General features: G+C 34.9%; 2 protein-coding genes and 1 long non-coding RNA gene across 8 annotated transcripts; 1 reads left to right on the top strand and 2 right to left on the bottom strand.

Annotated features, from left to right (window-relative positions):
* The first annotated feature begins 39,199 nt into the window (after positions 1-39,199).
* On the top strand, positions 39,200-51,988 carry LOC145959062 (F-box protein At4g22280-like). Its single transcript, XM_083077051.1, has 6 exons — positions 39,200-39,208; positions 39,409-39,464; positions 39,603-39,951; positions 49,284-49,421; positions 50,754-51,671; positions 51,821-51,988. Exons 1-6 carry the CDS (start codon positions 39,200-39,202, stop codon positions 51,986-51,988), a joined length of 1,638 nt encoding a protein of 545 aa, XP_082933177.1.
* Positions 51,989-55,741: 3,753 nt separating this feature from the next.
* LOC145953882 (uncharacterized) lies at positions 55,742-58,128 on the bottom strand. 6 transcript variants are annotated; one of them, XR_014431111.1, is made up of 5 exons: positions 57,426-58,128; positions 57,091-57,353; positions 56,678-57,017; positions 56,526-56,598; positions 55,742-56,445 (listed from the first exon to the last, which is right to left on the bottom strand). XR_014431111.1 is itself a non-coding variant. In XM_083067668.1 (4 exons), exons 1-4 carry the CDS (start codon positions 56,764-56,766, stop codon positions 56,174-56,176), a joined length of 348 nt encoding a protein of 115 aa, XP_082923794.1. In that variant the 5' UTR covers positions 56,767-56,828; the 3' UTR covers positions 55,742-56,173. The 6 variants fall into 6 exon arrangements, 2 of the variants coding, with proteins under 2 accessions (XP_082923794.1, XP_082923793.1); XR_014431108.1 differs by having other exon boundaries at positions 55,742-56,263; positions 56,350-57,017; XR_014431110.1 differs by having other exon boundaries at positions 56,526-57,017.
* A 255-nt stretch (positions 58,129-58,383) lies between these two features.
* Positions 58,384-60,497, bottom strand: LOC145953881 (uncharacterized). Its single transcript, XR_014431107.1, has 3 exons — positions 59,354-60,497; positions 59,164-59,235; positions 58,384-58,934 (listed from the first exon to the last, which is right to left on the bottom strand). It is a non-coding gene; the product is annotated as an uncharacterized LOC145953881 (long non-coding RNA).
* Positions 60,498-72,089: the final 11,592 nt, after the last annotated feature.

Genomic DNA, 72,089 nt, shown 5'->3' with positions numbered 1-72,089 from the left:
CTGAAATTTTAGATGGATACTACCCACAGATTTTTTCCATCTGAAATTTCATATGGATATTACCCACGAATTTTTTCCATGGGAAAATTATGATGTTTTAGACAGATATTTCCTACGGATTATCTATCTAAAACATTTCATAAAAAATGAAGAAAAAAAATCGTCAGTAACTTTTAAAAATTTAATGATAAAAGATTAACAATTTAAATTCTTAAATATTTAACTAATTTTCTCATGCTAATTAATTTACCATACCAAATATTATACATATATATATAATTTATAATTAAATAATAGTATAAAATAATAATTTACTATCAATATATTTTAATATTATATAGTTAATTTTATTTAAATCGAGAAATATATAATTAGAGAAATGATATTGATGCATTATAGTATAAAATTAAAAGATAATTTCTTAAAATTTATAATAATTTTACCAATTTTGAACTATATTTTTTTAATAAAACAAGATTATTATTTAATACAATTTTAAAATGATTTTTTAAAAATATTTTCAACAATACCCACGAAATTACCGACGTTATTACCGACAATTGCATCCGTGGGTAATTTTTTTTTACCAATAATTTATTTTAAAAATAATAAAATTAATTCATAAGTAATTATGATAAATAAAAATTAAATTAGATAATTACCCACGAAATTACTCACGAATGTATCCGTGGGTAACTACCCACGAATTTATCCGTAGGTAATTACCGACGGATAAATCCATGGCTAATTACCGACGGATTTATTCGAGGGTAATTATCCACGGATAAATCCGTGGGTAATTATTTTTTATTAATAATTTATTTTAAAAATAATAAAATTAATTTATAAGTAATTATGATAAATAAAAATTAAACTATAAATCCGTGGGTAATTATTTTTTATTAATAATTTATTTAAAAAATAATAAAATTAATTTATAAGTAATTATGATAAATAAAAATTAAATTAAATTATTATCCATGAATTTATCTGTGGGTAATTACTGACGGATAAACCTGTAGGTAATTATTTTTTATTAATAATTTATTTTAAAATAATAAAATTAATTTATAAGTAATTATGATAAATAAAAATTAAATTAGATAATTACCCACGGATACATCCGTGGGTAATTATTTTTTATTAATAATTTATGTTAAAAATGGTAAATTAATTTATAAGTAATAATGATAAATAAAAACTAAATTAGATAATTTTTTTAAAAAATATATAAAATTCTTATAGTTAAAGAAAAGTCTTTAAAAACCAGTGTTTTAAAAATCGAATCGAACCAGTCGGTTGGATTGGTTGGACCAGGAACTGGTGATTCAGTCGGTCCAAATCTTAAGTTTGATTGGTTATGCAGTCGACCCGTTTTAAACTAGATTAAACCGGTCAATTTTTTGGTTCAAACCGGTGGGTCAAACCTATTCAACCACATTTTTTATTTTTTATTTTTATTTTTTTAAAGAACCATAAACCACAAAAATAATAATAATAATTGAATCTCTTAATGGAAGAGCAAAGAGTCTTATGAAATATAACAATGACTACTTGTTCTAATGTATTTGTTTGAAATATATACAACTTAAATAACTAATATAATATATTATTAATTTTAAATTATATATTTAACAATATAATATCTATGTAGATATTACATATATTATTTTGTGATATCAATTGCAAGCATATTATATATGTACATATTATTTATATTTTTAATTTGTACTAATATACAGTTTAACATGTAATTTTTTTTATGTACTTTTTTACAAAATAAAAATAAAAATAATTTTAAATAAGATAGAAAAATTGAAATTTAAAATAGGATATGAATTTATTAAAATTTATAAGTATAAAATATATTTAACATTGATATTTTAAAAAATAAAAATAAAAATCGAGTCATGTGGTTCAACTAGTGACCCACCGGTTCAACCTTTGATCCATTGACCCAGTACCTTAACCGGTCCGATTTTTAAAAATATGCTAAAAACGCTATGATACAAGAAATACATTTGCGTTTTATATATAGAAGTTAATTATTCTTTGATTAGTTACTAATTTTTTTTTAATATATATTTATACAAATTTTAAATATAATTTATTGATTTAACTATAATATTTATTTTTATATATAATTTATTATAATTTTTAAATATAATAAATAAAAATGTAACTTGTGAAATACACAAACTAAAATATTAATATTTTTTAATTTAGATAAAAATTTTAGTATTATATTATATTGTAATTTGTGAGATATACTCAAATGAGAGGGATCCAAAGATTGCACAAGTATGAGATTGTATAGTTGAAGATGACTTAAAGGAATTAATTTGTACTATTTTTACCAATGACATGTATCTACTCTTTGGTAGCTTATTCCTTAAGAACTTCACAGTTAAGCGTGCTTAACATGTGGTAATTTAGGGATTGGTAACCTTTTGGGAAGTTTTCCAGAAAAATGTGCAAGTGACGACAAGGCATGCTAAAAAGTCTTGTATTAATTTGTGGGGTTTGTGGGGTCAATCTTTGATCCTAAGACATAGGAATATCTCAAAAAGAATTACCCATGAAGAGCTCGGATTGGTGAAGGATTCTGACCAATGAGGAGTTGCGTGAAGTGTCACGGAGTGGAGCTGCTGAAAGGTCATATATGAGAGATGGTTGCACAAAATAAGGATGTTATTTAATATAATTTTGAAATAATTTTCTAAAAATATTATCAACAATACCCACGGATAAAATCTGTGGGTAATTACCCACGGATAAAATTTGTGGGAAATTCCGTCGGAAAGTTACCCACGGATTATAATCTATCGGTAAGTATTTAAGACGAGCAATTTTCTGATGGATTATTGTCCGTCAGTAATCTGTCGGAAATGAAGTGTTACCCACGAATTTTTTGCATTACCCACGAATTTTGGTCGTTTGCAATTTCAAAATTTCTTGTAGCGAAAAAGTTAGTGAATCAATCTCTGACTATGCTCATTATATAAATTCAAACTCTTCATAATTTATTGCATTCTTCTACTGTCATAAATCTTTACATATTTCATGTTAAATAATTCTTAATTTTAGTTAATTCATCTATATAGTTCCAAGATTTAGTTAAATAATTATAACTCAAGTTCATGTGAATTCAATAACTTAGACTTTTATCCAATTTACAAATTACCATAATCGAAATACTTGTCAAATGTTTAACTCATAATAAAATTGCACTTAGGATTTTACTATGATCATGTGGATGAGAGTCTATGATGATCTTGCAAGAAAAGGGGTTATTCAATTTTTTTTGCTAATTTAAATAAGTGTTATTTAGGTTCAAGTTCTTGGGGGAGATAGGACAAATTCATTCTTCAATACAAAACTTGCTTGAATCTTAAAAATATTGCAAGAAAGTCCAAAAAAAACAAAATCAAGGTTGAATACCAATGTTTTTCGGTATCAAAAAATTCACCCCATCATAACATGCTAAAATACCAATCTTTGTAGTCCTTGCAAGACACTTCGTACGGTTTCAATTACGCTAATAGTTAACTTTGAGCAGATACCACAAATTTCTTTTTTCGCGTAATTCAATTCCTCTAAAATAGGAGCAATATCAAGAGAGGAATAACAACCTTTTCCTATTCCCCTACAAGGTTTTTTTATACAAAAATGATGAAGGGAGGTTAGATAAAAATTGTAACATCCCAAATTTTATACAATATTAATAAAATAAAATAAAAGGTTCTTTTTATTTTATGTATTTTAAATATTTATGGGATTATTAAAGAGATTTTTTTTATTAAAAATAATAAAATAATAAGTCTGGGCTCAGAACTGGCCGTTCCAAAAAGTGGAACGGGCCGTTCCAAATTTCTAAAAAAGCTTGTGTTTGTTGGCCCGGAACGGGCCGTTCCAAATTTGTAAAATGGCCCATTTTGATTTCTTCAGAACGGGCCGTTCCCAAAGGGAAACGGGCCGTTCCTGTAACACCCAAATTTTTATTATTATTATTTTAATGGCATTTTTGTAATTTTAATAAAGTTATAGGGGTATTTTGGGTTCCGGAACGGGCCGTTCCAAAAGTGAAACGGGCCGTTCCAAATGTTGAAAATGTGAGGTTTTTGTAGTCCCAGAACGGGCCTGGAACGGGCCGTTCTGGTATGGAGAACGGGCCGTTCCGGAGGGAGAACGAGCCGTTCTGCTGAGATTGAGAACGGGCCGTTCTGGTTTTAGAACGGGCCGTTCTGCTTTTTGGGAACGGGCCGTTCCGATTTTGGAACGGGCCGTTCCAGTTGAGAAATTTGCACAAATTCGAAGGATCCGGAACGGGCCGTTCCGAATTCAATATGGGCCGTTCCGGGTACACCAGTTTGCCTATAAATAGGGCCAAGGGGGGGTGAAAATTTTATACCGAGCAAGAAGTGATAATCTTAGAGAGAGAAAGAGAGAGAGAGAGAGAGAGAGAGAGAGAAAGAAAGAGAGAAAGAGAGGGAAGAAAGAGAGAATCCAGAGGAGGCCCTGCCCAAGTTCCAGCTCCTGCTTATCCAGGTAAGGGGGGGAGTGAGAACCTCGCTCAGGGGTGTGGGAATAATTGTTGGATAGTTGTTTGTCGGATTGGCCCCCAATCCTTTGCCGTTGTTTTGTTTAAATTTCTATTTACTCTACTTTGTTCTTTGTTAAAGATGTCGTTGTTCTGTCCGATTTTTATTTATTCTACTTTGTTCTTTGTTAAAGGTGTCGTTGTTCTGTCCGATTTTTTATTTATTCTACTTTGTTCTTTGTTGAAGGTGTCGTTGTTCTGTCCGATTTTCTATTTATTTTACCTTGTTCTTAGTTGAAAGTAATAAATGAATATGAAATTAATGTTAATAATAAATGGGTTTTAATATAAAAAAAGAATGCTCTCTGGATCTCTGTGAATACCTATGCGGACCTTAAGAGGAGTATTTATGACATGACCTTGTGAAATATGGACAAATGACATGAGACATATGAATGGACTATTGAGACATGATATGATTATGAGATTATGACAAATAATGACATGATATACTTGATGAAATCTTGTAATAAGTTAAATATTGAGTTCATGAAATAATGAATGTATGACATGCATCATATGCATATATTACTCCAGGTGTGCCGCTGAGGCCGCATACCAACGATGCTAACAAGGTGTACCTTAGGGTCACCGACAGTTGATGCTAACAAGGTGTACCTTAGGGTCACCGACAGTTGATGATATGCTAACCAGGTGTACTTTAGGGTCACCGACAGTTGATGATATGCTAACCAGGTGTACTTTAGGGTCACCGACAGTTGATGATATGCTAACCAGGTGTACCTTAGGGTCACCGACAGTTGTGCAGGTGTGCCTTAGGGTCACCAGTGATGATATGTGAAACTTCCTTATGGCGCCACATGCATGTATTTATGAGTTGAGTTCATGACATCCTAGCATGATAAATGAGTATATATGTGATATTGATTATTTATGTGTATTATTTACATATGACTTGTATTTGTTGTGTGTGTGTGTGCTATCTAACCTTTATTTCTGCATCTGAAACTGAGTGAGATGTTTCTCACTCCCTTGTTGTTTTTGTATATGTTTTAAATTATGTTGCAGATGATCAGCATCATGAGGATGTTGGTGATGAGGCTTAAAGGCTTCAATTGGGCATGCTCTGATAGGATGTGACATCGGGGCATAGTTATTTTTAGTTTAATATGTTATTGTTTTAAAAACTTTAGTTTCTCTTCTTTGTAATTTCTAACGAAGAGATAACGTAGATAAAGTTTATAATTCAAGGAAAATGTATGTTAAGAATTGTAATTTGAACGTTCTTGATAAAAGACCAGAATGAATATCTTTGTTATATTTTAATACATGATTTGGAAAATATAAATTGATTCCTAACCAGGAGGCACTGCCACCTTTACTGGAGTTAATTTATATTTCCTTTATTATTATTTGTATATATATGATTTCTTGTTTTCACTAAATTGTATTGAAAATCTTAACTTCTTTTCTTTTATAATTTTTTTTTACACTGTAGTTATGATTTATGAGTTACGAATGTGAATCTTCTACCTTGTGATATCTGAAATATTTGTCAACTATGAAAAATTTTATTTACCCAATAAGAAGAAAAGAAATATTTTATTGTTACATTTGTTGTATATTAATAATGGGGTAGAGGGTGTCACATTTAGTGGTATCAGAGCAGGTCGATCTAATCGACCGTGAGTTATGAGTTTACTATGCTTATTTGGTTTACTATGTTTATTTGGTACATGAATGATGGACTGAATTGATTGTAAAACTTGTTGGTATGCTAGTATGATGATTGATTATGTTTATTGATTGTATTATTTTCTTAGACTATGGCTGGTAGAAATGATCGTGCGATTGCCGATGCTCTTCAAGCATTAGCACAAGCTATGAATAATAACAATAGGACTGAAGTTACTCCTAACTGGTTGGAGCAATTTCAACGAAATCACCCACCTACCTTTAAAGGAGGATATGACCCAGATGCTGCTATGAATTGGCTAACAGAAATAGAGAAAATTTTCAATGTCATGGATTGTCCCCTCACTCAGAAGGTGAAGTTGGCCACCTTCATGTTGACTGCTGATGCTCACTTTTGGTGGGAAGGAGCACTTCAGAGGATGATTGATGGAGGGGTGCACTTGAATTGGGACAACTTCAAGAAGATCTTTCTTGAGAAGTATTTCCCGGATGATGTGAGAAGTCGGAAAGAAATGGAGTTTCTTGAACTGAATCAAGGGAATAACACAGTGGCAGAGTATGCTGCCAAATTTGATGCTTTGGTTCGTTATTGTACACACTACCATGGTGAGGGTGGTGAAAGAGCTAAATGCATAAAATTTGTAAATGGTCTGCGTCCTAAAGTGAAAACTGCAATTAACTATCAGGAGATATATCATTTTCCCACTCTGGTCAATAAGTGCAGTATTTATGATCGGGACAACCGTGATCGTGCTGCTTTCTATAAAGGAGTTGGAGGTCCTATCCGTGCTGTGAGTTCTAGTACTTCGGGTAGGAGTAAGCCTTACTTCGCTCCTAATAGATTTCAAGGGAATAAAGCTGCTGCTAATAAAAGCAAGTCATTTACTAGAGGATCCACTGTTAGTGCTACTGGAAGTGTTGGAGGATCTGTGTCCACTCCTTCAGGAAGATGTGGAAAGTGTGGACGTATTGGTCATAATCGGTCTGAGTGTAATGACAACGAGGTTACTTGCTTCAATTGCAGGGGTAAGGGTCACATCAGTACCCACTGTCCCGAACCACCAAGAACACGTGTTATTGGATCGGGTTCGCAAATTGAGCGTCCAAAGACTATAGGGAGAGTATTTGCTCTTAGTGGTGCTGAAGCTTCTCAGTCAGAAAATTTGATACAAGGTACTTGTTTCATAGCTGAGACTCCTTTTGTTGTACTATTTGATTCTGGTGTAACTCATTCCTTTATTTCTGTCTCTTGTGTCCAAAAATTGAATTTGCCTGTGTCTTTGTTAGATTTTGATCTAGTTGTTGAAACCCCTACTAATGGTCCTGTGACTACATCCCTAGTGTGTTTGAAATGTCCTTTGACAGTTTCTGATAAGCAGTTTCTAGTTGACTTAATTTGTTTGCCTCTTAGTCAATTAGATGTAATTCTTGGTATGGATTGGTTATCTTCTCACCATGTCCTTTTAAACTGCTTTGAGAAATCTATTTCCTTTGGTGAATGTAAGAGTATGGAATTTCTTAGTGCTGCTGACATTAAAACTTGTTTAAAAGACAATGAAAGAGTGTACATGACCTTAGCTTCTTTAACACTTGAGACTGATAGTAAGCTAGATGAGATTTCCTTAGTAAGAGAATTTCCAGAAGTATTTCCTAAGGATGTGTCTAGTTTACCACCTGAGAGAGAGATTGAGTTTAGCATAGACTTAGTACCAGGTACCCCACCTATATCTATAGCACCCTATAGGATGTCCCTTACAGAGTTAGATGAGCTTGAGAAATTTGCACAAATTCGAAGGATCCGGAACGGGCCGTTCCGAATTCAATACGGGCCGTTCCGGGTACACCAGTTTGCCTATAAATAGGGCCAAGGGGGGGTGAAAATTTTATACCGAGCAAGAAGTGATAATCTTAGAGAGAGAAGGAGAGAGAGAGAGAGAGAGAGAGAGAGAGAGAGAGAGAGAGAGAGAGAAAGAAAGAGAGAAAGAGAGGGAAGAAAGAGAGAATCCAGAGGAGACCCTGCCCAAGTTCCAGCTCCTGCTTATCCAGGTAAGGGGGGGAGTGAGAACCTCGCTCAGGGGTGTGGGAATAATTGTTGGATAGTTGTTTGTCGGATTGGCCCCCAATCCTTTGCCGTTGTTTTGTTTAAATTTCTATTTACTCTACTTTGTTCTTTGTTAAAGATGTCGTTGTTCTGTCCGATTTTTATTTATTCTACTTTGTTCTTTGTTAAAGGTGTCGTTGTTCTGTCCGATTTTTTATTTATTCTACTTTGTTCTTTGTTGAAGGTGTCGTTGTTCTGTCCGATTTTCTATTTATTTTACCTTGTTCTTAGTTGAAAGTAATAAATGAATATGAAATTAATGTTAATAATAAATGGGTTTTAATATAAAAAAAGAATGCTCTCTGGATCTCTGTGAATACCTATGCGGACCTTAAGAGGAGTATTTATGACATGACCTTGTGAAATATGGACAAATGACATGAGACATATGAATGGACTATTGAGACATGATATGATTATGAGACTATGACAAATAATAACATGATATACTTGATGAAATCTTGTAATAAGTTAAATATTGAGTTCATGAAATAATGAATGTATGACATGCATCATATGCTTATATTACTCCAGGTGTGCCGCTGAGGCCGCATACCAACGATGTTAACAAGGTGTACCTTAGGGTCACCGACAGTTGATGATATGCTAACCAGGTGTACTTTAGGGTCACCGACAGTTGATGATATGCTAACCAGGTGTACTTTAGGGTCACCGACAGTTGATGATATGCTAACCAGGTGTACCTTATGTAACATCTCAGTTTTCAACATGATTATTACTATTATTATTATTATTGTCATTATTACTATGTGGTATTTGGTCATAATTTGGTGGTTATATTTTACTTCAATTATAGATAATTCACACTCCATTTATGCTTAGAAAGATATGTGTGTTGTTAGATCTAATTAGATAGTTGTGAAATTTTTTTTTTTAGAATCATTTCTCGCTGGGCTGACTGACTAGTCTCAGTGTCCGAGGCATAACTTGGGCTGTGATGGTCCAAATAATGCAAAATTGGTGTCAATGGAAATCTAAGAGAAAAACGCACAACTTTTGCAGAAATAGCCATTTGCAAAATCGGTCGTTTAGGAGGTCAAAATTGGACTTTTATTAATACAATTGTTTCTCGCTGGGCTGATTGGCAAGCCTCGGTGTTTGGGGTATAACTTGGTCGGTGGTTGTTCAAATGATACAAACTTGGTGGCTATGGAAAGATAAGAGAAAATACTACAACTTTCAGGAAGGAAATATTTTCAGATTCGGCTGTCTATAAGGTCCAAAATCAGTAGCCAAAGTCGGTGCGGAAAAGAACATGGCACCAACTCCATTAATTCACACCAACTCCATTAATTCATCCCACCAACTTCTATAATTCATTCCACTAATTCATTCCACTTAGTTTTGTCTATCTTTTTCTCCATTATTTTACATTTTTTTAATGTGTTTTGGAGGCTATAAATAGGCCTTCACTTCTCCATTGCAAACCATCCCAAGAAATACTTCTCATCCCTCAATTCTCATTCTCTCTTCTCTCATACTCTCTTCTTTCCCTCTTCTTCTCTTTGAAGACCAAGGGAAATCTAGAGGAGGAGGTTCTGTCCTAGTTTTAGCTCCGGCCCCTATTTTAGACGGAAGGAGCCTTGGGGAGGCAGCTGTGCTATAGTCTCAGTTTCTGCCCGAGTTTCAATTCAGGTTTATCCAAGTAAGGGTGGCATTTATAAAATTAATCTAGTATACTAAGTAAGGGTGGTATTTATAAAATTAATCTAGTATACTAAGTAAGGGTGGCATTTATAAAATTAATCTAGTATGCTAAGTAAGGGTGGCATTTATAAAATTAATCTAGTAAGGGTGGTATTTATAAAATTAATCTAGTATACTAAGTAAGGGTGGCATTTATAAAATTAATCTAGTATGCTAAGTAAGGGTGGCATTTATAAAATTAATCTAGTATGGGTAGTACTTATAAGACTTAATCTAGTATACATGAGCATGATAGGAGTAGTATAACTTTTAATATGCTATTTTGTTTGTATGAAGGTTGTTATTTATTTAAATTGATGGTTGTTATTTATTCAAGTTGGTGGTTGTTTTGGATATTTAATTTGGCATGGTTATGATTATGTTTATATATATAATTATGAAGTATGTGTATGTGGTTTGGAAAAGTAAATAGGACTGAGAGGAGTAAGGTTATGGATGGGAGGTCTCTTGGTGAGATCAGGGATATAATCTTTGGAGAAAATATGGTATTTCGGAATCCCATTGTGAGGATTTCCAATTTGGAAATTTTCCAAGGATTATATAGTAAACCACTTCAGATGTTAGGTGGATTCTGAAGTACTCCTCTAAGTATCTATTTGCTACCGGTATGGGTCTGGGTCGAGTCATACCGATGGATGAGGTGACCCCACCAGGGTTACGTGACGACGTAATCCAACTGTATACTTTCCATGAGAGGTTAGGCGTGAGACATGGGTTGCTGACATGTTTCACCGTATCAACACTTGGTTTGGATAGGTGTTGAGGCCAACATTTGGTTTGGATGTGTTGGTTACATCATGGATTATACGGTGGTGTGACTTTGCTTTGGATGTGGATTATGTATACATATGGTATGGATTGTATACTAGGGTTATGGATTTCTTTAATTAATATGTATGCTATTGGTTTATAACTATCTTGGAAATACATGTTGGTTTGAACAAATAATTGTTAAATGATATTTATACTATGGTTGGTTTTATACGTGCTAACCCTTATGTTTCCATGTGGTGGAACTGTGATGATCTCACTATGTGGGGGAGCAGATCAGGTGTGAAGCCATAGGATAGCAAGGAGTCTTCTGGGTAGCTGCTTTGAGAAGTGGCTAGGCTTAGAGCTTGACCAGCACCTAGGGTGTTTCTGTTAATGGTTAATGTTAATATATTTTGGATGACTGTATGATTTTACTGAGAATGACTAATATACTTATGTTTGCTATTATGAAAACAATTTTTACACTCTAGCGTAGCTGGCTTTTGCTCTATTTTTTTTATTATAAATGCTCTTTTATTTTGGTTGGTTATTGATGTGATGACCTAAGGTGGGTCGTTACACCTTAGGGTCACCGACAGTTGTGCAGGTGTGCCTTAGGGTCACCAGTGATGATATGTGAAACTTCCTTATGGCGCCACATGCATGTATTTATGAGTTGAGTTCATGACATCCTAGCATGATAAATGAGTATATATGTGATATTGATTATTTATGTGTATTATTTACATATGACTTGTATTTGTTGTGTGTGTGTGTGCTATCTAACCTTTATTTCTGCATCTGAAACTGAGTGAGATGTTTCTCACTCCCTTGTTGTTTTTGTATATGTTTTAAATTATGTTGCAGATGATCAGCATCATGAGGATGTTGGTGATGAGGCTTAAAGGCTTCAATTGGGCATGCTCTGATAGGATGTGACATCGGGGCATAGTTATTTTTAGTTTAATATGTTATTGTTTTAATAACTTTAGTTTCTCTTCTTTGTAATTTATAACGAAGAGATAACGTAGATAAAGTTTATAATTCAAGGAAAATGTATGTTAAGAATTGTAATTTGAACGTTCTTGATAAAAGACCAGAATGAATATCTTTGTTATATTTTAATACATGATTTGGAAAATATAAATTGATTCCTAACCAGGAGGCACTGCCACCTTTACTGGAGTTAATTTATATTTCCTTTATTATTATTTGTATATATATGATTTCTTGTTTTCACTAAATTGTATTGAAAATCTTAACTTCTTTTCTTTTATAATTTTTTTTTTTTACACTGTAGTTATGATTTATGAGTTACGAATGTGAATCTTCTACCTTGTGATATCTGAAATATTTGTCAACTATGAAAAATTTTATTTACCCAATAAGAAGAAAAGAAATATTTTATTGTTACATTTGTTGTATATTAATAATGGGGTAGAGGGTGTCACATTTAGTGGTATCAGAGCAGGTCGATCTAATCGACCGTGAGTTATGAGTTTACTATGCTTATTTGGTTTACTATGTTTATTTGGTACATGAATGATGGACTGAATTGATTGTAAAACTTGTTGGTATGCTAGTATGATGATTGATTATGTTTATTGATTGTATTATTTTCTTAGACTATGGCTGGTAGAAATGATCGTGCGATTGCCGATGCTCTTCAAGCATTAGCACAAGCTATGAATAATAACAATAGGACTGAAGTTACTCCTAACTGGTTGGAGCAATTTCAACGAAATCACCCACCTACCTTTAAAGGAGGATATGACCCAGATGCTGCTATGAATTGGCTAACAGAAATAGAGAAAATTTTCAATGTCATGGATTGTCCCCTCACTCAGAAGGTGAAGTTGGCCACCTTCATGTTGACTGCTGATGCTCACTTTTGGTGGGAAGGAGCACTTCAGAGGATGATTGATGGAGGGGTGCACTTGAATTGGGACAACTTCAAGAAGATCTTTCTTGAGAAGTATTTCCCGGATGATGTGAGAAGTCGGAAAGAAATGGAGTTTCTTGAACTGAATCAAGGGAATAACACAGTGGCAGAGTATGCTGCCAAATTTGATGCTTTGGTTCGTTATTGTACACACTACCATGGTGAGGGTGGTGAAAGAGCTAAATGCATAAAATTTGTAAATGGTCTGCGTCCTGAAGTGAAAACTGCAATTAACTATCAGGAGATATATCATTTTCCCACTCTGGTCAATAAGTGCAGTATTTATGATCGGGACAACCGTGATCGTGCTGCTTTCTATAAAGGAGTTGGAGGTCCTATCCGTGCTGTGAGTTCTAGTACTTCGGGTAGGAGTAAGCCTTACTTCGCTCCTAATAGATTTCAAGGGAATAAAGCTGCTGCTAATAAAAGCAAGTCATTTACTAGAGGATCCACTGTTAGTGCTACTGGAAGTGTTGGAGGATCTGTGTCCACTCCTTCAGGAAGATGTGGAAAGTGTGGACGTATTGGTCATAATCGGTCTGAGTGTAATGACAACGAGGTTACTTGCTTCAATTGCAGGGGTAAGGGTCACATCAGTACCCACTGTCTCGAACCACCAAGAACACGTGTTATTGGATCGGGTTCGCAAATTGAGCGTCCAAAGACTATAGGGAGAGTATTTGCTCTTAGTGGTGCTGAAGCTTCTCAGTCAGAAAATTTGATACAAGGTACTTGTTTCATAGCTGAGACTCCTTTTGTTGTACTATTTGATTCTGGTGCAACTCATTCCTTTATTTCTGTCTCTTGTGTCCAAAAATTGAATTTGCCTGTGTCTTTGTTAGATTTTGATCTAGTTGTTGAAACCCCTACTAATGGTCCTGTGACTACATCCCTAGTGTGTTTGAAATGTCCTTTGACAGTTTCTGATAAGCAGTTTCTAGTTGACTTAATTTGTTTGCCTCTTAGTCAATTAGATGTAATTCTTGGTATGGATTGGTTATCTTCTCACCATGTCCTTTTAAACTGCTTTGAGAAATCTATTTCCTTTGGTGAATGTAAGAGTATGGAATTTCTTAGTGCTGCTGACATTAAAACTTGTTTAAAAGACAATGAAAGAGTGTACATGATCTTAGCTTCTTTAACACTTGAGACTGATAGTAAGCTAGATGAGATTTCCTTAGTAAGAGAATTTCCAGAAGTATTTCCTAAGGATGTGTCTAGTTTACCACCTGAGAGAGAGATTGAGTTTAGCATAGACTTAGTACCAGGTACCCCACCTATATCTATAGCACCCTATAGGATGTCCCTTACAGAGTTAGATGAGCTTAAGAAACAAATAGAGGAATTACAAGGAAAACAATTCATTAGGCCTAGTGTTTCGCCTTGGGGAGCGCCTGTTTTATTGGTTAAGAAGAAAGATGGGAGCATGAGGTTGTGCGTAGACTATAGGCAACTGAATAAAGTGACCATTAAGAATAAGTATCCTTTGCCTAGGATAGATGACCTTATGGATCAACTAGTTGGAGCTTGTGTGTTCAGTAAGATAGATTTAAGGTCAGGATACCATCAGATTAGAGTGAGAACTGAGGATGTTCCTAAGACTGCCTTTAGAACCCGCTATGGGCACTATGAGTATTTAGTTATGCCGTTTGGTGTAACTAATGCACCTGGTGTTTTTATGGACTACATGAATAGGATCTTTCACCCTTACTTGGATAGATTTGTAGTGGTCTTCATAGATGATATCCTAGTGTATTCCAAGACTAGGGAAGAGCATGTTGAGCACCTTAGGATCGTTCTTCAAACCCTTAAGGAGAAACAGTTGTATGCTAAATTGTCAAAATGTGAATTTTGGTTGGATAGTGTGAACTTTCTAGGACATGTGATATCCAAGGGTGGAATAGCTGTAGATCCTGCTAAGGTAGAAGCTGTGTTAGATTGGAGAACACCTAAATCAGTATTTGAGATTAGGAGTTTCCTAGGACTAGCTGGTTATTACAGAAGGTTCATAGAGAATTTCTCTAGGCTAGCTCTTCCTTTGACTAAGCTGACGAAGAAAGACCAACCTTTTGTGTGGGATTCTAGGTGTCAGGAGAGTTTTCAAGAGATTAAGAGGAGATTAACTAGTGCTCCTGTGTTAGTGTTACCTGATCCTAGTAAGACTTTTGAGGTATTTTTTGATGCTTCTAAATTGGGTTTAGGAGGAGTGCTTATGCAGGAGGGTAAGGTAGTAGCCTATGCTTCAAGACAACTTAAAATTCATGAGCAAAACTATCCTACCCATGACCTTGAGTTAGCTGCAATAGTTTTTGTGCTCAAGTTGTGGAGACATTACTTGTTTGGGTCTAGATTTGAGGTTTTTAGTGACCATAAAAGCCTTAAGTACTTGTTTGACCAAAAGGAATTGAATATGAGGCAGAGGAGATGGTTAGAGTTTCTTAAGGATTATGACTTTCAATTGAATTATCACCCGGGCAAGGCTAATGTTGTAGCTGATGCTTTGAGTAGAAAATCTTTGAGAATGTCTTCCTTGATGATTAGGGAATTGCAAATGATTGAGGAGTTTAGGGATATGAGCTTAGGGTGTGAGTTGACCTCTAAAAGTATTAAGTTGGGAGCTTTAAGATTGACTAATAGCTTGATAGATGAGATTAGAGAAGGTCAGAAGATGGATCCTTTCTTATTGAGTCAGGTAGAGAAGTTGAATCAAGGTGTGAAAAGTGAGTTTAGAATTGGAGTGGATGGAGTTTTAAGATTTAAGGATAGGTTGTGCATTCCTAGTGTGCCAGAACTTAAGAGAGCAATCCTGGAAGAAGGTCATAAGAGTATCTTTAGTATCCATCCAGGAGCCACTAAGATGTACCAAGACCTTAAGAAGATGTTTTGGTGGCCTAAGATGAAGAGGGAAGTGGAGGAATTTGTGTATGCTTGCTTAGTATGTCAGAAAGCTAAGGTAGAACACCAAAAACCTTCAGGTTTGATGCAACCTTTAGATGTGCCTGTGTGGAAGTGGGATAGCATCTCTATGGATTTTGTAGTTGGGTTACCTAAGACTGTGAAGAACTTGGATGCTATATGGGTCATTGTGGATAGATTGACTAAGTCTGCCCATTTTATTCCCATTAATATTAGGTACTCTTTGGAGAGGTTAACCCAGTTGTACATCAGTGAGATCGTGAGGTTGCATGGAGTTCCTACTAGTATTGTGTCTGATAGAGATCCTAGGTTCACCTCTAGATTTTGGGAGAGTTTGCATAAGGCTTTAGGCACTAAGCTTAGATTGAGTTCAGCTTACCATCCCCAAACAGATGGCCAAACTGAGAGAACCATACAATCTTTGGAAGACTTGTTGAGGGCTTGCATCTTAGAACGTAGGGGTAGTTGGGATAGTTTCCTACCTTTGATAGAATTTACCTACAATAATAGCTACCATTCTAGTATTGGGATGGCACCAAATGAGGCTCTGTATGGTAGGAGATGTAGAACACCTTTATGTTGGACAGAACCTGGAGAGAATGTCATGTTAGGACCTGAGATAGTTCAACAAACTACTGAACAGGTTAAGATGATCCAAGAGAAGATGAGAGCAACCCAGAGTAGGCAAAAGAGTTATAATGACAAGAGGAGAAAAGATCTTAAGTTTAAAGAAGGTGATCATGTATTCCTTAAAGTCACTCCTTGGACAGGAGTAGGCAGAGCACTGAAATCCCGTAAGCTTACTCCACGTTTCATTGGTCCTTATCAAATTCTTAAAAGAATCGGTGAAGTGGCCTATCAAATTGCTTTGCCTCCATCTCTTTCAAATCTCCATAGTGTCTTTCATGTTTCCCAACTCAGAAAGTATGTCCATGATCCTTCCCATATCATTGAGTCTGACAACATTCAGTTGAAGGATAATCTTACTTATGAAACGGTTCCTCTAAGGATTGATGACACGAGAGTGAAACAACTAAGAGGAAAGGAAATCCCTTTGGTTAAGGTCGTTTGGGGAGGAAATATTGAAGAAAGTGCTACATGGGAATTAGAAAGCAAGATGCGAGAAGCTCATCCATTTCTGTTTTCAGGTAAATTTCGGGGACGAAATTTCTAAAAGGAGGGGAGAATTGTAACACCCAAATTTTTATTATTATTATTTTAATGGCATTTTTGTAATTTTAATAAAGTTATAGGGGTATTTTGGGTTCCAGAACGGGCCGTTCCAAAAGTGAAACGGGCCGTTCCAAATGTTGAAAATGTGAGGTTTTTGTAGTCCCAGAACGGGCCTGGAACGGGCCGTTCTGGTATGGAGAACGGGCCGTTCCGGAGGGAGAACGAGCCGTTCTGCTGAGATTGAGAACGGGCCGTTCTGGTTTTAGAACGGGCCGTTCTGCTTTTTGGGAACGGGCCGTTCTGATTTTGGAACGGGCCGTTCCAGTTGAGAAATTTGCACAAATTCGAAGGATCCGGAACGGGCCGTTCCGAATTCAATACGGGCCGTTCCGGGTACACCAGTTTGCCTATAAATAGGGCCAAGGGGGGGTGAAAATTTTATACCGAGCAAGAAGTGATAATCTTAGAGAGAGAAAGAGAGAGAGAGAGAGAGAGAGAGAGAGAGAGAAAGAAAGAGAGAAAGAGAGGGAAGAAAGAGAGAATCCAGAGGAGACCCTGCCCAAGTTCCAGCTCCTGCTTATCCAGGTAAGGGGGGGAGTGAGAACCTCGCTCATGGGTGTGGGAATAATTGTTGGATAGTTGTTTGTCGGATTGGCCCCCAATCCTTTGCCGTTGTTTTGTTTAAATTTCTATTTACTCTACTTTGTTCTTTGTTAAAGATGTCGTTGTTCTGTCCGATTTTTATTTATTCTACTTTGTTCTTTGTTAAAGGTGTCGTTGTTCTGTCCGATTTTTTTATTTATTCTACTTTGTTCTTTGCTGAAGGTGTCGTTGTTCTGTCCGATTTTCTATTTATTTTACCTTGTTCTTAGTTGAAAGTAATAAATGAATATGAAATTAATGTTAATAATAAATGGGTTTTAATATAAAAAAAGAATGCTCTCTGGATCTCTGTGAATACCTATGCGGACCTTAAGAGGAGTATTTATGACATGACCTTGTGAAATATGGACAAATGACATGAGACATATGAATGGACTATTGAGACATGATATGATTATGAGACTATGACAAATAATGACATGATATACTTGATGAAATCTTGTAATAAGTTAAATATTGAGTTCATGAAATAATGAATGTATGACATGCATCATATGCATATATTACTCCAGGTGTGCCGCTGAGGCCGCATACCAACGATGCTAACAAGGTGTACCTTAGGGTCACCGACAGTTGATGCTAACAAGGTGTACCTTAGGGTCACCGACAGTTGATGATATGCTAACTAGGTGTACTTTAGGGTCACCGACAGTTGATGATATGCTAACCAGGTGTACTTTAGGGTCACCGACAGTTGATGATATGCTAACCAGGTGTACCTTAGGGTCACCGACAGTTGTGCAGGTGTGCCTTAGGGTCACCAGTGATGATATGTGAAACTTCCTTATGGCGCCACATGCATGTATTTATGAGTTGAGTTCATGACATCCTAGCATGATAAATGAGTATATATGTGATATTGATTATTTATGTGTATTATTTACATATGACTTGTATTTGTTGTGTGTGTGTGTGCTATCTAACCTTTATTTCTGCATCTGAAACTGAGTGAGATGTTTCTCACTCCCTTGTTGTTTTTGTATATGTTTTAAATTATGTTGCAGATGATCAGCATCATGAGGATGTTGGTGATGAGGCTTAAAGGCTTCAATTGGGCATGCTCTGATAGGATGTGACATCGGGGCATAGTTATTTTTAGTTTAATATGTTATTGTTTTAATAACTTTAGTTTCTCTTCTTTGTAATTTCTAACGAAGAGATAACGTAGATAAAGTTTATAATTCAAGGAAAATGTATGTTAAGAATTGTAATTTGAACGTTCTTGATAAAAGACCAGAATGAATATCTTTGTTATATTTTAATACATGATTTGGAAAATATAAATTGATTCCTAACCAGGAGGCACTGCCACCTTTACTGGAGTTAATTTATATTTCCTTTATTATTATTTGTATATATATGATTTCTTGTTTTCACTAAATTGTATTGAAAATCTTAACTTCTTTTCTTTTATAATTTTTTTTTTTTTACACTGTAGTTATGATTTATGAGTTACGAATGTGAATCTTCTACCTTGTGATATCTGAAATATTTGTCAACTATGAAAAATTTTATTTACCCAATAAGAAGAAAAGAAATATTTTATTGTTACATTTGTTGTATATTAATAATGTGGTAGAGGGTGTCACAGTTCCCAAAGGGAAACGGGCCGTTCCAGAATTTAAAAAATGCCTAAAAATCTATGTTAGAAACGGGTCGTTCCGATAATGGTCAATTAGTGTAAATTGGAACCCCAGAACGAGTTGTTCTAATTTTAGAACGGGCCGTTCTGCTTTTTGAAAACGGGCCGTTTCGATATTAGAACTGGCCGTTCCAGTTGAGAAATTTACGTATATTTGAAGGTTCCGGAACGGGCCGTTCCGAAATCAGTACGGGCCGTTCCGGGTACGCCAGAATGCTTATAAGTAGGAGGCTTGGGCTGTGAAAAATTTATAACTCAGTGAGAAGGTGAAAATCTTAGAGAGAGAGAAAAAGAGAGAGAAAGAGAGAGAAAGAGAAAGAAAGAGAGGGAAAGAAAAAGGAAATCCAGAGGGGGAGGTCCTGCCCAAGTTTTAGCTCCTACTTATCCAGGTAAGGGGGAGGAGAACCTTATCTCTTTAAAATTTTATATACTTTTATGTTATTTTTTAGGTATATTTATTTAGTGGAGTGTCTCTAACCTCATTTTATGTTATTTTTTATGTATATTTATCTAGTGAGGTGTCCCTAACCTCATTTATTTGCTTAAACTATGTTTATTTTTGTTTATAATAATTATTAAGGTGTTTATATTTTATATTGTTTAATTATTTTATAATGATTGTCATATTTATTTATATCATTGGTACTCTTAATGTATTTTTTTAGGTAACTATATTTATTGTAAATATATTTATAATCAACTATGATATAGTTGTGATATTTTGGACTCTTGTTATTTCTTCACGTATTTATGAAGATAAATATTGTTCTATGGCCATAGAAGATAAAGTTTGAATTATTTGTAGCTGGAGGTTTGACCTTGGGGATTTAAATGAGTAAGAAATGAAGGTGAAATATCCTATTGTTGGTTAAGGTGAAATATCCTTTTATTGGTTGATATTATGATGATGCTCATTTATCCTAACTAGTCACTACAAGTATAATTCAAATTTTATTGTATCATGAAAATCTAATATATGATTTGTATATATATATTTATATATATATATATAGAGGAGGGTTCAAACGACACCGGTGTAACTTTAACTAAGTGTTACACCGCTTAATAACTTTATATTAATTGTGAATTTTGTAAATCCAACCGTTAGATTGAAAGTTCATATCTCTTAGATCATATATACAAAATTTTATATTAATCCAAGATGATTTGATACTTCATTTTTATAAAACAAAATTGACGTAATATATTTATTTTAAAATATACTAAAATATGAACACTTTGATTACCCTCAAGTTGTTGTTCAATTTTAACAAAATTTGATATACACATATAAAGTGATATGAACTTTCAATCTAACGGTTGGATTTACAAAATTCATAATTAATATAAAGTTATTGAGCGGTGTAACACTTAGTTAAAGTTATACCGGTGTCGTTTGAACCCTCCTCATATATATATATATATATATATATATATATATACATATATATATATTTATATATGTTTAATATTGATTATAAATAATTCGGTTTATTCTTTTGAATTATTGTATTTATTGGATATTGTTCTTACTCCTCTCTTTTCTTTGTTTTTAAAATTAAATATATTATAAAATAGATGGATCTACTTGGGATTCCAGAGCATTTTGCAGTGATTATAGCTGTTGTCTTTCTTGGAAGAAATTGGAATGTGGAAGCTATTTGATAAATCTATTATAATTGTTATTGTAAATTTATTTCTATTATCAATGTAAAGTTTGTAATAGAAGTGAAAGAAAGAAATATTGTGTAAAATAATACATTATTATAAATACTTAAATTCACAAAATATTTTGTTTCTTTATCTTTATTCATAAAAAAAATATTGTTAACGATATATTTGCGAAAATATTATATAAGAAATATATAATTATTATTATATAAATTGGGCGTTAGAATCGGGCGTTGCATTAAGTGGTATCAGAGCAGGTCGATTCAATCGGCCGTGAGTTATGAGTTTACTATGCTTGTTTAGTAGACGAAGTTTATAATTTTTAGCGATTGAATCTAATGAGGTTTTGAATGTTTTGATGAAAGGCTAAAGTGTGCATCTCTGTTATTTTTTTTTATTTTTTTTACATGATTTAGAAGTTATAAATTATTCCTAACTAGGAGGCTCTGCCACCTTTACTGGAATGAATTTATAATTTTCTTTATTACTTTTAAATTTGTTTTAATATGATTTTTGAGTTTTGATGCTTACATGTTAATTATTATTATTAAGTTACATGAGGATTCTATTTCAACTTTTAAATCATTTGTGTTAAATATGTGAGTTGTTTTGATTTAGAATTGTAGGAAGAAGCTTAAATAATGGTTCTGAAATATTTTAAGGTATTTTTGTGGCCTTAGAATTTGGTGCGCTCTTTTAGTGATTAGTGCAGGGAATGTTTTAGCTGCAATTTTATTGTGCCAGTACAAGTATTATATTGATAGAGTTGGATTTTATGATCTTCATAAGAGTTGTAGTCTTGGAATGTTATTTTTTAAGGGCACCAAAATCATGTTCAATGGAGATCTAGAACTTCCGATATGATTATTTTATTGAATAAAGGTCTAGCTGTTAGCGCTGATTATATCTATTACAATTTTTGGAATTTTTAGCTAAGTATATGATCATTTTAGAATTTTAAGTCTTCATAAGAGTGATAGCTTATCTTGATAGCTTTCTTTTCGTAATAGGTTTGAGATCATTTGGTGATAGCCTGTATAATTTTCTATGTATCATTTTCTTTGATAGTTGTTAAAGGGATATATATGTTATCATGATATTTGTGAGTTATTAGGAAATCAATTTTATTATGATGTTCTGAGGTGTTGTCTTGTGGATCAAAAGTTTCTTTAAGGTTGTATGATGTTATGTGGTAAAGGCTATTCATGTACAGGTTATACGTAGTAAACGGTAATTGATTCATACATGCTTAAGGATGGTATATATGAAGGTTTAAAGTAGGTATTCTAATATGATTTGATATGCATGTATGTTGATATGTGGATAAATGATCTTAGGGATCAATTAATGAATATTGGTGCGTCTAGTAAGATTGACCTTAGGATGTGGTATCATCATATTGAAATTGAGGATGAAAATATATTCAAAACAACTTTACACCAAGCTATTTAAGTATGAATTTTTACTGTATAAAGTGAATTTTCTAGGTCCTATGATTTCTAATGGAGACATAATGTAGATCTATCTGTGGTAGAAGTGATGCTTAAGTGGGAGATACCAAAGTCAGTTAGTGTGGAGATGAGTTTTCTTGAATTAACTTATTATTATAGGAGATTTATTGAGAAAATTTTCTAAGATAACCTTACCTTTGACTAGATTGATCAGGAAAAGATAGTTGCCTTTATGGAATAGTAAGTGTGAAAGTAGTTTTCAAACTCTTAAGGAAAGATTGACTAGTGTTAAGATTATCGGACTCTAGTAAGTGTTATGTGGTATATAGTGATGCTTTGAAGACATGTTTGGGTGGATTATTCCCATAACCTTGAATTAGAGGTTGTAATATTTATACTTAAGATTTTGGAGACATTACTGGTATAATTCTAAATTTGAGATATTTAGTGATCATAAGAATCTTACATATCTGTTTGATCCAAAGGAGTTGAATATGAGACAGAAGAGATAGTTGAAAATTGATAAGGATTAAGATTTTAATCTTAATTGTTATCTGGGTAAATCTAAAGTAGTGGTCGAAGCTTTGAGTATGAAATATCTATATTTATCTTTCTTTATGGTTAAAGAGATGTATCTTTTGGCTCAAATTAAGAATTTAAGTTTGACTTGTGTAATTACTCCTAGTAGTGGGAAACTAGGTATGACTCGAGTAATGAGGAGATTGTTGAAGGGTATTGAATAAGCATAATTAGTCGATTCATTTTGGTGGCAAGGCATGAAGCTATAAGACAAGGTAGTAGATATAAGGTTGCGTTGGGTATAGATAGGGTGGTAAGACTTAGAGATTGATTATACGTACCTAGTAAACTTACGCTTAAGTACTTGATCCTTGGAAAGGGTCATAAAAATTAAAGTAATATGGTGACAAATGCCTTAAGTAGGATGATCATTTATCTATCATTTTTGATAATGTAAGGGTTGAATTTGATTGAGGAGATTAGAAACTTAAGTGTGATGTGTGAGCTCACCTTAGGAGCATTGAATTGAGTATGTTGAAAGGACTAATAGATTAATATATGTGATTAGAGGACCCAGGAGTTAAATTCTTAATGAACCAAGTGGAAAAGATTGGTAGAGGTATAGATAGCCCTTTACGCTTGGAAGTTGATGGTGTTTTGAGATTCAAAGATAAAATATGTGTGCCTAGTAATCTCGAATTAAGGAAGATGATCTTAGAGGAAGGGCATAAAAGTACTTTTAGTATTCATTTAGGAGATATTAAAATGTATCAGAGTGGCGCAGCGGAAGCATGGCCTTAGGAGAAAAGAGAAGTAGAGGAATTTGGATACTAGTATATAGTATGCCAAAAGTTTAAGGTGGAATACTAGAGTTTTTTAATATTTTTACCATCTTTAGACGTCCTCATTTGGAAATAAGATTCTGTATCTATGGACTTAGTTGTAGTTATGTATGATATTCTTAAGAAATTCGATCTTATTTGGATTATAATGGATAGGTTCGTTAAGTTTGCTCACCTTGTACTTATTAATATTAGATATTCCTTGGAGAGATTGATAGAGTTGTACATCAATAAGGTAACATGAGAATTAGAAAGCAAGATGCGAGGAGTATACCTATTTCTATTTTCAAGAAAATTTCGGGGACGAAATTTCTAAAAGGAGGGGAGAATTGTAACATCCCAAATTTTATACAATATTAATAAAAAAAAAGGTTCTTTTTATTTTATGTATTTTAAATATTTATGGGATTATTAAAGAGATTTTTTTATTAAAAATAATAAAATAATAAGTCTGGGCTCAGAACGGGCCGTTCCAAAAAGTGGAACGAGCCGTTCCAAATTTGTAAAATGGCCCATTTTGATTTCTTCAGAACGGGCCGTTTCCAAAGGGAAACGGGCCGTTCCAGAATTTAAAAAATGCCTAAAAATCTATGTTAGAAACGGGCCGTTCCGATAATGGTCAATTAGTGTAAATTGGAACCCCAGAACGGGCTGTTCTAATTTTAGAACGGGCCGTTCTGCTTTTTGAAAACGGGCCGTTTCGATATTAGAACGGGTCGTTCCAGTTGAGAAATTTACGTATATTTGAAGGTTCCGGAATGGGCCGTTCCAAAATCAGTAAGGGTCGTTCCGGGTACGCCAGAATGCCTATAAATAGGAGGCTTGGGCTGTGAAAAATTTATAACTTAGTGAGAAGGTGAAAATCTTAGAGAGAGAGAAAAAGAGAGAGAAAGAGAGAGAAAGAGAAAGAAAGAGAGGGAAAGAAAAAGGGAATCCAGAGGGGGAGGTCCTGCCCAAGTTTTAGCTCCTACTTATCCAGGTAAGGGGGAGGAGAACCTTATCTCTTTAAAATTTTATATACTTTTATGTTATTTTTATGTATATTTATTTAGTGGGGTGTCCCTAAACTCATTTTATGTTATTTTTTATGTATATTTATCTAGTGAGGTGTCCCTAATCTCATTTATTTGCTTAAACTATGTTTATTTTTGTTTATAATAATTATTAAGGTGTTTATATTTTATATTGTTTAATTATTTTATAATGATTGTCATATTTATTTATATCATTGGTACTCTTAATGTATTTTTTTTACGTAACTATATTTATTGTAAATATATTTATAATCAACTATGATATAGTTGTGATATTTTGGACTCTTGTTATTTCTTCACGTATTTATGAAGATAAATATTGTTCTATGACCATAGAAGATAAAGTTTGAATTATTTGTAGCTGGAGGTTTGACCTTGGGGATTTAAATGAGTAAGAAATGAAGGTGAAATATCCTATTGTTGGTTAAGGTGAAATATCCTTTTATTGGTTGATATTATGATGATGCTCATTTATCCTGACTAGTCACTACAAATATAATTCAAATTTTATTGTATCATGAAAATCTAATATATGATTTGTATATATATATATATATATATATACATATATATATTTTTATATGTTTAATATTGATTATAAATAATTCGGTTTATTCTTTTGAATTATTGTATTTATTGGATATTGTTCTTACTCCTCTCTTTTCTTTGTTTTTAAAATTAAATATATTATAAAATAGATGGATCTACTTGGGATTCCAGAGCATTTTGCAGTGATTATAGCTGTTATCTTTCTTGGAAGAAATTGGAATGTGGAAGCTATTTGATAAATCTATTATAATTGTTATTGTAAATTTATTTCTATTATCAATGTAAAGTTTGTAATAGAAGTAAAAGAATGAAATATTGTGTAAAATAATACATTATTATAAATAATTAAATTCACAAAATATTCTGTTCCTTTATCTTTATCCATAAAAAAAATATTGTTAACGATATATTTGCGAAAATATTATATAAGAAATATATAATTATTATTATATAAATTGGGCGTTAGAATCGGGCGTTACAAAAATAAAAATGAAAGGAAGCCAAAAGTTCAAGTATCGTATAAACATATTCTTTAGAAGGTATTACTTTATGCTTTTTTAAGAAGTTTGAGGGGTAGAGGTTGATAAAGAGTAGGTATAAGGTTAAGAATTATTTTGACAAATTTAAGGATGAAGGATAATACTGCAAGGGTGCGAGCTTGATAAATAACATATTTATGAAAGAATTCAATATTTAAATATGCTCGATATGAGCTCAACATTCTCGTGAATAGGTCAGATGAATTTTTGTTTCCTCAATTTTAATTATATCATCATCTGAACCACGAGTTCGCGGGAATATCAAAGATGTGGTCTCGAGGAACGTTCAATATTGCTATTTCATTTGATCGAGAAGACTAAGTGAAACTCTATAAAGATCTTGTAGGGAGATTATTTCTAGGCTTAGGATGGGTTAAGTAGATGAGGATGTTCATAAACGATTATTAACATTAATTTTTAAGTGATATGAGACATTATGTGTAATAACTCAGTAGATTACTACATTTTATACAATACAATTGCTATAGTATGAAAAACATAAAGAATCTACTAACTTAGGATTATCATGTAATGGTATTTAGACATCCACACAACAGAATATGTATAAGGTGTAAAAAAATAAAACAGTCTCTATTAATTTTGACTAGAAAACATAAATTTTCTTATAGCGTTATAACATAAACCATATGCAAATATGCATCTAGTGTAAAAGTACTAAAAACATAAAGTTCTAGCATCGCTCAAGCATTTGTATATACATGTTGTATCATAACAAATCAACAAAACATAAAGGTCATACCCAAGATGGTCATCTGGCAAACATGCCCTCCAACCTAATTCTATCTTGCTCCTATAACAAGTATGGTTATAGTAGTCCAACAACATGGAAAAGTAATGGTAAGCTTATGAAAGAAAATATCATATAAATAGATGAAGAAGTAAACAACTTCATGCACCATATAGGATAAAACTTTAAACAACAAGTTAGATTTTTAACTTAAAAACATGACAACTAACACAATTCCACAACTTAACAACATAAACAATTAAACAAATTAAAGCAACTAATAACGTCTTAAACAATTGAACAACTTATGTATCGTTATGCATAACAACTTTTAAAGAGATCCCCTACAACTGGATGAATAGTTTAAGTGATTTGACTCTATCGAACCATAATGGTTGTATAAAAATTAGAAACAATGGCTAGTTTGAAAACCAAAATCAATGGTTCGCATGATGACCAAATTTGGTTTCTCATGTTTCCTAACTTACACTAAGAAAGTCCAATATTATTGTCAATAACAGAACAACTTGGGTATAAATCTATCACGACCTTAGCATGCATAATTAAGCCTATATGAAATTAGTCTATTGACTATTCTCTAAAAATTGTGCATTTTTTCGATACTTGGTTAAGGATTTTGGCACCCGACTTTGTAGCTTACTTGTTGGCCACTTGTGACATGTATGGTTTGGCCTCTATACTATTTCAACTAAAAAACCTAGAGGACATAACTTTAAAACAACTTCACAATCAAGAAGAAACTTACTCATAGAAGGATTTTCAACTTTTTGGACTTGTGGAACACCATAACTTATATCAACGCAATGAGATATTGTAATTTTCATAATTTTTCTCTCTTCTAGTTTTTATGCAATTATCAACCTTAAAGACATGTCTCACATGCTTATCACAACTTGACATCTTACAACATACAACTTACATCTTAAACTTCAAATAACATGTTACTTTCAACTTAAACAACATAAATAATCATCATGCATCATCATATCTCAACTCATATCAATAATACACATAGAAAATACATAATACATTAAGTTTCAAAAGAAATAAAACTCTCTATGGATTTCCTTGTTGGGAAACCAGCTCTTTTAGAGCTCATTGTTAGGTGGCCAAAAGTTTGCTAAGCGAATAGATTAATTTGTGGGTCTTTCTTGTTGGGCAACCATAACTCGTTAAGCGACCAGAATCTCCTATAGGTTCTCTCGCTAGTGCACTATGCCTCGTTAGGCAAGCTTTAAAAAAGGCTCCCATAAAGTCATTTTCTCTTTGGGTGATAATCATGTTGTTGAGCGAGAACATGATTCTAGACGGGATTTGTGGAGTAAATAAAGACATTAGAAGAAAGGTTGAATAGTGTTAATAAAAAAACTCAACATAATTTTGAAACAACAAAATAGTATCAAGACCTTAAGAGTAGAAACGTGTTAAGTCAAACAAAGCAATTCCTAGCGAGGTTTTGAATATGACAAATATAATACACATTGTTATTACTAAACCATGTGTTAGTGTTTCAGATAAATATAAGAGCTGGCAAAACTAAAGCATGAAGCATGGACGAACAAAACAAAGGATCAGATAAAAAAATAATAGATGGATCATGAAATGTGCGTCAAACGATAATGAACATCAAACAAAGATATGTCAAGAACAATCCAGAGCGCAACATAAGAAATCAGATGCAAGGCTGAAACAAATATCAAATAGGAGCAAAACTAGACCAGGAAAAAATTTGGCTCAGCACCAAATAAACACAAGACAAAGAAACATTCCAGATGGAATAAAAGTCGTTCACCCTCAAGACTGATCAGACGAGATGAAAAAGTCAAAGTGTAACTCTTAGACGGAGACTCAAATTTTCAGACTCAAACGAAGCATGATGAAAAACGTCTAGAGTCCACTAGTCACAACGAAGAAGTTCACATATCATCTCCACTCACAAGAAAAGCACACGGAGTTATCAAGGAAATGAAAAGAAAGAAGAAAAATTGAAGAGTGCGAATTCACAAGTCAAAGTTGCATGTGTCAAGTTAAGAACACCTTCTTTTCAGAGAAAGACAACGCCTCCACAACTACAATGACGGAAAAAAGGACAAATATACCTAGGTCATGATTGAAGTCAGAAACAAAAGGGAATAAACTATGCAAAGGACTTCACACGAAATACAGATTGAGCAAGCAAAGCATTTAATGCAAAATCAAACGCATTAAATGAATATGTGTAGCCATAAACGAACGTTTATCTACACCAACGGAAAGCTCTGCCCCAACAGACATATTCAAATTCAAATAACGGGCAGATCTATCACAAGGCTATAAATAACAAGACCTGAGAAGAAAAGAGAAGGAGAGAAGCAACAAGCAATAAGAAAAAACAAGCGTGAAAACAATCTCACCTCTCTTTTTGTGCAAAAGTTGAATATCTATGTAAAACTAAGATATAGTTTATCTTAGTGAGTGTAGAAATCATTTTATCCTCTTTGTGAGAGTTACATACACACTCTAAACACATTTTTGTAAAAGTAGGGTTGAAAACCTTAGTTAGTGTTGAAACCATTCCATTCTCTCTGTGAGAGTTATAAACACACTCAAAACACTTATCATCTATAAAGCCTGAAGAAGCTAGCAAAAGAATACTTATAGAACCAGAAGTGGTTTAAGAATACTAGCTTCAACAAGTGAAGTTGATGAACCAGAAGTGGTTGAGAATATTTGGGTAACCAGAAGTGGTTTAAGAATACTAACGTCAGCAAGTGAGGTTAACGAACCAGAAGTGGTTAAGAATACTTGTAATCGTTATGATTAGTGGAACCCTTCAGTTGAAGGAGACTGAACGTAGCTCAGAACGAGTGAACCAGTATAAAAACTATGCATTGTTATTTGATTTAGAAACGCTGCTTTAATTGACTTATCACTCCAAAAAACTTCGTCTACTACTATCTATTTTCTAAACAATATTTGGACGAACTTATATTTTTTTGACTGAGGAAAGCATTTTCGAACAGACGATAGATCTTCAGACGCAAATTTCTTTTTAACCAATCTTGCACTTTCCTTACGTAGTTGAAATATTATTTTCTGACGGAAAGTAGCACCTTTGCGAAAACAATTTTTAAAATCCTTCGTTCACACACACACATTCAACCCCCCCCCCCCCTTCTGTGTGTTTTCCACTAAACTTCAAAACAAAGAGTTATTAAGCAAAAAAAAAACACACGCAAATTTTTATATTAGTTTGTTTTAACTACCAACACTACGTCTAGTTCTTGATCAACACGATCAAGTTTCACTATCTTTACAAAGATACATGTATTATTTCACAAGTCACTTCTGGCTTAACCTAAATGTTCTTTGACTTGCTTCTTCAAGCAAACTACCCAAGTATATTTTGAATACAAATTTTCTCTAGGCTTTAACAACTTTCAATCAAATCTCTCAAGACTCAAAGCAATAATGCAAAATTCAAATTGGAAAATAACTATGTTGTTTCATTTTATTATCAAGGCATAATACAACCAATTAAGTACAAAGTTTTTTACGGAAAGAAAGTATAATTTACACAAAGTGTTATATCCTTTTGTAAGTGTGTCTCTCTATATGTCTATATATCATGTTTTTAATCATCAATCTTCTTTAAATAAGCGAGTTGTGAAGATCTTTGTTGCAAATCCTTGAGCATCTTTCACAAACTTATTGCTTCGTCTATCTTCATTTTCATTTCTTATGGATTGTCTATCTTCATTTTCGTTTCTTATGGAGAGAAGTGTTTATTGTTGCAATAAATGCAAGCATTAAATGTGTTTCACCAAATTGTAACCTCTTATCTGATCAAAGAAGTTACTTATCATCTTTTATGTCCCGAAATAGAGGAATTATGTGTGTGTCAGTTAGAAACAACTCTTTGACTTTTCACGTGTTTCAAGGGATATGTTGGTCTTTTTTCTTAGCAAAACATGTTTTTTGTTCATTTACAAAGTGTGAGTACTGAAATTTTTTTTTATTATATTTGATCTATTAAGGAATATCCTTGATAAAGATATTTTGGTTATCAAAAATCATAAATGATATAAATATAAAGCTTTTCTCTTACAAATGAAGTGCTTCATCTAAGAAATTTAATGTCATAATAATTGATTATCTTATTACTATTTGTCTCATAACATGATCTGAAAAAAAAAATTCTTGAAAAACGTTTAAATTTGTTATCATTAAAACTTATAACCTGAGGGATCTAAGATTGTCTTTTGACCTAATAGGACCCCCAACCCTTGATGAACATTGAGCGACCATTCACCCTCATTGGGCTAAACACAAATTCTTCTCATGAAGATTCACCTTTTTTCATTAAAACATATATAAAAAACTCGTACATCATGGATGCAACATCAATTTTATCATACAACTTCTAAACAACAAAAATCTTAACTTCCTTAGATTATAAATCTCCTTACACTTGAAACCCCGTGTTCTCAATTTAAAAACAACTTCAATCTTTAACAACTGAGCCACCAATAGGCTAAATAATTCCAATCACAACTTAAAAGCATCTTAAAGATACAAACAACAAACTTTCCTTACCTCAATTGCTTTACAAAGTAAAGAAAAGAAGAAAAGATGAAGAAGATCCTGAAACCTCTCATACAATGACTTCTCGCTAAAATTTATAGCTCCTAAGCTTGAGTCTCCAACTTAGCTACTCAAATTTTTCCTCCAGTAAGAATCTATTCACTTCACTTGAAGTTAGAAGAATAAATGATCTTCCTTGGATATTGAGTTTATCTCTCTAAAAATTCTTTCTTGAATTCAAATAAATAAACTTATAAAGTTCAAGTTCTCTAAAAATGTAATATACCTTCCCCAAAACTTGATCAACTTTGACTTTGACTTAAACTACTCAAAACAACTTAACTCTTAAGAACCCTTGATCCTCAGAGTTCTAAAACCAATAAAAGCTATAATATAACATCATGTATAACAACATATATCATATAATCATACAATAAAGCAATAGAGAACACGGTGTTTCATTATGACATACTGGAATAACTCTCCAAGTCGAGTTTAATTAAGGGGTAAGAGTGGCTTAGACTTTTATTTTAGCGTCAATATTCTAGAGTGAAGTTCATTGACATTGTTAAGGTCACAACTTTTGAGATATTATCTGCTTTAGTATTCATTGGATTGTCACAATTTTGTCCTTTTAAAAGTGATTCGGTAGGTTAAAGAGAGAAGGGCTTTTATAATGACCCTTAGTGTCGACTTACACTACAAGGAAAATGATAAATTACGACGGACAAATTGCGACGGTTATCTAAAAACCGTTGTCGCTTTGATATTGCAACCCTTCATACGACAGTTTTTTAAAACCGTCGCAAAATTGTTCAACATTGCGACGGTTTATCGTAAATCGTCGCAAAATTTGTAGAACATTGCGACGGTTTATCATAAACCGTCGCAAAATTTGTTTAACATTGTGACGGTTTATCAAAAACCGTTGCAAAATTGTTCAACATTGCGACGGTTTATCGTAAACCGTCGCAAAATTTGTTGAACATTGCGACGGTTTATCATAAACCGTCGCAAAATTTGTTGAACATTGCGACAGTTAATCATAAACCGTCGCAAATTTTTTTTAACATTGCGACAGTTAGTCATAAACCGTCGCAAAATTTTCAGCATTGCGACGATTTACTATAAACCATCGCAATCTACAAGACAATTTTTTTTATTAAAATTAAATTTTTTTTTGAAGTATTATGTATGTTATCTTAATGAACTTATATTTTATTAACAATTTTATATATAATTCCTTTAACATGAGGTACACGATTTTTTTTCTTTATATAATTTCAAAATCGTGACTAGAATATATATTTATCTTTCAACAAACTTATGAATTTATCTTGTATGTAAGATGTGTTAGAGTATATAAATTGTTCTTACCGGAATTTGACCGTAGGGGTGATCCGTCCAGTAAGATTGGTGAGCCTCCTTTGCTTGATGTATTGGTGCTCCAAGATGGGGAGGTACCTGCAAAATAGACTCCGATGCCAAAGTTAGGGTTTGTATGAGCAATAGTCTCGTATAAGTAATGCACGTACCTTGGAGTGAATTAGGTTTGCTTTGGGCTCTTGGCCCGAGATAAGATATGATAGCGGATCTCGTCTGGGGCGAGATCTTCGGTAATCAGTTATGACTTATGTAAATACCGAGCTGACGTCACGTGGTGTGTGCCCGAGGTCATTCTGTGCTACGGTGCCGAGCTCGGAGCTCAGCTCCGCAGTGCAGATAGTACACTAGCCCCCCGACCTCCGAAGATCATAGGTCGAGGAGTTAAGACTGAGCTCGCCAGGGGGGAGTGACCTTTCACGTATGCCGTCTGTAGAAGTGCCATGTGTCATGACTGTTTATTTCCCGGAAACGTGCAAGTGGCGCGCTAAGGGAAATGACGGTTACGCAATGATGGTTTTGTAATTAATGCATCGTCAGGCGTGCCCCTGAGCCGACACGTGGCGTGGTGGTTTTGAATTTGGGGGAAAAACTTTCTTTTTCCTCACTCGCGCCTCTTCGCCTTTTTCACTTTGCTCTTTTTTCCACTTTTTCAACTTCTTGTTCACGCCTCTTCTCCCGATTTCATCTGTCCTTTATCTCTATTTCCTTCATTTCCTTAATGGCTGGTGGTCGTGGCTCAAGTTCTTCTGCGCCTGCCAGGGGCAAGGCGCGCGGCAAAGCGGTGGCCACCGGGAGGGGTGTTGCAGAGAGGAGAGAGTCATCCCCGCCTAAGGACCTGGAGTCGGGTATTCCTGGTTACGACTGGGTCAAGCGCGAGGTGGGGGCTGTCCAGAGTGTGTTCAAGTCGCGTCTGGAGGTTGATGCGGTTTGGAAGACGCACCGTATTTGCGACCCCGCCATTTCCCGGATGATTCGGCTCGAGCCTTACCCGGCTGGTGAGGGTGTGTTCATGGGGAAGTCGACCGATCCCCCCCACTTTTATGTTTATCAGAGTTTCTTCAGGGACCTGGGCATTTGTCTTCCTTTCACTCAGTTTGAGTGTGACTTCCTGAACTACATTAACGCGGCCCCTTGTCAGTTGCACCCCAATAGCTGGGGCTTTTTGAGGGTGTTTCAGGTCTTGTGCGCGGTCTTAGGACTGGAATTGTCCCTTCGCGTTTTCCTTCATTTCTATCATCTGAAGCTAGGTGTTCCGCCGTATGGTATTCTGTCTTTAAACGGGAGTAAGGAAGGGGGTTTATTCACTCCTTACTCCCAATCCTATAAGAATTTCAAATCTGAGTTTTTCCGGGTGGTCCTTGTGGATGTCGATCCTTTGGAGGATGGGGCTTTCTATTTTGGTGGACTGCCAAAGTTCTCCTTTTACTAGTGCCCTAAGCCGTCGAGGTTTCATGGGGTGAACCCTTTGGAGTTGACGGCTTCGGAGGCTATCATCATTAAGAGTCTCTCGGCTTTGCCCCGCCCGTTGGACTGCAGGTCAATCTTGTCGCTGGCGAACTCGGCATATCAGGAGGGGGTCCTGGAGGGTAAGTGTTTTGTATCTTGGTACTTTATTGAAGTTTGTGTAAACTTTTTTTTGCTGACGTGTCTAATCTTCTGTTTGTAGGCCTTGTAGGGAAAGACCTGTGGCTCGAGTTGAAACCCTGTTTCAACGTGACCGAGCTCAGGGTTTCCGAGCCTCCAGAGGAGGAGGTTTCCCCCCTGAAGATCAACCGAAAACGGAAGAGAAGTGGGAGAGAGGTCGGGGGGACCTCTGCTTCGCATGAGGTAGGGGAGGTGGCCTCCGAGGTTACTGGAACTGGGAAGGTGGATCTTGCTGTGCTTCCGCCGCCGGAGGGGGTCGGTCGGGTGGCTGCCGAAGAGGTGGCATTGGCTGCTGAGCCAGTTGTCCAGTCGGGTAAGGTGCCGACTCAAGCTATTAGTCGGGTTGCTGTGATGAGTGCTTTTCTTCTCAGTCTTGTTTCCCTTTGTTGGCACTTGGATTTGAGGTTTTTTTCTATAGGTAGGGAATGTTGCCGAGGAGGTGGTCCGGGGTGCCGTACTTGCTGCTCCGTTCGGCGAGGTGAGTCGTTGGCCCTTCTGTGGTATTTGGCGTTTTACCTTTGTGGTGACTTTTGTTCTTAGGAGAGTTTCCTTGTTTTTCGCAGGCGGGGGGTGGCACTAGGATATTTGTGCCTTCTTTTACCGAGGTTCATAGGGAGGGATCGAGCTCCGGACTCCCTACCCCTGGTCCAGTCCCCAGGCCGAAGCGGCCATACGTTGCGTATCGCTATGCGCAAGAGGGGGCGCCCATGCGGCTGGAGCACTTGAGTGCGTCGGAGGAGGTTGACTCCCTGTGGAGTGCCGCGGTGACTCCAGAGAATTTTTTTCCGAGGGGGTCATTGAGCACGGCCGATCAGGCGATGATCGAGTCAGCCGGGCCAGTGGGGAGTTTTGATGCTGCTCAGATCTTCCTTCAGCGAGGGACGACCATTGTGGATTATTGGAAACACAAGTGGTCGAGGCAGCAGGAGGACATGGCGAAGCTGAAAAGCCTTGTTCAGTCTCTGAAGGATGAGAATAAAGTCCTGAAGGGGGAGAATGGGGTTCTGACTGCTGCCCTCGGTGAAGCAAAGATGCAGGGAAACGAGCTGCAGAAGCTGGTTACCTCGTCCCGGGACGAGATGATGTCTTCTCGGGAGCAAGTTCGCTCTTTGGAAGATGAGGTCGCATTTTTGAAGGGCGAGCTGGTGTCGGTAACCGAGGAGCGTCTCCGCGACGAGGTTATTATTGGCAGCAAAGAGCAAGAGATTGCTGCCCAGAGAGTAGACTTGTCGTCGCTGGAGGCCACGAAGGCGACATTGTAGAGGAGACTTGAGGAGGTCGAGCACTCCATCGTGGTGGAGCATAAGAGGGGCTTCCTTAAGGCTGCTTGCCAAGCCAGGCTCCTTGCACCAGGATTCGACTTCTCCAGCATGCATGTGGAGAAGGTAGTTCGCTTCGGGAAGCTGGTCCAGGAGGACGACGTTGAGGATAGTTCCAGCGATAATGCCTCTGTGTAGGCTAATTTTGTAATCGTAATTTATTTCAGCTTAGAACTCAAGTGTTGAATCCTGGGAATTTGGCTTGTATATATATATATATATTTGTTACGTAAAGGTTTACATCTTACTGTAATGAGGCCGAGGTTCGGACTCGGCCTTAGATTTTTGTGAAGGTTCAAACTTGACCTTAATAAACTGAGGTTCGGATTCGACCTTAGATTTTCGTGAAGGTTCAAGCTTGACCTTAATAAACCGAGGTTCGGGCTCGACCTTAGAATCTCGTGAAGGTTCAAGCTTGACCTTAATAAACCGAGGTTCGGACTCGACTTCAGAATTTCGTGGAAGTTCAAACTTGACCTTAATCAACCGAGGTTCGGACTCGACCTTAGAATTTCGTGAAGGTTCAAGTTTGACCTTAATAAACCAAGGTTCGAACTCGACCTTAGATTTTCGTGAAGGTTCAAACTTGACCTTAATAAACCGAGGTTCGGACTCGACCTTAGATTTTCGTGAAGGTTCAAACTTGACCTTAATAAACTGAGGTTCGGACTCGACCTTAGATTTTCGTGATGGTTCAAACTTGACCTTAATAAACCGAGGTTCGGACTCGACCTTAGAATTTTCATGAAGGTTCAAACTTGACCTTAATAAACCGAGGTTCGGACTCGACCTTAGAATTTCATGAAGGTTCAAACTTGACCTTAATAAATCGAGGTTCGGACTCGACCTCAGATTTTCGTGAAGGTTCAAACTTGACCTTAATAAACCGAGGTTCGGACTCGACCTTCATTTGGGGTTAGGCGTAAAATGATGCGAAAAAGATGTAAGTTGAATGGAATGAGTCATTTTATTGATTATGTAAATGTGCCTCGTTAAAAACCCTCTCAGCCAAAACCCGTCTTTCTATTTTTTGGGACAAAAGATTGAGGTGGGAAAAGAGTGCACATCTCATTCATACAGAGTTCAACTATAATAAAACTTGAGATGTGTAGCATTCCAAGTTCGCGGTATAGGTTTTCCGCTGAGCTCCTCTAGTCGGTAGGCCCCATTCTCCAGGTCTTCTATAACTCAGAACGGGCCGCCCCAAGTGGGTGCGAGCTTCTCGTCTGTCGTGTCTTTCCGTGCTTCGCCTAGCAACCGCCACACCAAGTCGCCTGCTCGAAAAGCTCAAGGTTTTACTCGGGTGTTATACCATCGAGATGCGCGGAGCTTGCAGGCTTCCTCGTGGATTCGAGCTTCGTCTCTGAGCTCGTCCACTAGATCGAGGTCGACGGCCAGTTCTTGGGCGTTCTGTTCACCGTTGAAGACTTGGCGTCTGTGGGATGCTTCGCCGATTTCTACCGGGATCATTGCGTCGACTCCATAGGTCAGCCGGTAGGGCGTCTCTTGCGTGGTTGACTGAGGGGTGCAATGATACGCCCTGAGGATGCTGGGGAGTTCCTCGGGCCACTGCCCTTTGGCGTTTCCCAGTCGCTTTTTAAGCTCCCGGAGGATGATTTTGTTGGCAGCTTCAGCCTGACCGTTAGTTTGGGGTTGTTCCACCGAGGTCGCAAGGTGTTTGATCCCGAGTTCGCGGAGGAAGTCCTCGAAATCCTGTGCAATGAACTGTCTGTCATTGTCAGTGACGAGGGCGTGGGGAATTCCGAACCTGCAAATGATATTTTTCCAGGTGAACTTCCGCACGTTCTCGGTGGTGATCTTGGCGAGTGGGCATGCCTCGATCCATTTGGTGAAGTAATCAATCGCTACCAGGAGGAACTTTAGTTGGCCCTTCGCGGGGGGGAATGGCCCGAGGATGTCCATTCCCCACTGGGAGAAAGGCCATGCCGACATCATGTGGTGGAGAGTTTCAGGCGGTTGTCGGTGTGCGTTGCCGAATTGCTGGCATTCCTTGCATTTTTGGACGTGGGCTTGGCAGTCCGACTTCAGAGTGGGCCAGTAGTACCCAGCTCGGAGTACTCTGGTCACCATTGAGCGTGCACCAGAGTGCATGCCGCATATCCCCTGGTGAACTTCCCTGATGACATAGGCTGCCTGAGACGCCGTCAGGCATTTGAGCAGTGGAGAGGAAATGCCACGCTTGAATAACTCATCCCCAATAATGATGAACTTGGCTGATCTTAGCCTTATCTTCCGAGCTTCGTCTTTATCCTCGGGCAGGACTCCTTCTTTCAAGTAACTCCAGATGCCTGCCATCCATCCCAGGTCTTCATTGTCGCTGACGCTGACGATTTTGTTGTCCAGGCTGGGCGAGTGCAAGGTTTCCTGGATGATGGTCCGGTGCTGCCCAGGTATTTTGGTATTGGCGAGCTTCGATAGGAGGTCTGCGCGGGCATTCTGCTCTCGCAGCACGTGTTTTATGGTGAATTCGTCGAAGGATGAGATCTGGCGGGATGCAGTGTGAAAGTATCGCTGCAGCATAGTATCCTTTGCCTGGTACGTCCCACTAAGCTGCTCCACCATGAGTTTTGAGTCGTTGTTGCAACTCACTCTCCGAGCTCCGAGGTCGCGAGCTAGCCTCAGGCCTGCAAGAAGTGCCTCGTACTCCGCCTGGTTATTAGTCACCTTGAAGCCGAACTTGAGGGATTGCTCCAAGGCGACTTGGTTCGGCCCTTCTAGGATGATACCTGCACCACCACCTTTGGAGTTGGAGGACCCGTCAACATGCAAAGTCCATGCCTGGGGTTCCTCGACAGTAGTTGGCGTGAGCTCGGCTATGAAGTCGGCTAAGCATTGGGACTTCAGGGGTCTGCGACTTTCGTATTGGATGCCGAACTCGAATAGTTCTACTGACCAGGCGATCATGCGTTTGGCGAGCTCGGGCTTTCGCAGGATTTGATTGATGGGATAATCAGTTTTGACTACCACCTGGTGGCTCTGGAAGTAAGGTCGGAGCCGCTGGGCCGCGGTGACAAGCGCCAATGCCAGTTTTTTGATCATTTGGTATCTTCTTTCCGCGTCCTGGAGAACTTGGCTGATGAAGTAGATAGGTGTCTGTACCTTTTGGTGCTCTTGTACGATGACTGCGCTGATGGCGTTTTCGGCTACTGCCAGGTAGAGGAGGAGGTCGACATTGTGATCTGGCCTCTGTAGGATCGGTAGGGTTGTGAGAAAAGATTTGAAGCTTTGGAAAGCCTTTTCGCACTGATCTGTCCACAGGAAACCCTTTGGTTTTTTTAACAGGGTGAAGATTGGTCCTGCCTTCTCCGCGAGTTTGGGGATGAATCGGGACAGTGATACTAACCGTCCGGCTAGGCGTTGGACCTCTTTCATCGTTTGTGGGCTCTGCATCTGGATGATGGCTTTACATTTCTCGGGGTTGGCCTCGATCGCTCTGCTCGTAATCATGAAACCGAGGAACTTACCTCCTTGGACACCGAAGACGCACTTTTCCGGATTGAGGTGCATGTTATGCTTCCTGACCTGGGCGAATACTTCGGCGAGGTCGGTAGCGTGGTCTATTGCCGAGGTGGTTTTGACTACCATGTCGTCGACATAAACTTCCATATTTCTCCCGATATGTTGATGGAAAACCTTATCCATCGGTCGCTGGTAGGTTGCCCCTGCGTTTTTTAGGCCGAAGGGCATCACCCGGTAGCAATAGTTGGCGTGGTTGGTGATGAAGGATGTATGTACTTCATCGGGTGGTTACATCATTATCTGGTTGTAACCCGAGTAGGCATCGAGGAAACTGAGGAGGGCGTGCCCGGAGGCTCCGTCGACTAACCTGTCAATGCTCGGCAAGGGGTATGAGTCCTTGGGGCATGCTTTGTTTAGGTCGGTATAGTTGACACACATACGCCACTTCCCTGAGTTCTTCTTTACCAGGACCACGTTTGCCAGCCACGTGGTGTACCTGACTTCACGGATGAAGCAGGCGTTGAGTAGTTTCTGTGTTTCGGCGACGATGGCTTCCCGTCTTTCGTCGCCGACCTTCCTCTTCCTCTAGGCGACTAGTTTTGCCTCCTTGTGTATCGCTAGCTTGTGGCAGATGAAATCTGCATCTATGCCTGGCATGTCAGCGCTGGACCAGGCGAAGAGGTCGGCGTTTTGGAGGATTTCTGTTTCGAGCTGTTGCCGCAGCTCTGGGGTCAACTATTTGCTGATCTTCGTGGTTTGCCTGGGGAGTTTCCCGATCTGGAGGTCATCGAGCTCGTCAATGGGGCTGGGCCGTTCGTCGTGATAATCGGATCTCGGATCAAGGTCGGAGACTTCTTCGTGGCTGGTGTGAGTCGTAGTGGTGGTGTTGCTCTTGCATTGTTCACCGAGTGGGGAAACTTTCAGGCTTTCAGTATAGCATTGTTGTGCCACCTTTTGGTTTGCTTTGACGGAGATAATCTTCCCATCATGTCCTGGGAACTTCATGGTGAGGTGCGGGGTAGACACCACCGCTCCGAGCTGATTCAAGGTTGGCCTGCCGATGATGATGTTGTAGGAGGTGTCGGCTTCCACGAGGAGGTATCGAACCATGACCCGCCTTGACTCCGGGGGTGCTCCGAAGGTGGTTAGTAAGTCCACGTATCCCCGGGTGTGAACGCTCCTTCCTGAAAAACCGACTAGGGGTTCTGTGTGAGGTTGTATGAGAGAGTGGGGAATGTCTAACCTGAGGAACGTTGGCCAATATAGGATGTCGGCCGAGCTCCCTTGGTCGACCAGGGTCTTGTGAACCTCCCAATTAGCTAACGCCACGGCTATAACCATGGGGTCATCCTAGTTGGGGTTGACACCGGCATAGTCGTTGTCGGTGAAAGTGATCATCGGCGAGTTCTGATGTGGAGCAGAGGTAGTGAAGTGTACGCGGTTGACATTGCGCAGGTGTTTTTTCCGGGCCGAGCTGCTGGCGCCCCCTCCTGCGAAGCCTCCTGCGATTGTACTGACTACTCCCCGCAGGGGAGTTGATTCTGCTTCCTGGTTTACCTCGCCTCGCATTGCTCCGCCGGGGTTGAGTTGAGAGCCGGAGGGGTGATCAGAGTGTTGCCGCTGGGGTTGAGCGTGAACCCTCTTGTTGTCCGCGCGCAGAGCCGCTAGGTCAACTTCGTTAGTGGTTCGTATTACGGCCAGGTCGGCTTCGTGCTTGGCACACATGTTGTGCAGGTCAATGTCATGTTGCTGGCGCATCTGTTCGACTTGGTCGATCAGTCTTCTCAAGGTTGCAGCGTCGCTGTCCATGGTGACTGAGTGTTCAGCGTCCTCTGTTGCACGTCTGTTGTGGCTTCTGGTGAGTACCATACGGGTGGCCGATAAGAGCTGTCTCGATCGGCCCCACGGTGGGCGCCAAATGTTCTTACCGGAATTTGACCGTAGGGGTGATTCGTCCAGTAAGATTGGTGAGCCTCATTTGCTTGATATATTGGTGCTCCAAGATGGGGGAGGTACCTGCAAAAGAGACTCTGATGCCAAAGTTAGGGTTTGTATGAGCAATAGTCTCGTATAAGTAATGCACGTACCTTGGAGTGAATTAGGTTTGCTTTGGGCTCTGGGCCCGAGATAAGATATGATAGCGGATCTCGTCTAGGGCGAGATCTTCGGTAATCAGTTATGATTTATGTAAATACCAAGCTGGTGTCACGTGGCGTGTGCCCGAGGTCATTCTGTGCTACGGTGCCGAGCTCGGAGCTCGACTCCGCAGTGCGGATAGTACATAAATAAATATAATTATCATTTTATAACTTAATTTTTGAGTTATCAGATCATATATTATTGAATAATTTATAATGTTAAATTTTATAATTTTATTTTAAATTCCATATTTTTAACACTATCAAAAATATAAAAATAAATATGTTAAATTTTATAAAAATCCAGTTTAATTTATTTATGATATAAATATGTTTTTAATATCTAATATATAAATTTAGATGATAATTTATTTTAAAATATATCTTATAATAACAATTCTAAATGGAACATAAATCTTCTGATTTTTCTTATTTTGATTTTTTTAATCAATATATACAATTTTACTATTTTGATTTTTTCAATCAACGTATACAATAAATAAAAAACACAAAAGATAAACATGCATGGTACAAATTTTATTTTATCAAAAAATTATTCATTTTAATATATTACATTATATATGTGAATATTAAAACATATATATATATATATCAATATATATATATATTATAAGTAAACTTTTTTTAAAAATTAATTCATTATTAAGATTTTTTTTTATCCCATGAGAATTAATTTCTTTCAAAAATTTGGCAGATATCAAATAAATAAACATTTTTTTTCTGAATCTATATTTTATTTTATTAGAATATAATTTTTATTTTTTAAAATATATTATTTTTTAGATAAAAAAATTATGTATATGTCAAATAGTAGTGGGGGCAAGTGCCCCACTATTCCAAACGTGCATCCGTCCCTGTATATATATATATATATATAATATATGGGGTTATAATTATACCGGTGTAACTTTCACTAAGTATTATGCCGCTCAATAACTTTATATTAAATGTGAATTTTGTAAATCCAACCGTTAAATTGAAAGTTCATATCACTTTATAAGTGTATATCAAATTTTGTTAAAATTGAACAACTGGAAGGTAATCAAAGTGTTTATATTTTAGTGTATTTTGAAATGAATATATTATATCAATTTTTTTTTATAAAAATGAAGTATCAAATCATCTTGGATTAATATAAAGTTTTGTATATATAATCTATGAGAGATATGAACTTTCAATCTAACAGTTGGATTTACCAAATTCACATTTAATATAAAGTTATTGAACAGTGTAATACTTAGTAAAAGTCACATTTAATATATATATATATATATATATATGAGGGGGTTATAATTACATCGGTGTAAATTTTACTAAGTGTTACACCGCTCAATAACTTTATATTAAATGTGAATTTTGTAAATTCAACCGTTAAATTAAAAATCTTTTACTCTTAAATCATATATACAAAATGTTATATTAATCGAAGATGATTTCTTATAAAATTAAATTCAATCTGTCGAAAAATTTATATTTTCGATGAGAAATTTTTGTAGGAAAAGCTATATTATTGATGGAATATTTCAGAAAAACTTATATTTGTCGAAAATGTAAGAACTAGTTTTAAATTTGATATTAAAATATTATGATATAATTAGATAAGATTTTAAGTTAGTATTTTATTAATGGTTGCTAATTAAAAAATAAAACAAAGATAAATACATTTTTTTGAATATTATATGTTTGATTTAAGATAACTTACAAAATAACTCTTGGTAAAGTTATTCCGCTCAATAACTCATGGTGTGTCATCGATCCAATTAATTGTTAATTTAAAAGTTATTAAATTTTACTAATAATTAATATAAAAAAATTAATTAGTTTTGGAATAAATTATTTGCTAATTAACAATATAATTGAAATATTAATTATTTTAAATTATTTAACTAAAATTTTATTGACAATTTATTATATGATCTTAATATTTTTGTATAACTAATATCTGGTTTTAAATTTGATATGAGAATATTATATATAATTAGATAAGATTTTAAGTTAGTATTTTATTAATAGTTGATAATTAGAAAATAAAACAAGGATAAATACATTTTTTTTAAATTTTATATGTTTGATTTAAGGTAAATAAATATATTAAATTAATTAATCATTATTTAAAATATTAAAATTTAATTTATAAGTATGTAATAAATAAATATTTATAATTTTATAAATTATATTATTATTATAAATTATAAAATTAAATAATTTAAATTATAATTTTGAATAGAAATAAGTAGATGTTAATTATAAAAGCAAGTACATATAAATAAAGAATAACTAAATATATTATTATTATTATTATTATTATTATTATTATTCGTAATATAAAATTATTATATATTATTATTATAGTACAAATATGAGATTGTATATTTGAGGATGACTTAAATGAATTAATTTGTACAAGTTATACTAACAACATACATATACATTTCGGTAGCCTACTCATCATAACTTCACAGTTAAGCGTGCTTGACCTGAAGTAGTACAGGGATGGGTGACCTTCTGGGAAGTTTCCCAGAAATTGCACAAGTAAGGATAGAACATGCTAAATAGTGAAATATTGTGAAATAGAACCCTTGAGAGGCCAAATATGAGGATTGTTACATTAATAAATTTATTAAAATAAAAAAAAATTATAATTTTTGACAGATAAAAAAAGGGTCATAATATTAATTTAGAGGCAGTTGGTGCGACAGTTGATGAAATGGTCGCAATGTTAATATAGAGGCAGTTAGTGCGACAGTTGATGAAAGGGTCGCAATTCCAAGTTTGCGACGGTTTGTGCAACGGTTATGATAATCATCGCAAAATTGCCTGGTGACGGACAATTCTGCGACGGTTCCCAAATCGTCGCAATGTTGTCTTTGCGGCAGTTCTAACCGTCGCAATGTAGGCCATATAACCGTCGCAAAATCGTCATTTTCTTGTAGTGTTATAAGTGATACAAGACATTTTGTCATACTAGAACACGAGTCATGTATATGTTTGTATAAATATTAAATTAATTATATTAAATGTTATATTAATAATTTTCCTTAAATAAATTTTGTCCTTAATTAATTATATTTATTAAATTACATATGGATTTCTTTAAAATATTTTATTTAACTATTTTCAAGGAATATAAGTTAAATAATAATTTTTTTTTCATATTATATATGAAAATTATTTATTTACATTTTTGTGTAACATTACACTTTTTGTAATAAAATAATAATAAGTTTGTGCAATTGATATTTATTTTATAAGTCTAATTAATTAATTAATTTGAATTTATAAAATAAATAAAAGGATATTTTTGGAGAAATAAAATAAAAGTGGGCTGAGTGTGTTGGGTTGGTGGGTCAAGTGATTTGAACTTCAGAAATCCAACCCATTAGTTTGCCTATTAAAAGTGAAAGTAAGGGGTTGGTCACTTTACACTTTAGTATGGTTTTGTACTCCTTGGCACTTGAGAGAAAACTCTAATAGAGCTCTTGGTAGAGGAGCTAAGAGAACTGGAAATAGATCAGTGAATGACCTTTCGGAAGACTTTGTGATTGTCATTTGAGGTAAGAGAGGGATTGGGTTTATTTTCACATGACATATATGAGAATCGCGAGTAGTGAAATTATCCCTTAATCTCTTAGGTTTTGAATTGCATGTATTTGGAGGGGTTATGAATATCCTAAGACGAGTGTTGGTTATATGTTTTGTGTTCATGATGTGTATTATATATGTGTGAAATTGTGGTTAATTTCATTTATTTGTGTTAAGTCATGAGTTTGTTAATTTGGGGGTTAGGGTTCTTATGTGTATATTTGGGGTTCGTTTACAATTGAGTTTCTATAAGTAAATTGAGATCATAAAAGTACTATAAGATCAATTTATAAGTGTTTCTACCGATTTAGAAGGACAATTAAACATTCAGTTAGGATTTGAGTGAGATTTATTAGGGTTTTCCAAGTTGAACTTCCTAGGTTCAACTTTGGGTTTTTCCTTAACGAGATGGGCGTTGCTAAACTAAATGATGAATTGCTTGAGTGTCCACTAACCATAGTTAACTCACTCGGCAAGCCTTAGTCCTTATCTCAAGCTTGTTTAAATTCGCCAAGTAAATTGTCTTAACGAATTTAAGCTCTTGTGATAAGCCTTGTTTGGATCATTGAGCGAAGTTATTTCGCTCAACGAGTCTCGACCATTAAAAAATGGTCCCTTTAATTTGTTAATTGAAACATGTGAGCATGATCATGTTGAGCAGGATGAGATTGTAGAAGGTGAAGCTTGGGCTTCTTAATTTTCTTTATGAATCATTCTAATTAGCTTGAAACATCGAGGCTAAATTTTAGTAATGTTGGATTTATCAAGATCATGTTTTACTTCAAGTTTTATCATAGTTTTAGCTTACTTAAGAAATTTTTTGTAAAAGTCACTTTTGATCATTACTTATGTTCCTTTTATTAAAGTTTTTTATTCAATGAAATACACGTTATCTTTTCACCAATGAATTTGAGTTTATTATATACAATTTCCATATTTTAGTATTACTTTGAGTTACTACATTTTGATGTAAAAGATGTCATAAATTTCATAAATATTTTTTTAATAAAACTAAATGCTATAAAATGTTTCTGTTCTAGTCAAACCTATTTTTAAAACTAATTTTTATAAAATATAAATTAAATAAATTGAGTTACTATGTGAGAATTATTTTTTTTTTATATTTGTATAGATATTTCTTTTATTACATTAAATGCTATTAAAATATTTCTGTTCAATTCAAATTTATTATATTATATTATATATATATATATATATATATATATATATATATATGAAGAGAGTTTCATTTACTTCAAGAGTAAGTCTTTGTAGACTTGTTCCATTCAATAACTTATGTTTTATATTGAATTCAACGATTCAACAATTGAATTAAAAAAATTAATATATAAATCAAGTATGAAATTTTTAATTTTTATTAAAATTGAAAACAATTTAACACTTTGTTTCATTATTTAAATTAAAAGATAAACATAAAAATATTTTTATGTTAATTTAAATTTATATAATGAAATATTATATAGTTTTTAATTTTTTTTTAAATTTGTAAATTTGATTTGTACATTAAGAACTTTTAATTTAATGGTTGATGAATTGTGAAAATTTGATGTAGAAAATAAATTATTGAGTGAAGTAAGTCTACCAAGACTTACTCTTAAGAAACCTTTAGTAGGGGATAAGTTTCTTCATACTTAAGAATCATGATTCCTAAAAATTACAAATCCTAGGAATAATGGTTCTTTGGAATAGCAAAAATCAGTTTGCTTACTCATAAAGATTCTTGGAAATATTCATACAAGATTCTCGAAAATTAAATATTTTCATATTTAGTTACAATAGTATATTCTTTGAGTATATAAATATTTTTACACAAACATTCTTTATTAAAATAAACTCAGTGGATATATTTATTTACTCAAATCTTATTACAAATATGACATTAAATTATTTTTAAAAGTTGAAACTTATAGTTAAAATTATTTAAATAGTAAATCTAACAAAAAAATTCTACATAATAAATAAGAAGGATAAAAATATATTATTTTATTTCATTCAAATAAAAAAATTAACAAATATCATTTAACTTTAGAAACAAAATAGATTTTAATAATATTATTAAAATTGACAAGGTCAAAAATAATTAATGAAATACAAGAAAAAGGGAGAGGGAGAGAAATAGAGATATGAATGGGAGAGAGAGAGTGAGAGAGAGAAGGGAGAGGGAGGAGTGACAATGAGAGGAGAGAAAGAGAATAGAAGGAGAAAGAGAGGGGGGGAGGGGGAGAGAGGGAGAGTGAGAGAGAGGGGAAAGGGGGAGTAAGAGTAAGAGAGATACATAGAAAGGGAGAAAGAGAAACATATATATATATATATATATATATATATATATATATATATATATATATATATATATAGAGAGAGAGAGAGAGAGAGAGAGAGAGAGAAGAAAGAGAAAAAGAAAGAGAGAGAGGGAGAAAGGAAGAGAGAAAGAGAGAGAGGGGGGCGGGGGGAAGGGAGCAAGTACATAAAAAACTTTTCCTTGTACAAGAAAAATGGATTCTGGCCTCATGAAAATGCATTAGTGAAAAATGAGATAGAAATGGTTCACGAGAAACTATATCCCTTATTTTTTTTTAAATAATTATCAAACATAAAAAACCAAAATTCCTTATTTAAGATTTTTAAGAAAATAAAAATATTTTATCTACCAAACACTCCATTAGAATAAGTAGATTTGATTTTTTAAAAAATATCTTTATTGAATTTGAATAAAATAGTAAACATATGCCATACTGAATGTGAAAAATCTATGTATTTATATGCATGTAAAAATACTATATTAATAACAATAAATGTCACTGTAAAAAACAATAAATGCAATATTAATATTTGTGTTTTAAGTCAAACTTCTTATTAAAATGTTTTTGTTCTATTCACATTTATTATATATATATATATATATATATATATATATATATTAATTACATCCGAAAAAAGTTAATTAAAGATTTTCTTTGAATTTCAATTAAATAGTAAAACTATATCATACTATATATGCAAAATTTATGTATTTATATACATGTATAAATATTATATTAATAACAATAAATGTAATATTAATATTTTTATTTAAGTCAAAATTCTTATTAAAATATTTGTGTTCAATTCACATGTATATATATATATATATATATAATACTAATATTTTTCATTAAATAATTTTTTGAAATTTAATTAAATAGTAAAACTATATCATACTGTATACGCAAAATCTGTGTAATTATGAACATGTATCAATATTATACTAATAATATTAATATTTTTGTTTAAGGAAAATTTCTTCTTAATTATATATACATATATTATTTTATATTTTAATTTCTTATTAAAATATTTATAGAATTTTTATTAAATAATAAAAGTGTATCATACTATATATTAATATTAAAATTGTCATATACAATATCAGAATAAAAAATTATTTAAATTTGTCTAATGTTTCATTAACAACATATAATGATATAAATACTAACATTTCTTCAAAAATTCAATTTACGTGGGTGAAATGATTTGTATATTAAAAAGGAGCTACAATTCGTATATAATACTTGGTAAAACCTAGTTACACCGTAGTTAAATATGATGAATTAAAGAAAAAAATTAACAATTGGAAATGATGTGAAAGAAAGTGATGTAGGATTTTTAATGTGATAAATTTATTAGCTATACAATCATAAATTTTTTTGTTATAGATAATAGTAAAATGTAAATGTTAGTGAAACAAAAAATAAAACATGTAGACTACAAAATAGGAATGATAGAAAATTTTAAGTTTGTATCTTTTTAAAAATGATCATAGTTACTTAAATAAAATAACTACGAAAATATATATAAATGTTTATTGAGAAAATATAAATTGGTTTGTATTGAGAAAAATAAATGAAATTCAAATTAACATTGATGTCAATATTATAATAAGAAAAATACTTGCAAAATATCAAAAAGAAGAATGTAAACAAAAATACTTGATAAACATTTTAGTTTATGATTTTTTTTTATCAACTAATATGAGTAGCAAGGGATTTCACTTAACTAATTGCTCAGGAATTGAATCTTTGTTTTTGTGAATATAAAAAATTCAAGTAGGGAGACCCAAGATAGATTATTCTCGTACTCAATGGTTAAGAAATACTCTCCTTAATAATAAACTAAAAAATTATAATTTTTTTCTCAATATAAACATAATAAAAATATAATTCAATAACAATCATATTTCAACATCCTTAACTTAAAATCTAAAGTAGATGCAATGAATTACCACAAATAATAGATGCACAAAATTTAAAAATTAAGAACATATGATGCATAGTGTAAAAAATAAATTAAAACTAACATACATATCAATATAAAGATAAAATGAAAAGAAAAAAAAAAAAGGAAGAAAAACAAACTTCAAAATATAAAGATAAAAAAAAAATGCAGGAAGGTCAAATATAAATAAATCTAGCCATAAAATTTAGTTTCAGATGATACATACATGTGCTGTCAAACGCACTTATTAAAGATAAACTATCTTGCTCTTCACCAACTCATTTTATCTTTCATTTTCAATACAGTTCAAATCGTAAAATCTGAAAGCAGGAAGTGATGGCATCCAAACGCAAACCAAATCCTGATTTAGTCAACTCAGAGGAAAATATGGTGTTTCCGAAGAGGCAACTCAAGGCCAACCACAAGTGGATCAATAACGATTGTGTTCCTTCAATCACGAACCATGAGGTATATTTAGATGCTTAGTTTCAAGGTTTTAAATTGTGGTTGTGGTATTGTTATATTATACATGCGACCGATACAGTCACAAATCACAATTCTGGGTGTGGATACTCCATATTCTTTAATATTGTGCCTGAAATAACGCTTGCAAAATGTTTTCAGTTTTTTTCTTTTTGAAATTTAATTTGTTGGAGAAAGTTGCTATAATATAATATTATCTTGTTTCTATTTATAAAACCGAACATAGAATAGTTATTTCAATTCATATTATCTTATATATTAATTATTTTTAGATTAATATACTCATAATTAAAATGTGTTATCTTAATTTGATAAATGTATTAATTATAAATTCTTTTAAGAGTATGTATTTTAATTAGTTAAGAAAAATAAATATTAATTAGGAGAGATAAATAGTACAAACATACATTAATTGTTTAAAAGATATATGAGTAATAGTATTCCTTTTATATTATATTATAAGCACACAAAAGAAACACTTTTTTCTTAAATATAAAAAATTTCAACTACTGTTACTTCATTTAATGATTTTTTCTAAAATATTTTTCCTTTAACATATGACATTTTAATTATACTACTTCTTTTGTCATTTATAACAAAGACAATTTAATAAGAAAGTTATGGCAATATTTAAGTTTAATACAAATAACTAATTTTTCTAATATGCGTAAAATCAATTTTTTTACAATAAAGAACAAAGAGAGTATTAATTAGGAAAAATAATTTTATAAGGGTAGTTTCAGAACATATATATATATATAGAGAGAGAGGTTCAAATGATTGCTCAAAAAATTTATATTAAATGTGAATTTTTCAAAAGTTACCATTAGAATGAAAGTTCTTTACTCCTAAATCATATATACAAAATTTTTATGTGAATTCAAAGTGATTTGATATCTCATTCTTATAAGAAAAAATTAACATAATATATACATATCAAAATATACTAAAATATGAACACTTTAATTACTTTTAAATTGTTGATTAATTTTAATAAAATTTAATATACACATACAAGATAAAGTAAAGTTATAATTCAACGATTGGATTGATAAAATTCATATTTAATATAAAACTATTAAGTGATATAATAGTTAGTAAAAATTACATCAATATTCTTTGAACCATCATTTTATATATATATATATATATATATATATATATATATATATATATATAACAATTTTATTATTATCTATTAGATTAATTTTTTTTCTTAATCTTGATGAATTAGATAATTGAATTTCTATATAGAAATGAAAATAGTATATCTATATGATTTAACACAAGTAAGTTTGTGTAATTTTTTGGGTTTAGGTATCCGTTAAAGGAAATGAAACTGAGGGAGAGTTGGTGGAAGCAGAGAGGGACATGATTAGTGGGTTGCCTGATTGTGTTTTGCTCCACATAATGAGTTTTATGGACGCAAAAGATGTTGTTCGAACTTGTGTTTTGTCTAAACAATGGAAGGATATTTGCAAGCGTCTCACTAATCTCACATTTCGTGACCATCACCTACGTGAGATTTATTTCAGGAAATTTGCATCTTGGGTCTTATCTAATCGAGACCACTCATATTCCCTTCTTAATCTTGACATTACAAGTGAGGTTGAAGTTGATGTTTTGAACATGATCATGAAATATGTTGTGTCTCACAATGTCCAGCAATTGATTATGCATATTGTTATATCCAACATACCCACACTTTATTCTCCTCCGTTCATTTTTTCTTGTGGGTCGTTGACATTCCTTAAACTTTCTGGTATGTGCGACCCATATACAATATTACTTCCCAAATCTATCTACCTACCTGCACTAAAAAGTTTGCATCTTGAAAGTGTCAATTTCACTACAACTAATAATGAATGTGCCGAACCCTTTTCAAATTGTCATGTGTTAGATGCTTTGTACCTTGAAAATTGTTCCATGCACAATAATACACAAGTCCTCCACATCTCTAATCCTACCCTTTCTAGATTGAAAATACGTAGTTACAATTTACTTTTTGATAGAAAAGCTTACAAAATTGCACTTTCTACTCCGAATCTTCGTTCTTTTAGTATCAGGGGTATTGTTGGTCACCAACTTTCTTCTACATGCAATCTTTCTCTCCTTGGACCTGTGAGTTTTGGCATGTCTTTGGTAACAAATTCAATCATCTTAGGATGGTTGCAAGGGCTTGCTAATGTAAAGATACTGACATTGACTTCGTTTACCCTTCAAGAAATATATGATGTAAGTTACTTCCTTCTTATTTTTTGCATCTTTGTTTATCTTAATGCTCAAAACATGTTTACATTCACATGTCATTTTTTTTCTAGTACTTTGTCTTGCATTTCAAAATATGCATTTTAATATGCATCTAATTTGCTTTAACTATGCAGAATCTATCCGGTGGTTCCCAAACACTTCAACCCCCACAGTTTGTTAGATTGGAATCATTAAGAGTGAAAAACAAACCAATACACCTGTCTGATGGAAAGATAACCACAGTAGTGAAGTACTTGCTTCAAAACTCTCCAATGGCTGATGTTCATATTCAAGTGGATTAAAGTGATATTCATGCTTGACTCAATAATTAAATGTTTATAGTTATTATATCCAGATTTTTCTTATTTTGTATTTCCTTTCTCCTAGTCATAAATGTTCTCATCTTACAAGAAATAATAAGTTGCAATATTGTAAGTTTTGTATATCAGACCTATTACAGTTTTTTGTTTGAATTTAAACAATGAAATGTACTTACCTTTTATTTGTTGTTGGAGGATAGAAAAAAAAATTATTTACAATAGAATTGAGGTTTCATATTAGGAAGCAAAATTTATTTAGATTATTTTTAAATTATCACATTTTTTTACGTAACTATCAGTATGAATTAGGTATTAACCTTTGTGTTGCATGGAGAAAAAAATGTATATATTTATTTTAAAGAAATTGGAATCTTGTTAAAAAATAAATATTGTTGAATTATTACATGTAATAAATGTAAAAAGAAATAAATAATAAATGTGTAAGGATTATATAGTATATATTTGGCACAAATTAGGAAATAAAATTTGCTAAGATTTTATAGTTTTATTTTCAAACACTTTAAAATATTCCTTATATGCACATCTCTTAGATTTAACGTTATCATTCATATTACATTAAGGAACATCCAATAATGTGCAAATAAGTATTTTATCAACAGTTATATTGATATAATATTATATTATATTTGTTCAATAGTAACACTAAATAAATTACAAATATAAATATAAATTTAGTGTGCTATATTATAATATTTTAATAAATGTTAGATTTTGTTATAATGAAATAATAATTGGTAATATATTGTGACTTAAGTGAACTAATTGTTATTCTGTATTTTAAATAAATTTGTATCAATGAATTGAAAATATTAAAGTGATAATTGTAGAATTCTTAAAAAAGGTAATGGTGAGAAAAACAAAAAAAAGAATAATGATAGAAATATAATAGCTTACTTGTTTCACAAAAGGTGGTTTTGATCGACTCAAACAAAATAATCTTTTTATAAAGACTAAATGATCTATATATAACGTGATCATGCACCTATATCATCAAAATAGGAGATTACACTATGATACATAATCTAAATTATAGTTGTTTTGTTCAATTAAACGTCCTCCAATATAATTGTCAAAAATTTAAGTTACGAAGAGTTGTCCACCTATTTTGTGACTATCAAACCTTCAAGGAGGTTACTGTGTTCAATAGATAGGAACTCCTTGTAATAAACGAAAATATATATAATTGTCGAAAATATATATAAAGAATTCAATTACATTAGAATTATCATAGAATAGTACCTAAACATTCATACAATAAATATATGTATATATAGGGTGAAAAAAACATAAAATAATTCTTGTTAATTTAGACTTTTAAACATAAAGTCCCTTATGAAATTACAATAAACACACATACAGAGACACACAGACAGATACACACACACAGAGACAGACACAGACACACAGACAGACACACACAGACACACACACACACACAGACAGACAGACGACAGACACGCGCACGCACGTACACGCACACACACACAAACACACACACACGTACGTATGTATCAAGTAAACCATACTAAAAACACAAAACACACACACACAGAGTAAACCATACTAAAAACACAAAACACACACACACACGTGTATCACTACAAGAAAAATGATTTGTGCCTACACAGAAAAAATGTCACTAAAAATCTAAATTCCATAGGTAAAGGTATCATGTACTTTTGACCTACAGACATTGAAGTTGTCAACTTTGAAGGGGCATATAGCTACAACTAATAGCCTATCACTATAAGTTTTACTTACAGACATAATTTTACCAACAACTACATTTGACTGTCACTATAAGAGCTACTTACAATTTGTAATATGCGTGGGTAAAATTCATTGACTTATATTTACACTCTCTACTATAGGTAGACACTATTAAGTTGTACTTACATGTTATGACTGTAGGTAAAAGTCATTAACTTATTCTTACATGCTCTAATTATAGGTAAAAGTATTTTTTTATTATTATTATTGTACCTATAAATATATATATATATATATATATATATAAAATATCTCTTATAGAGAATATGTGTACTCTATACAAGTGTAGTTCAAATTTTATTATTATCTTGTATACAAAAAATGACATTAAAGTATAAAAAAAGTCAAATTTCATTAACTGATATATTGATATATCGAATTTAATATTTTGTTCTTGCTAAATTTCATTAAATAATAAAAATTGTATATACAAAACATATTATAATATTCACCCTTCCTTTTTTGGAAAAAAAAAAAAGGAAAAGATAAGTAGATGACTTGACAAAAGTTTTTTGATCTATATTAAAATAACATGAAAATTTTTTACTTATTCACATACTAATCTAATATTGGGATTCTATATTAGTGTCAACAACCAATAACTGTTATCATGTTATTCTAAGCATCATGTTTGTATTATATTTCAAGTATCATTGTTCATAGAGCTAGAAATATAAGTATTCAAACTATGTTATAAAAATGACAAATTCATGATGTTAAATTTGCTAATTAGAAATAAAAAAGGAAAACATATTGCATTGATAAATGTCATCCTGTAAGTATTGCCATCTATGGTGATCCACTACATGTAAATCCTTCACCAATCCTAAAAAAAATATGAAAGATGTCAATTTTACAATGCTATGATAATTATCATCATCATGTACTATGACATTAAATTATGCATTTTAATTACTAAAGTAACATTTTAGAAGGGAATGAAGAGATAGAATTTAAGAGTTAACAAAATTGAATAGATAAAATGAAACATTTTAGGCAAGGAAAAATATTTGTCACAGTCATGTTATTAGTGACATATGGAGTTAAAACAAGGATTTTTGAAATTAGAGAGATGAAAAGATCAATTTTTAATTTGAGGGTTTAGGGTTCAAAAACATATTTATCCTAAATTCAAAAGACTAAAAACATATTTAAGTAAAAATAAATAACTTATGGAAAAGCAAGGAAAAAATAAAATAAACAAATTTTCTCTCATTCATGTTACTTCAAAATGAAACAATCATAATTTCATTGACAAAGGCATTATAGTTTATGAAAACATGATCGATTTTCTGAGTCTAGAGACACTCACACCTGGGTTTTCCTGAACAAGGTAGGTTCCTCTTCAAATAAGATAATCTACAATATAGAAAGTTGGTTTCAACGGATGATTCAAAGCTGATGTAGAATTAAAACTAGAACACAAGAAGGAACTTACGAAGTGTTTGCTGAGGGAGAGTGGCTGGAAGCTATATTCCTGTTCAATAATAATACCATAATTAGTAATGATATAAATGAAATGCTTAAATCATTTTTAAACAATAAGAAGCTTACACATCGATCCAAAATCTGGCAACTAGATGCAGAAGTCTCTGAAATTGTTCAAAGATAAATCACTAAAAGAACATAGAGTGAGATTAAATTTCATGATTCAATGAGTGCTCAAGACTAAGCATAAGAAAAGTATAAGCTAAATTTCAACAAGTGAGCCTAAAGTATGCAATTAAAGGGGTGGAAAGAATATGATGGCATCCTTGCTAGCATTGATGGATTGGTTGATCAATGTGAGGACACCTTGACTCCTTGGATCAAGTTCTTCAAAGGTGGCGTTTTGTTTAGAGACACTAGTACACAAAGGGTGTTTTACGTCGTGTATTTTGACCATTTTACGTCGGAAAAGGGTCCGACGTTAATACGGGAGTCGTAAATTTACGCCGCCACTGGAAGACGACGTAAATTTACGTCGGGCAACTTTTCAGACCGACGTAAAAAGGGTCAAAATCGTGCCACAAATTTACGTCGGACGTGGCCTTGTCCGACGTAAATTTACGTCGGTCTTTGCCAGGCCCGACGTAAATTTACGTCGGACAACGCCATGTCCGACGTAAATTGTGGCAGTTTTTTTTTTAAAAACGTTTGTAAATTGATATACCCAACACCTGCATATAAATATAATCCAGAATACCAAATCTAAACCAGGCAGTCCAGAATAGAAATTCAAATTGTATTTCAAAATTGAATGACAAAAAGAAAATAATATATAAATCTTAAAAAACATAAATTATGACAATGTAAATCCTATTATCCTAAAAAAGCTATAAAACATGTTTGTCAATGCTATCTAAATAACTAACTATCAAACTATAAACATAATATCTAACTAACTAAACTTAGAAAAAAAGTTGCCCATTGTTCTCTTATCTTGAGCATCTCATCTTCGGGCAATGGAGATGGATCTTGAAAGACCTGAAAGGGTAATTTAAGTGTCATTAATATGCAATGTTAATTATTCTAAAGGTAAATATAGTTAAATAAATTTTGATATGAATTACCTGCGCCCAAGAATCAATAATACCCGCAGAAACTATGGCTTTCATCCAATACATGATGTAATAGCCACATTCAAACGAGTCTTGTTGCTTATTACACTAAAATGAGAAACAAATAACTATTAATTCCAAAGTCAATAAATTTAAATATTATTGACTGTATGAATTAATTTGCTAACCTTAGGGTATATGAAATGCAATGACTTTGATGATCTGGCTCTTCCACTTAATATATTAGCTCCAGACACGATTCTAATTAATTGAAATAAAAATAAATGTTAGCCAATATATATAATTACAGTGTTAAAACATAATGAAAAAATTTAGTTACCCATGTAATTGGCTTTTAATTTCCTGGCTTGGTTTTCGATGAAGTGAACAAAACCACACCACGGTATATTCCTTAGGAATGATTACCATTAACTGCCAATGAGACCTACATTGTATGACAAACAAATCAGTTAAAAAATTACCATGATTAAAAAATCAATTAAAAAACTAACCCGTCAATGTATGGAGCCATGTATATATGTCTTCTTGAGTCACTCATCCATGTTTGCATATATTGTTGGATCTGGACCTGAGTGTTTCCTGATTTTTGGATGGATTGAGGCTCAATAAATCCATATACTTCTGCTTGTGCTTGCTCCACACTCAATTTGTCCATGTACCTAACACAAATAATTATTATAAGTTAAATGTAATTATTGTAAATTTAGACTCATAAAAGAAAATATGACTTACATGGCCCACAACTGTATGATAGATATATTTAACATGGAGGTTCCCCCAACAATCTCTAATGCATCAGGCAGAGATATGTATAGTGGAACATCAGAGCTATCAACTCCAAAAACTCTAATGTCCCACTGCAATTGAATTGGTTGCTTCTTTAATCGTGGTAATTTGATTAGAAGCTTAGATATGGGATCATCCTCAGCTTCTGCGATATTAGCATCATGAACATGAGGTTCTCTCATGACCTCCTTACCACGATCGATAAAATCCTAAAGAAATAATGAAAATTAGTTAAACAATAATAGAATTATAAGAATCTAAAGGAGCAATAATATAATTACCTTTGCCCGTGCTGAAAGCGGCATGACCAAACATTTTGGCCAAGCTAAGAATGTGCCGGTTGCCTGCCCCACTAGTTGAACCTCTGTATTGGGCAAAGGCACTGGAGCAGCAGCATCTTGAACTTGGTCAACCACAACCCGTGTCCAGTCTGGCTGTAGAGGGACACCATGGATGGTTGAGCCACCCTCAAATACTCGGCCAATAGCCACTAACCGTGGGGGGTCATCCTCAACATATAACTCGCACTGGTTTGGTACATCAGTGTGAGCATGTTCCCCTGAGAAATTTGGAGCAGCACAACTCCCTTTAGTGCTGACTCGAACACCATCATGAGCAACTGCAGTCTGTTGCTGAGAACGAGCCAAAAGTTCAAACTTCTAGGTAGGTGAAGTGTTTGGTGAAAGGTTTGAGAGGGCACTCTAGGGTTTGGCTCACTTCAAGGTAGGTGAAGGCCACTTCTAGGGTTTTTGCTCTCAAGGTGGAGATAGGATGGGAGGTGGCCGAAAATAGCCAAGGTGACTAAGGATGATATAAAGGAAAAATGCTCTCTTTATATTCAATTTCCAAAGTATTTACATGATGCATAGCCTAGGGTATTTATAGGAGTGGGAGACATCTAGGGTTGCATTTGGAGAGTGCATGGACGAAATTCACAAGCCAAATGCACACCAAATGAAATGCAAATGAACCCTAGATGCAACTTGGTGGCCAAGGATGGAATCTTTGGGATTAGTTTGGCTACATCTAGGTGCATGATAAGACCATGCAACATTTGCCCTCCACTTGGGCCTAAGCCTTTCTAACACCAAAAATAGGTCCAAGAGCCACAAAAATATGTCTAGGTTTGGTTCCCACCCTAATCAAATACCTTAGCCCAAAAATAAAATCCTATGATCTAAAGCACCCCATAATACAAGGGTAAAATGGGAAATACAAAAGAAAATAAATCCTATGACTAAAATACCCCAAAATATAAGGGTAAAATTGGAAATACTAGTAAAATAGATACTATGTCTAAGATACCCCAAAATACAAGGGTAAAAATGGAAAATCAAAGACAAGGGCAAAAATAGGAATAAAAATAAATGTTATGCTAATAAAAGCTTAGGAGCTAAGGTCCAAAAGTGGCCTCACTCCTCCTATGGGTTTTCAACACTAACCCATTCCTTTTGCTTCCTTCAATACATCACCTCTTGGACTTCTTGGCCTTAGTGTTATTCCATCAAAATACAAGGAAATATGCTTACACATTCTGTTTTAAGTTCATTATATATCCAATTAGGAATTCGTCCGCTTAGAGAATTGTTAGTCAGAAAGTTGCATCCATCATGGACATATGTCTCATTATATCACTGAGGAAAATTAATTAAGAAAAAGTAACCAGCATTCTTGAGATCAAATTATTAGTAGGAAGTAGAATAAAAATGTTCACTTACAAGTAATTCAATTTTTCCAAGTCTTGAAATGAATTTGGGATCGGACCAGTCAGCCTGTTGGAGCTCAAATCTCTGAAAGGATAAAAGAGATGATTACTATGATGAAGTAATAGCACGTGCCATAGGAAAATTCTAACAATACAATTACAATGTAAGGAGAGGTAATTTCAAGTTTCCAATAATTCTTAAAACTTAAGCTTTTGCAGCTTTATCCTTTAGCAAAACTTGATTGAAAATTGCATTCCTAAAATGCAGACAAAATGTAATAATTTGGAATTTCTTAAAAGGAGAAATTACTCACAATTCTGTCAAACTTGTCAAGTCGGATATGATAGAAGGAATTGGGCCTTCCAAGGATGTGCCCCGCAAATCCCTACCAAAAGAATATTTTCTCAGATAATACAAAGCAAGTTAAGCATGATATGATAGTATAATATTATTTCATTCTTCAACATAGAAGATTTCATGGATGAATCAAGATTGGGACTCACAATCTATCAAGTTTGGTCCAATTCCCAATAAAACTAGGTATCTTCCCAGATAAACTGCTCCCATCTATCCTATTGCAGAAAATGTTGTGTTATTTCACAATTCAACAAAGACATAAAATAAGGAAAAGAAATTGTATCACATCATGTCACTCACAACTAAGCGAGATTCTTTAGTTTTCCATATGCTTCTGGTATTGTCCCTATGAAATTATTTGAAGAAAGAAGCCTGCAAATTCATTTAGATAAAAAAAGTGAAAAAAAAGAGGAGTTAGGCATGCATGAGCAAACAGTATGAAATATTGAAATTGTAGATAATTTGTGCATCAAAGAGACAAATTAATGATTGAAATTGATAATCTACACCAAATGAAAATAAAAAAGATTAGTGCCTAAAAAAGATCAATCATTCAGAGAAGCAATTAAAAAATTAAAAAATAAAAATAAAATAGAGGGATATTGAGATTAAGATGTATCATCAGCACCGCGAGGAGGAAATTTCTGAAGATTTAAATCTAAAAAGCAAGCCAATCTACAACACAAAAATTCATATCACAGAAGGAGAATTGGGATTAGGGTTTCACCTTTGTGATCAAGTTTATGACAGCACTTCTTGAACATCATATTGCCCTTTTCGAATTTACACATAAAAACCTTATAAAGGATGATAGAATAATACAGATGAAATTGCTCATACTTATCAATGCAATCTTCCTCAAGTGTCATCTATAACAAAGCCCACTCCATCCCCTTCGTCCTCGCGCTCTTCCTCTTCCTCGCATAGATCCCCCTTCGAGTGCAGCGCGTCACCCACTGCTCTATTTGCTTGCAATGCGTTTACCTATCTTGCTCTTTCTCATAGCTCATCTTGCTTTTGAGAACTGATTCGAAAACACATTATCTCCCTGGAACTACAGGAGCAGCTCTACTTATGAACGTTCTACCTCGCGTGGGAACTGAACCCACTGCCCTTGTTCCACTACACGACGATGTCTCCTGCCTCTCGGCTTTCCAGCCGCCTCTTTCATCCGTCTTTCAGGAATGCCTTCGAAACATTTGGAAGAAATGCTGCTTTAGATCCCGCCCAGATCAAGGGAGGTCTATTTTTTTCTCTTTCTAAAAGAGCCAAAGTTTACGGATGGATGGGTGCTCTGCTCTGGTTGTGTGCCTGTGTGAATAGACCAACGTCTCTCCAGCTTCAGCAAGCTTTTAATTTTATAAAAATAATATAAAAAAATGGTTGCCACTTGTGACATAATAAAAAGGTAAAATAGGTATTTAAAAATTGTGGCAGTTTTAACCCGTCGAAAATATCATTCCTTATAATATTTTGTGGCAGTTTTTTGAAACGGCCAGAAAAAAAAAAACCCATAATTTTTTATAGTGTACATTGACAATTTGTTGGTAGAAGAACATTGAGTTGTATTGAGTTTTGCCTACACCAAACAAAAGTGGGTATAGATTTTTGAATTATACCTACATTAAACATTTGTAGGTAAATTTTTTTTTAGTTTTACCTACACTAATTCAAGTTTATAGGTAAAAGTGTCTGTAGGCATAGGTTATTTTTTTTGTAGTGTATGTATCAAGTAAATCATACTAAAAACACAAAACACACACACACACACGTATGTATGTATCAAGTAAACCATACTAAAACCACAAAACACACACACAGAGTAAACCATACTAAAAACACAAAACACACACACACACATGTATGTATCAAGTAAACCATACTAAAAACACAAAAAGTAAACCATACTAAAAACACAAAACACACACACACACACACGCGTATGTATGTATCAAGTAAACCATACTAAAAACACAAAACACACACACACACATGTATGTATGTATCAAGTAAACCATACTAAAAACACAAAACACACACACACACACACACACACACACACACACACATATATATATATATATATATATATATATATGTATGTATGTATCAAGTAAACCATACTAAAAATACAACTCTTGGGTCGATCAAGCATCTCTATAGACAAATGTTGTATCAAATACAATATAAGATCATTGCAATCAAACAACATGGAAGAGAAAGGGTGAACTTGTTAAAGAAAATAACATAATATCATATAAGAAAGTAACAACTTTAGCAACATAAACAACTTAAAACAACATGTTAGCTTTTCAACTTAAAAACATAACCATAACTTCAACATCATTAATAACTTAACAATTGACAATAATCAACTGAACAACTCATGAGCAATTAACAAATGAACAACTGAAAATCATCAAGGCAATTGAATAAACAATTGATATTCAAAGGAGCAATGGATAAACAATTGATAAACAAGTGAACAACTTCAAACACAACTAAGCTACTTAAACAATTGATGTGTCATCACACATATCAACTTATGGAGATTTCTTACAATTAGGGTGAGCAATCTAATAAGTAACTTGATCCTACTGAACTACAATGGTTGGTGTAAAAACCACAAACAAAAGCTAGCATGGTGACCATAATTGGTTTCACAGGTTTCGCCACTCAAAATAATAAAAAAAAGTCTAGTACGACTATTAAGAATAAAATAGCTTAGATGTGAGTCTATCACGATCTTAGCATACATAACTAAACCTATGTGGAATTAGTTTGCAAACTAGCATTCAAATATTGCACACCTTTCTAGTACTTAGTTAGGAATTTTCACCCTTGACCTTTACCTTACTCAATGACCAATTATGACAAGTATGGTTTGACCTCCACTATTTCAACTGAATAACCTAGAGGAGACAACTTAAAAAAAACTTTTCAATCAAGAGGCAATTTACTCACTAAAGATTTTTCAACTTTGGTCTTTTTGAGCACAATAATTGATATCTGCACACAATGGAATATTTAAATATTTTAAAACAAATTTTCTCTCCTCTAATTTTTATGCAACTTCAACTTTAAAATATGCATCACATATCTAACACACTTGACATCATACAATTTACCTCATACAATTTAAAAGAATAAACAATTTACTTCATCAACTCCAAACAATAAATAACTTTCCATATAATTAACTTAAATCATCATCATACATTATCTTATGTTAATATTTAATGAACTAAATTCAATTTATCATTATACATCACGTAAACAATCAACTCAGCATGGTATATTAAGAACATTACAAGTTTTTAATGAGAAACAAGCACTTCAAGCATTGATGAACTCGCTTTGAGCAAATAGAATTTGCTTTAAGCACCCTAAAGCTCGCTCTAAGCGAGGTTAGACAGAGAGAATCCCTATAAGGGATGATCAGCTCGCTTAAGCGTGTGCCGTCTTGCTCTAATTGAATGAAATTTGCTTCAAGCACCCCATTGAGGGCTCCAAACAAATCAAGTCAAAGACATCCCATGAAATGGTTGCACTAGCTCGCTTAAGAGAGTGAGTTCTCACTTCGAGCCTCCTAAATTTTCTTCAAGAGCTCCACTGAGCACTCTAAGTGAGCTAAGTCAAAGATTACCCTTGAAATGGTTGCACTCGCTCACTTTGAGTGATGCCATGGACGTTCTAAGCGAACAAAGCCAAAAAAAAATATGTATGATCAAGAAAATTTTAGCATCTTAAGGAAACAACTCAAATCCTCTCATCCAAAACCACAAATCAATCATACAAATCAAAATCCACCACATACCAGCATCATACAACTCATAAATTGAAGAAAATGCATCATGCAACAATAATGCACTACAAGATCATCAATTCCTTTATCCTTCACCAAGAACACCAAGAACAAGAATAGCCAAAATTTATAATCTTCAATTCCAACTTAAATGCTTACCAAAGCATGAATCAATAAAGTAAAACCAACACTCACAATTTAGAAGATTAAACAACAAGTTTATGTTACCTTGAGTCACTCAAAAATGGGAAGGAAAAAGAAGAACAAGGATCCCTAGAAGTTCGTTGTATGACAACCTCAACCTTGATACTCAGCTCATAAGCTTTGAATCAACAATCAACACCACCACTTGTTGAGTGTCTTTTATTCTTCATTTGTACTCAACTTTTGGTACTCTTTTTGGTAATTGTAGATATTTATATATGTTATTTTACCCCCTAAATTGGAAGAATCAAGTTATACTAAAAGGGTAGAAGAGTAGTGTAGACCCCTAAAATTGTCCGGGTCGGAAATAAAGCTTGAAGACTCTCGAAGACTGAAGGAAGATCAGCCAGAAGGACTCCTGGAAGGCCCTAGGAGGGTTCTCTGTAGGTCTAGAGGTCTTAGAATAGCTCAAAATAAGGAAGTGGAGGGAATGAAGCCCAATACGGCCGTACTGAACTTAATACGGCCGTATTGAAGCTTCAATACGGCCGCAGTGAACTCAATACGGCGTATTGAAGTTTCTGAAACTTCAATACGGCCGTACTGAAATCAATACGGCCGTATTGAAGCTTCAATACAGCCGTATTGAACTCAATACGGTCGTATTGAAATTTCTGAATTTCAATACGGTCGTATTGAACTCAATACAGCCGTATTGAAGTTCAAAAATTTCAATACGGCCGTATTACTTCTGTAGGCCGTATTGCGCCTATTCCCTATAAATATGACGTCAATTGGACGTCATTCCACACTTTTTCAGATAGTTTCAACCCTCTCCTTGAGTATTCTGGGGTTTTTGAGCAGTGTTCTGCCCTAGAAATCACTTGGAGAGTTGATCCGACAAAGTTCTTGAGCCCCGAGCCATTTTGCTTGAGGATCGAACCTAGTCGAAGGAAAATCCTCCGGATTTCCATAGTTAAAAGTTTTTTAGGAAGGAGCGAGCGAGCTTGTAGAGCGAGGGAACGCCAAAAAGCTTCCCAGTTTCACTCAATATATAAAAGCACGCTTCAAGAGGTTTCTTCTTAAATCCTTCCTTTTACTGCTTTCTGTGTGCATATTTAAACTGTCATCATGTAGATAGTTAATTTATAATTGCTTAGAATAAATAGGGGTAATTTAGTAATTTTACGCTGTTATTTTAGAAAATAATCTGTCATAGGGAACCCAAAAGGGGCGCTGTGGGGTGCTAACACCTTCCCCACGCGTAACCGACTCCCTTACCCAACTCTGGTTGTAATGGCCAAAGTTGATTTGTAAAATCAATTGCCTTATCCCTTTTTCCAATGTTTTGAGTAAAACATTGGTGGCGACTCCACGAACCCCTCCTTTTGCGAAAACCACTAATCCATGGAGGGTCCCGCTTGGGATTAATATGGATTGGTGAATCATTTAATAAAATTGCTCGTTTGACAAGGTCTCAGTTTGAGAATACGTCATTCTAGCAATCCATATTTTTAAACAATTAAACGAGTCCAACCATCCTTCGCGAACGCCGAAAGCCCGTTTCGGGCCGGTGGCGACAGATGGCGACTCCACTGGGGAAGCCTCGAGAGTCAGTCCCATTTAGTGACAGATTATTTTTAACAAATAATAGTTAAAATTACTTCATTACCCCTTGCTTGTATGATAACATGCTTTATATATTTGGCTTTAAATAACTGTTGTTTGTTTAAATTTCCGCAATTGTTTGAAATAAAAATTGCACACAAACCTTTGCACACAACAGTTCCCTCTATACCCGGGGGCATGAGTGGTAATCCATAGGGAGTGGATGTTAGTACGGCCGGTTGAATGGGTCTATAGGAGCCTACGAGACCGTTGTCGGAAAAAACATCACTCAAGGTGATAACCATGAACTTGAGTCCGACAGTGCGTTGGAGCTTTCCATCGACTTACGACGAGAGGAATTGGGTCCCTATAATGGGGGCACCTTGGGGGCCTTTGACCAAGTGAGAACAGTTAGATCCTCCTTGAATATGCACTTTTCTGCAGGATACCCCCACCTCGTGATTCGCTCGTGACTGTTCGTGGGTGAGTGAATTGTTTGTGCATTGTTTATGTGAAATTATTTGAGCATACATTGCATTTCTTTAAACATACAACATTCCTATTCTTTTAAAATAAAAATAAATAGGAATAAGGATCTTCCATTGCATGGTGTTAACATCTACCTTCATCACATTCATATAGGTAGTTTCCCTTTTCACCCAAAAAATACAAAAAATATATATAAAATAAAAAATACCCAAAAAAAAAAGAAAAAAAGGGTCATTTATCCAAACCAAGCAATATCATGCATCATCTTAGGGACATCTTAAAAACATGATAAATGCTTAGTTGAATAAACACTATGCATGCATATTCACCACCATCATCTCATATCATGCATATAGATCATGGAGGAATCTAGGAGTCATACATCTCTCCTAGTAATCCATTAATAAACATTAATAAAAAGAAAGGATTAGTCGATGCGTATGTTCAAAGAATGGATCGCACGCCGTTCGTTATCAAGTGTAAAGCCAACAACCGTGCCAATCGAGCGCACATCAACTCCGTTGTTGGTAATCAAGACGAATAAAGGGGAAGGTCCGACACCATTAAGGATCACAGTCCCAAGGCCTTTCCCTTACAAATCAAATAAGGCTGTGCCGTGGATATACGACATCCACTCTTCTGCCGACAGCGATATCTCCAACATCGCTGGACTTGGGGGCATGACTAGGAGTGGCAGGATCTACACTCCCGAAGATCTTCATGACAAAGCTCCCAAGAATAAAGGGAAAGAAAAAGAAGAAAAAACCGAGGAAAATAAGGAATCCGAGGAGGAGACAGACAAACTGTTAAAATATATCCGACAGAGCGAGTACTCCATCATGGATCAACTTCATAAGACGCCAGCAAAGATTACTCTGTTGTCGTTGATCCTATGCTCCGAACCGCATCGGCAAGCTCTGTTGAAAGTCTTGAACGAGGCATACGTGTCGCACACTATCTCCCAAGACAAGTTTGAGGGGATTGTTAGTCACATCACGGCTAATGATCACCTCACCTTCATCGATGAAGAAATCCCCACCGAGGGATCAAACCACAACAAGCCCTTGCACATCTCTATAAAGTGCAAGGAGTATCACATCGCTAAAAGTCTTGGTAGATAATGGATCTTCCTTGAACGTAATGCCAAAAAGAACGCTCAAGCAATTGGCAATCAAGGGAATCCAAATGCGCCCGAGCAACATGATCGTCCGAGCTTTCGACGGTTCTAAAAGAGAAGTGGTGGGAGAGATCAATCTTCCAATCCAAATTGGACCCACTATCTTCAACGTCGAATTTCAAGTGATGGACATTACTCCAACATACAGCTGTCTCCTTGGCCGACCTTGGATTCATGATGCAAAAGCTATTCCTTCTACGCTCCACCAGAAAGTCAAGTTCATAGTGGGTGACAAACTGGTGACTGTACAAGCTGAAGATGACATACTCATCAGCAAGCCATCCAACATACCTTATGTGGATGCAGCAGAGGAAGCTTTAGAAACCGCCTTCCAAGCATTGGAAATTGCCAATGTTGAAACGTTTCCCCAAGAAATGAAGAAGGTAGCTCCATACTTGCCAGAACAAGGATTGGGCAAGTACTCCCAAGGAATCCCGGAAGGACAATCCGGGGAAACAAGGGTTAGGATACAACCCTCTTAAAGATCAAAGAACGAAGAGGAATCAAGATCCTTCTCGACGTTCTTTAAGCCAGATCTTTAGGAAGGCTGGTTCACAAACGTCAAGGCCAGCTGTCGTCATCAAGTGTCCTTTTCCTTCTAATAGGGATGTATAGACTCAGTGACTATTAGAGATCACTCCTCGGGGACAGCCCGACCCCCGAGCCTCGATAGGGCACATGTTTCCGCTGCGATTATAATAAAATCATTCTTCATTAATTTCTTATTGCTTCTTTTCTTGCTTCCAATAAAATTCTAAACCACATTATTTAACCCTGTTTGAATGAACATAAGTGAGGTTAAAATCGTCTTAATAATCAATAAACCCGCATCATTTTTATGTGGAAGTGTGCATGACAGCTTGGAGCACCTTTTCTTGGCATCAATAAGTGCCATCATGGATAAAAGAAATCCTAAAGATAATAAGCTCGGCAGGAAACCCAAAAAGGGGACTGCGCAAAAATAAGAGCAAAAGACCCGCTAGGAATCCCACAAAAGGGTGACCTAGGCAAAAGTTAGGGTTACAAAAATGAACAAAAAACAAAGGTCCGCTAAAACGCCACAAAAGGGGGTTTTAGGCAAAAATAAGGACAAACAGAAAAACAAAATAAATCCATGATGGTACCATCAAATGAATTCAACAAGGGGCTCAAGAAAAGCTATCCAAGTTGTCAAAGCACAATCATTAATAACAAAGATGTGCTTAACTTCATAAGTGTTTAATCAAACAAGCCTAAACACAATAAGCCTACCAATGGCCAGCCATTCTTACAAAATCCATTTTTCAAAAATAAAATAATCCCCTCTAAAACACAAACTTTTGAAAATATATATCCTTTCCTTCTTTTCTCTCTTGTCCCAACGATTTTTGAATAATCTAGTGGAAACATGGAGATATAGTGGTCAATAGGAGGGTTGACACATCTTCTAAAGAAAGGGAAGAATCATTTGGTTGATGACACCAAAATCAAATATGCATCATTCCTCGGTAACAGAAATCGGCAGAGCACAGTCCGTCTGGAGGAATGGCAAAATCCAAACACAAAAACGCATCGGTTAATTCTTTTGAAAAAAGAATCAAATAGAATTAGGTGCATCATACTGCATACATGCATACAGATGATAGGTGTACTGGAAGATCACTTATTCTCTGTTTATTGAAAAAACAAAAAATATATAAACTTCAGAAAAACAATACGCCCGTATCGTGTTCAGTATGCCCGTACCAAAATTAGGGTTATGAACAAATTTTCAATTCAATACGGGCATACTGAAATGAATAACGGCCGTATTGGCAATAACAGAAATCCTCCCTCACATCAATGACAAAATTCCTCCAAGAAGAAGAGGATAGGGGAAGCCATTCATTTTTTCCAAAAAATAAAATAAATTAAACTTGCATTTTGTGCATCGCGCACAATTAATTGCACATTCAAAGACCTCATCATGAGGCAATTGCATAAAATAGAAAAAATAGAAAAATTGCTTGTGTATGACAGCAGCAAACAAAATGCAAAGATTCAGAAAATCAACAGCGTCATACAGAATAACTGAGCCTGGAGAGGCTTGCCGAAAAAATACTCTCAGAATAACTGAGCCTGGAGAGGCTTGCCGAAAGAATACTCTCAGAATAACTGAGCCTGGAGAGGCTTGCCGAAACAATACTCCCACAGAATAACTGAGCCTGGAGAGGCTTGTCGAAATAATACTCTTTCAGAATAACTGAGCCTGGAGAGGCTTGCCGAAAGAATACTCTCAGAATAACTGAGCCTGGAGAGGCTCGCCGAAATAATACTCCCTCGTCATACAGAATAATTGAGCCTGGAGAGGCTTGTCGAAATAATACTCCTTCAGAATAATTGAGCCTGGAGAGGCTTGCCGAAATAATACTCCTACAAAATAACTGAGCCTGGAGAGGCTCGCCGAAATAATACTCTCTCATAATAACTGAATTTAATTTCTTTAGCACTTTTAATTTCTGTACAGCAAAAGCCAAAAACATAAAAAAAGGGGCAAAATACAGAAAAAGCCAAATCAGAAGAAAAGGCAAAATACAGAAAAAGCCGAAAATGAAAAAAGGCAAGGATATAGAAAATCCAACAAACAGTTTGTACAGAATAACTAAGCTTGGAGAGGCTTACCAAAATAAAACTCCACATCCTCCACAGTATGCAGAATAACTGAGCCTGGAGAGGCTCGCAGAAATAATACTCCCCAGAGGGAACCTCAGCTCAAGCTCACGGGAAAATCCCCAGCGAGAGCTATCAAAGCAAGATCGACGCAATCCCCAATGGAAGTGCGATCATCCAAACAGTATATACAAGTCAAAAGACTTAACACTTCCTCAGTGGAAGATAGCTCTCCGACTCAAAGCGCTGAGCGAGGCTAAGCCTGTAGAGGCTTCCTAAATAATACTCTGGGATACAATAAGATCCCCAAATCCCCAATCGCCTACTCAAGAGGCATCCCTGCAAAAAGGAGAAGAAAATAAAAAATATCAATAATTATTCCCCAAGCTGAATTTGGCTTTTCAGCCAATCATTGAACATCAAGATGATATGCCTAACAGAAGAGGCTAATCAAAATCAACGACAAAATCCCCCAGCGGGTAACAGCCTACACAGAGGCATTCCTTCAAAGAAGAGAAAAATCGGAAAAATCAACAACAATTCCCCAAGCGGAATTTGGCTTTTCAGCCAATCATTGAACGTCAAGCTGATACGCCTAACAGAAGAGGCCAATCACAACTAATGACAAAATCCCCTAGCGGATAACAGCCTACACAGAGGCAACGAAATCAGAAAACTCAAAAGAGATACCCGAATAAGGACAACCGGGATACTCCACCCACGTCAAAAGGACGTCAGCCAAACATAAGGCATCGCTCAACTCAGAGAGAGAGCATCTGTGTCTACACCCCAAGGAGTCAAAAATTCCCCATGGGTACCAACAATGCAATGCAAGTTGGGGCACAAGAACCTATGAATGACTGCACATCCCCTAGATGGATCCCTGCGTTATCCAGCCCTCAGCGGCACAAAATCAGAAAAACCGTCGAAGCAGCATCGTGGACTGTGGAGACAAAAATCATATCAAATCATTGCCGAAGTGATCAGAAGACACGGAAGCAGGCCTGGAGAGACAATACTCAACTGCTGAATGTTAAGAGGCAGGACCTGGAGAGGGTAAACTCAACTGCTGAATGTTAAGAGGCAGGACCTGGAAAGGGTAAACTCACACTGCTGAATGTTAAGAGGCAGGACCTGGAGAGGGTAAACTCACACTGCTGAATGTTAAGAGGCAGGACCTGGAGAGGGTAAACTCACACTGCTGAATGTTAAGAGGCAGGACCTGGAGAGGGTAAACTCAACTGCTGAATGTTAAGAGGCAGGACCTGGAGAGGGTAAACTCACACTGCTGAATGTTAAGAGGCAGGACCTGGAGAGGGTAAAACTCACACTGCTGAATGTTAAGAGGCAGGACCTGGAGAGGGTAAACTCACACTGCTGAATGTTAAGAGGCAGGACCTGGAGAGGGTAAACTCACGCTGCTGAATGTTAAGAGGCAGGACCTGGAGAGGGTAAACTCACACTGCTAAATGTTAAGAGGCAGGACCTGGAGAGGGTAAACTCACACTGCTGAATGTTAAGAGGCAGGACCTGGAGAGGGTAAACTCACACTGCTGAATGTTAAGAGGCAGGACCTGGAGAGGGTAAACTCACACTGCTGAATGTTAAGAGGCAGGACCTGAAGAGGGTAAACTTAGCTACCGAGGTTGTCAGGAGCGCCGAGGTATGCAACAACCTGGAGAGGTTACTCAACAATTTTCCACCGGAAGACGCTACAAGTCAGAAGGTCGGCGCATCACCCGGACAATTGGGTCAACTCCTTTACTTGTCAGCCGGTACACCAAAAGACCGTTTGACTAAGTAAAGGGGGGGCAGCTGTAGACCCCTAAAATTGTCCGGGTCGGAAATAAAGCTTGAAGACTCTCGAAGACTGAAGGAAGATCAGCCAGAAGGACTCCTGGAAGGCCCTAGGAGGGTTCTCTGTAGGTCTAGAGGTCTTAGAATAGCTCAAAATAAGGAAGTGGAGGGAATGAAGCCCAATACGGCCGTACTGAACTTAATACGGCCGTATTGAAGCTTCAATACGGCCGCAGTGAACTCAATACGGCGTATTGAAGTTTCTGAAACTTCAATACGGCCGTACTGAAATCAATACGGCCGTATTGAAGCTTCAATACAGCCGTATTGAACTCAATACGGTCGTATTGAAATTTCTGAATTTCAATACGGCCGTATTGAACTCAATACGGCCGTATTGAAGTTCAAAAATTTCAATACGGCCGTATTACTTCTGTAGGCCGTATTGCGCCTATTCCCTATAAATATGACGTCAATTGGACGTCATTCCACACTTTTTCAGATAGTTTCAACCCTCTCCTTGAGTATTCTGGGGTTTTTGAGCAGTGTTCTGCCCTAGAAATCACTTGGAGAGTTGATCCGACAAAGTTCTTGAGCCCCGAGCCATTTTGCTTGAGGATCGAACCTAGTCGAAGGAAAATCCTCCGGATTTCCATAGTTAAAAGTTTTTTAGGAAGGAGCGAGCGAGCTTGTAGAGCGAGGGAACGCCAAAAAGCTTCCCAGTTTCACTCAATATATAAAAGCACGCTTCAAGAGGTTTCTTCTTAAATCCTTCCTTTTACTGCTTTCTGTGTGCATATTTAAACTGTCATCATGTAGATAGTTAATTTATAATTGCTTAGAATAAATAGGGGTAATTTAGTAATTTTACGCTGTTATTTTAGAAAATAATCTGTCATAGGGAACCCGAAAGGGGCGCTGTGGGGTGCTAACACCTTCCCCACGCGTAACCGACTCCCTTACCCAACTCTGGTTGTAATGGCCAAAGTTGATTTGTAAAATCAATTGCCTTATCCCTTTTTCCAATGTTTTGAGTAAAACATTGGTGGCGACTCCACGAACCCCTCCTTTTGCGAAAACCACTAATCCATGGAGGGTCCCGCTTGGGATTAATATGGATTGGTGAATCATTTAATAAAATTGCTCGTTTGACAAGGTCTCAGTTTGAGAATACGTCATTCTAGCAATCCATATTTTTAAACAATTAAACGAGTCCAACCATCCTTCGCGAACG

This window comes from Cajanus cajan, chromosome 1, assembly GCF_000230855.2.
Source record: "Cajanus cajan strain Asha chromosome 1, NIPB_CcT2T_4, whole genome shotgun sequence".
NCBI lineage: Eukaryota > Viridiplantae > Streptophyta > Magnoliopsida > Fabales > Fabaceae > Cajanus > Cajanus cajan.
This window is presented reverse-complemented; position numbering and strand designations above follow the sequence as displayed.

Excerpts from the sequence above, each read along its gene's own strand:
- LOC145959062 (XM_083077051.1), top strand. Across the intron at positions 39,465-39,602 it reads ACGGATGAAGCAGGCGTTGA|CGCTGGACCAGGCGAAGAGG; the intron begins GTAGTTTCTGTG and ends CTGGCATGTCAG. Across the intron at positions 49,422-50,753 it reads CTTCAATCACGAACCATGAG|GTATCCGTTAAAGGAAATGA; the intron begins GTATATTTAGAT and ends TTTTGGGTTTAG.
- LOC145953882 (XM_083067667.1), bottom strand. The coding sequence starts at position 57,449 with ATGCCGCTTTCAGCACGGGCAAAG. Across the intron at positions 57,354-57,425 it reads CGCTTTCAGCACGGGCAAAG|GATTTTATCGATCGTGGTAA; the intron begins GTAATTATATTA and ends TTATTTCTTTAG. Across the intron at positions 57,018-57,090 it reads ATCATACAGTTGTGGGCCAT|GTACATGGACAAATTGAGTG; the intron begins GTAAGTCATATT and ends TATTTGTGTTAG.